We start from the raw sequence: 72089 nt of genomic DNA on the forward strand, positions 1-72089 counted from the left end.
GGAAAAGCACGAGCGACCCGGATCGTGTGGCATGCGCGATCTGCATAATTTGCAGAATCGCTGGGGGCGATTTTGGACCTTATTTTGACCCAATTTTTGGCCCAGAACAGCAGACTAGAGCCAGAGAACATACAGAAACCAGGAACAACATTCATTCTACACAGTTTTAGTTTTTAGATCTAGTTTTACTCCTCCCCTAGGTTTTCTCTCTACACATTCATAGTTCTTAGGATTTAATTTTCTCTTACTTTTTTTGGCATTGGAACACTGAGAAGAGTTATTACCTCATCAAGACTTTGTCATTCTAGTTCGTTTTCTTTAATTGGCTTCACTCTTCCATGTTCTTTGCTTTGTTAATTTTACCATTGGAATATTTTTTAGGATTATTTAATACAAGGATCACCTTTATTTTTAATTGACTATTTCGATTTTTATTTACAATGTTTTCCCTTAATTCCTTTTTATATGCTATGAATTTTACATTCACAATGAGCGAGTAGTTCCCTAACTTGATGGGGAATTGATTGAAAGGAACCCTTGAGTTGGGAGGCTTGAAAGAAAAATTGTAATTGGGTTTATGGTTAGATTGCCTCCTAATCACTAACACCAATCCCTTTTAATTAAGTGGATTGCAACTTGTGAACGGACGTAGCATTCCAACTTGTTTGACTTTCCTTTACCTAGTGAAGGATAACTAAACAGGACAACCTTCAATTGTCAATTAATCTTGAGATTATTCCAACAATAATAGGGATTCCAACTAATCAATTCCCAGTCAAGGCTTTTATTTACATTATTCAAATTCACCAATTTAATTTCCTGTTTGCTCAATTCAACCCTTTTTGAAAATCTCTGATTAATAAAATAGCACACTTTTCTGCAACTCGTTGGGAGACGACCTGGGATTCATACTCCCAGTATTTTAATTTCAATTTTCTGTGACATCTTTCTAAATTGATAGGCAGATTTCTAGCGAATTAAGAACTATACTTGCAACGTATATATTTTAACAATTTTTAATTCGCCAATTTCTGCCCACATCAATAATCAACTAGGGTATCTACTAACTACAACCAACTATTAGTTATGTTGCAAAAAAGTCCAGAAAATACCAAAAACAACAAGTAATTCATTCCAAAAAGTCAATTTTACTACCATAGTAAAAAAACACGAACCACCTGAATCCCATATCACTTCACTGCCCTCTTGATAAACTCCAATTTTAGGGTTTATCTTGTGTTAAATTTAGTGAATTTTATCAACTTATCTCACATTTATTCAATGAAATAGCATGGTTTTGTAAATTTCTCCTAATTGTGCTTAAGAGTGAAAACATGCTTTTTATGCTCTTAAATTGCTAAATTTAATTTCTTTTAATTCCATTCGATATCTTGATGTGTTTGTTAAGTGATTTCAGGTTTAGAAGGCAAAGATTGGATTAAAGGAATGAAGAAAAAGCATGTAAAAGTGGAGAATTCATGAAGAAATGAAGTTTTGGAAGTCTGGCTAGTTCCGCGTACGCGTGACCCACGCATACGTGTGATACTCAGCACGCGACCTCATTAAATGCAATATGCTGGGGGCAAATTTTGGGCCTTCAAAAACTCAATCCAACTCATTTCTGAAGCTATTAGAGGCCAAATTCAAGAAGGATGAAGGAGGGGAGCAATTAGGTTAGGGTAGAAACATGTTTTAGGGTAGTTTTCTAGAGAGAGAAGCTCCCTCTTCTCTCTAGAATTAGGGTAAAATTAGGTTAATCTCTCTTAGATTTAGGATTTAATTCTTGTTTTCAATTAGTTTCCCATGCAATCTCTTGTTCTTACATCTTTATTCTCTTAGTTTTTCTTGTTAATTTCTGTTTTATGCCACTTTAGTTTATGAACCCTCTTGTTAATTTTCATTTCCTTTAATGCAATTGATGTCTTTTTATGTTTCCTATTGTTTAATTGAGTTATTATTGTTATTTTCTTGCATTTGGTAGTAGCAGATTTTATTCTTATTGCAATTTATTATGCTTTTATTTTTATGCACACCAAGTGTTTGATAAAATGCTTGGCTTAGGCTTTGAGTAGATTTTCATCATTCTTGGCTTGGAAAGAGAAATTAGGCAATCTTGAGTCATTAATACCCAATTTGGATTGGTGATCTAGGGTTGTTAGTTAATCTTGTTTCCACTGACATTACTTATGGATTGGGGTTAACTAGGCATATTTGACTTTCTTCCAATGTAAAGATAACGTAATAGGCTTAACTCTTGCTAATTATTGTATTATAATTAATGACTAGGATAGAAAATCTTGATTTTCAATCCTTTCCATGAATGCCTCTTTAGTAGTTGTTACCTTTAGTTGTTTGATGAGTTCATATTTGACAATAATTTTTTGCTTGAATTAGATGGATTTCATCACATAAATTCACACTTAACCACCAAAATAGCATACTTTTTGTGATTTCTCTCTAGTTTGGACCTAAAGGTGAAAACTTACATTCTTGTGCTTAAATTGGTCATTTTAATTCCATTTTTATGCTATTCGATGCCATGACATGTTTGTTGAGTGAGTTCAGATTAATTAGGCACGAATAGGTTGGTAGAAGTGGAAGGAAGCATGCAAGAAAGGAGAACACATGAAGAAAAACAAGGAGAAACACACAGTCAAGTGTGCGTACGCACAACACCCTATACCACAAGTGTAGCAATCAGCAAGTGTGCGTACACACAAGTAGAAAAATCAGCAAGTGTGCGTACACACACATCTGTGCGTACGCACAGGTACCAGCACATGACTTCATTAATGAGGCACGTGGCTCATGATTTTGGAGGACTCTTGGCCCAATTTTGGAAGCTGAAGGTTGGTTTGAAGTGCTATATGAAGGGGAAAACATCACATATGAAGGCATTAGCTTACATTAGGTTAGATTACATAGAGAGCATAATTAGGAGTAGGAGTAGTGTAGAGTAGAAAATGCTCTCTTAGGATTTTACTTAATTTCCATTGTAGTATTTTATAGTTAAGCTTTGATCTTGGATTTTGCTCATCTTTATTGTAAGTACTCTTTAATTTTCTCTTTAATTTCACTACTCTTACAACATTTTCTTCTATTTCAAGTTACTTTGTTAATATATGCAATTTTGGTTTCTTGAAGTTTTGATTGATGAATTTTGTCTTTTATGATTTCTATTTGCTTGATTGCATGTTTATTGTTGATATTGTGAATAGTTTGGTTATAGTTTTTATTTTCTTTTACAATTTCCCATGTTTTATTTTTATGCCCACAAGGTGTTTGTGAAAATGCCAACTTTAGAATTTGAGTAGATTTTCACACCTTGGCTTGGGAAATGAGTTCCTAGGATACTAGAGTCATAATGTCTGACATTTAGTGGTAATTCTTGGGTAGTTAGTTGGCTCTTGTTTCCATTGACACTAGCTTTTTACTAAGAAATTAGTAAGTTAGCTAGGACTTATGGATTAAGGTCAATTATACTTGCTTGACTTACTCCTCGATGTTAGGGGTTGACGAAGAGAGATTGACTCATCATAGTTGTCATAGTTGTGGTTATGACGATGATAGGATTCCTTAATTCTCATTCCCAAGTCAAGGCTCTTTTATGCATTTATAGCATTTTCACTAAGATTTTATCTTGCTTCCTTTTAATTGCATTAATTCCCTTTTTGATAATTTCCTAGTTCTTTTATTTCTTAGTTCTTTTAATCTTTCGTTCTATACTTTAAAACCACCTTTTCCTCACAACCAAGAGTGTGACATCTTAATTGCAATTCCTAGGGAGAACGACCCGAGGTTGAATTACTCTCGGTTATATTTGTATTTGGAAATTAAACTTTGCTTGTGGGAGTTAGTTGTTAGTTTAGACTATACTTTCAATGAAAAGATTCTATTTTGTAAAATTTTAGATCAACACTAATTCTCTCACATTAAAAACTTGGTGCTCGCCGGATCGTCGGTTAGGAAATTATCTCTTTCTCATGAGGAAAGATGGGATTTAATGTTGCATGTATAGTCCCAACCGACAAGGCGACTTGCAACCAAACTTTAGATTAGAGATGCCATAATTTAAAACCAATTTAAACCAGGAGTAGAATCCCAGGTCGTCTTCCCAAGGAGCTAGTGACCACAAGTGCACAATTTCGGTTGTGATAATTAAGGGGTTTTCAATAAAAAATGAACAATTAAAGGAATAAAAGAACACTCAAAATTGTAATTAATAAACTAATAAAGGAATTAAAGAACTAGCTATGTAATATGAACAAGTAAGGGTTGAAAGTGATTGATGTGTATATATGATTCAAAACATAAATGGCATCTTGGCTTGGGATAAGCTAGGGGATCCTTTCCTTGTTGTAACCACAACTATGACAATTATAATGGATTAATCTCACTTAGTTAACCCTTAACATCGAAGGATAGATCAAGTAAGCATAATTGTTCTTAATCCACAAATCCTAGCTCACTTACTAATTACCTTAGCAAAAAGCTAGTGTTAGTGGAAACAAGAACAATTAACAATCCCAGAATTATCACTAAATATTGGACATTACAACTCTAGTACCTCATATGCTCATTTTTCCCAAGTCAAGAGGTGAAAATTTACCTCATAATCAAAATTGATATTTTCACAAACACTTAGTGGGCATAATCATAAAACATGGAAAAATTAGAAAAATGCTTGAAACTATGAGCAACAAATGATCAAAAGCAACAATAGTAACTCAACCAAGCATATAATAATCATCTATCATCACATTCATCAACAAGAAATCAAAATTACAAAAAGTATATATATTAACAATATGTCTTTAACCACAAGAAAGAGTATCAAAATTATAGCAATAAAAGAGAGCAATTAAGAGATACTTACAATGGATGCTAGAAAAAATCCTAGATCAAAAATGGAAATAGCACTTGGAATATAAACCCTAATGAAAACCCTAAGAAAGTTGAGAGAAAACTTAGAAAAAACTAAAACCTAAAGCCTCCTAAAACTATCTAACACTGCTCCTAATGATATTCTATCTTCCCTCAAGTGTTGCCCCCTCCATATGAGCTCTAGGCCATCAGATTTGGGCCTCCAAAGCCTTCCAAATGCAAGCCACATGACTTTTAAATGAAAGCATGCGCTGATACCTATGCATACGCACAGTTGTGTACGTAAGCACACTTGGCCGAATCTCAGGTTGTGCATACGCACAAGAGGCTGTGCACACGCACACTTCGCAAAGCTTTTCTCCTTTATTTTCTTCATGTTTTCTCCTTCTTGCATGCTTCTCTTCCATTCTTCCCAAGTCATTCCTACCTATTACATCTAAAATCACTCACCAAAAATATCAAGGTATCGAATGGAATACAAACGGAATAAAAATTGATTAAATTAAGCTCAAAAGAGAATGTTTTCACAATCAAGCACAATTTAGGAGGAAAACTCAAAAGCATGCTATTAAAGGGAATAAATGTAGGTTTGCATGATGAAATCCACTCAATTTCAACCAAAAATTACCATCAAATATGGATTCATCAATTGTTTAATTTACTTTATTGTCATTTAAATTTCTTGCCATTTAATTTCTTGTCTTACTATCAACCCACCCCGTGAAACTCATAACCAATAATTGAGCACTCGATTGTAATTCTAAGAGAGAACGACCTGAGAGTAATACTCTCGGTTATTTTTATTGGGTTGAACTTGTGACAACCAAAATTAAACTTTGATGGAGAATCCATTGTTGGTCTAGACTATGCTTGCAACAAAATGATTCAATTATTTTGAGAAATTCTAGATTGGCATAAATTCTACTCATCAAGTTTTTGGCGCCGTTGCCGAAGAATTGCAATGTGTGCTTGTTATTGGTTATTATTCATATGTAAATATTATGAATAGTTTAATTTTTACTTGTTTTTTAGTTTTGGTTTAGGAGTTTCTTTTCTTTATCTCTTATTAGCTTTTGTTTGTGTTTTCCCTTTTCTACTATGAATTCTGATCCTTTTGTCTATGAATTTGGTTCTAACTATGTTGTAAGAAATGGAAATTACAATGAGAGCATGCATCAAGGATGGAACAATCAAAGATGGGAGGAGCCTCAAGCATATGATCAATCTCCATGGCAACAACCTCTTCCAATGTACGATGAGCATGAACTATCCCATAATGCATATCAATTCAATGGATATGGTGGACCTCCTTGTGGGTATCAACCACAACCACCATATGCCAATGAGGCCTATCCTCAACATAGCCCTCAACCACCATATTCACAAGCCTCATACCAACAAACACCACCATATGATCCTAACCCATATGAACTATATTTAGAGCCACCACCATTCCAACATCAATACCCCAAGAACCACCATCTCCATATACACCACCTCAATACTCTCACCAATATGAACCACCTTCCAATTATGAACCCTTTCTCTTAAACAATGAACCCTCTTTCTCACCACCGTCTTCAGTGAATGAAGCTTTCTAACTCTTCATGCAAGGACAAAGAGATATTTACTCTCTTCTCCAAAATCAAGAAGAAGATCAAAAGGAGCTGAAGGAGTTAGAAACCATGGTGGCTACCATGACGGAAGCCGTTAACCGCATCGCCTTCCACCTACGCTCATGCGATCAAAGCACTCTCATTGACAAATGTGGAGGATCAACCAAAGAGCATAGTGAGGAAGTGAACTTGGGACTTCAAGGAAAAGAAGAGGAGTTAATGCAAAAATTGCAACAAGAGGAGAAAGTTGAGACAATTGAACCAGAAGGAGCGGTTGAAGAATTAGGAGAGGTTGAGCAAGAATTGGATTTAATCATTGATGAGTTCTTGTCCACACTAACTAATCACCTTGATGATCTTGTTGAGCCTTATTCCATTGAGCTTAAAAGTGATGTTGAGGAGGGTGCGCAACCTCCAAAGCATTTGGTGAATGAAGACTTGGAAGAAGTTGAACAAGAAACAAATCCACATCTTGATGATAATTCCACACCAACACATGTCCCTCTTAAGTTTGAGGAGTTCTCTCCCATTGAAATTGAGGTTGATGTTGAGATAGGTTCTACATTACCTCCAAGTTGTGACATGAAGGATGGAAAAGAGTTAGAAGAGGTTGGTGAGGAAGTGATTGAATATGAAGAACTTTTTTAAGAAGTGGACATGGAAGATGCTTGTCAAGAGGTGGAGGTAGTCAAAGAAGAGCACAAGGGAGTGGAACTTGCAAGACCATTGGAATCATCCCTTCCTAAGTCACCATCATCTATTACATCATTCAAGTGGGTAAACTTCATATCTCTTAGCTTTCTTATTCCACTTGAGTATTGTTTGCTTGAAACGGATGGTCAACTTAGAGCTCTTTATGGAGTGGAAAGCAAGAAAAATTTGGTTAGTGGTTGCCACCACAATTCAAGGTTCATTATGATTAAGTCATCAAGGTTTAAGTGCAAAGGATAGTGTAATACTCAATTGAATGGTTTAAGTTAGTTAGTGATTTCCATTATTATGTACTTTCTTTCTTTATATCACCCTTGTATATATTGCCCCTAGATATTAGTTTGCTTGGTTAGATTTATGCCTTAAGTTATAGGTTATTTGTTTTGAATTTCATCTTTGTTTGAATTGCCTAGTGGAATATTTGAAAAATTTTTCAAAAAGAGTTAAGGATTTTATTAGATTTGAATTTTGGTTGGTGTTAGACATGTAAATAGTGGGTGGGAGTATCATGTTTCTATTTTATGCTTCTTAAAAAGAAAAGGTCCCCTCACGCGTACGCTTGACCCACGCGTACACATGACTCCCCCCCCCCCCCAAATTTTGGTTAAAAATTGAGCGTGCCAGGATCATGCGAGCACTGTGCCATCGCACGATCCAGATAGTTAGTTGTGCACGTAAGGTGCAGAAAGTGTGCGTCTCACACAATTCCTACCAATGGTCACCCGTAGGCGTCACCCTCCATTTCTGCCACTCACGCGTATGCGTGACCCACGCGTACTCATGACCCCCTATCTCACATACTCTTCTTTTCTCTTCTCTTCTCCTCTTTCCTTCTTTCAACAATCATCCACCACCACCATTTACCATCTACCACCATTTCCTTTAGTTAGTTGGTTAATTATTTAGTTAGTTAGTTTAATCTTCTGTTTTAGGTGATAAGTGTTGGATTATTTATTTGATTTGCTGTTTCTTGATGTTGGAATTATGCATTGTTGGATTTCTTTGTTGAGGTTATATTTCTTGCTTGGCATTGTATTCATCATGCTTAATTTTGTGCATACCAAGTACTTATGTCATTGCCTTCAAATCACTCTAAATCTTTTGAATTAGATGTTTTAGCCACCATGTGATTTGACTTCATTATCTATCATTAGGCAATTACTTTTGTTTGATGCATTTGTTGTTAGGTGATACTTGCTTATTGTGGTTTTCATTCATATTACCAAATTGATGCATTTAATTTGTGGAATTGTGAATTTGGATCGTAAGCTTACCTAGTGACATCTTTTTTAAATTTTTAAGCTCTATGGATCATGCTTGTCATGTGATCGATTTTCACTTCTATCTCTCCTTTCTTAAGTTGCATAGCAACCATGCTTTCCACTTCATGTCAATTAGGTGATGCAAAATCAAATTCAAAATGTGTCATTGATTGGCGTGTGAGTTTTATATTTTCTTTGTTGCATTGAATTCTCTTGCACATCAACCAATATCCATGCATTATCCATTTCACAATCACTTGATTTTTGTTTGAGTACTTTCATGCTTCTTTATTACTTATTTGTTTATCTTAACCCACAAGTTTCTTTAAAATATCTCAAGCATACTAAAATGAGTGTAGTGCATACTTCTTTTGTGTAGTTGTGACATAGCTTTTAAATGCTAGTGTGTGTGAGTATTTTCTAAACCGCATGTAACTTAGAACTCACACATTATTTTCCTTAATGTCACACATTGATTCACTCACTTCATTTTAGTGATCATTATCTCATTCCAACAATCTATGCTTCCTTGCTTTTACATTTACTCGTCTTACTATCATGTTTTCTATCTTTCAGGATGACTTTCCATAAGCAAAAACGGAAGTGGAAGAAAGAACACGCAGCATCCGGTTGAACCACCAGCTGAAGGTGGCAATTCGTGAAGTCGTCGTATCCCCTTTGCTCATCTTTGAATGCACCGAGGACGGTGCAAACTTTTAAATGTGGGGAGGTCATCCGACCAATCGGCTGATTTTTGGGTGAAAATTTTCTAATCCTAACACTTTCACTTTCACATTTCATTTATTTTTCTTCTATTACTAGGCCTTTTAAAATTTTTAGTTGCATTTTCTAGGTTGCATATATATATAATAAGCTTAGTCAAAATAATGAAATTTTTCAAGGAATTTATCTATAGGGCACCCCAATTGTTTTGAGTAAAAAAAATTCATTGAACTTGCTTGAATTATATATTGTGGAACATATTTTTGAGCTAAGAACATATAAGCTTGTGAGTTTTTTAGCCTAATGGTGTGGTTGCATCATATAACCACTATTTTCCTTCTTGTGTTATTCTCTTTCTATGATTGTAATTTTTGATTTATTTGATTCTTTATGTCCATTATTTTATGTATGAATGTATTTATATGATTGAGGCCTTTATTTCATTTGAGCCCACTTACCCAAATGGCCTTACCCTTTTATCTACCATTGTTAACCAATTTTGAGCCTATTTTAATCCCCTTTTGTTCTTTATATTACCACATCATTAACCCTAAGTGAAAAATAATAAATGTCCTTAATTTAGATCTTTGATTAGCTTAGACTAGTGAGAGTGTGTATCATTTAAGTGTGGAAAAGTTGGGAACATTGGGTGAGATAAAAGTGTATTTATAGTTTTGTTGAAAATTTTGGGAATTGGGTACATACTCATGCATTGAATGTTTAAACCATATACATTGATACTTTTGTATATATTTCATTGTGAAAAAAAAGGGAGAAAAATAAAAAAAAAATAATGAAAATAAAAAAAAGAGAAAAAAAAATGAAAGCAATAAAAAGGGGACAAAATGCCCCAAAAAAGAGTAATAATAACAATGCATATGTGTTATGGTTAAAAAGAATGCATGAGTATGTGGAAAAAGTGAGATTATGGGTAGCTAGGTGTTGTATTAGAATTGTATAGGTTGTTATATGTGTTTGGTGAGAGCTTAGGCTAATCAAATATGTAAATTTCAAGCTCACTTAACCATATATATCCTTACCCTTACCCTAGCCCCATTACAACCTATGGATAAGTCCTCATGATATTTGTATTCATGCATTAAATAATTGTTGATTGTTAGAAGAAAAATAAATCTTAGAAAGCATGATTAGAAGAGAAATGAGAGAATTAACCCTATACACTTGAGCAATTAGAGTACATACTCATATCTGGTAAGGGGTTCGATTGCTAAATTCTATGTTTCCACCTGTTATTATCTCCTTCTTGCAAGTTGTTAATTTCTTTTCAATAACTCAATTTAATTATGGATTCGATTTGATTGTGATTGCTTTAGCCCTTATGTTTAAACATGCTTTCTTAGGAATCGATTTATTTTGACCAAGTAGTTGCATGCATTTAGATAGGTTGTATATAGATAGTTTACTTGCATTGAATAAATGTTAATACCCCTTTCGTGTATCTTTCTTGGTTTAGCATGAGGACATGCTTAGTTTAAGTGTGGGGAGGTTGATAAACCCCAATTTTAGGGTTTATCTTGTGTTAAATTTAGTGAATTTTATCAACTTATCTCACATTTATTCAATGAAATAGCATGATTTTGTGAATTTCTCCTAATTTGTGCTTTAGAGTGAAAACATGCTTTTTAGGCTCTTAAATTACTAAATTTATTTTTTTTTTTAATTCCATTCGATGCCTTGATGTGTTTGTTAAGTGATTTCAGGTTTAGAAGGCAAAGATTGGATTGAAGAAATGACAAAAAAAGCATGTAAAAGTGGAGAATTCATGAAGAAATGAAGTTTTGGAAGTCTGCCTAGTTCCGCGTATGTGTGTCCCACGCGTACGCGTGACCAGAGATTTGTCAAGCAATGCGTACGCGTGACATTCAATACGTGACCTTATTAAATGCAATACGCTGTGGGCAAATTTTGGGCCTCCAAAAACCCAATCCAACTCATTTCTAAAATTATTAGAGGCCAAATTCAAAAAGGATGAAGGGGGAGCAATTAGGTTAGGGTAGAAACATGTTTTAGGGTAGTTTTCTAGAGAGAGAAGCTCCCTCTTCTCTCTAAAATTAGGGTAGAATTAGGTTAATCTCTCTTAGATTTAGGGTTTAATTCTTGTTTTCAATTAGTTTTCCTTGCAATCTCTTGTTCTTACATCTTTATTCTCTTAGTTTTTCTTGTTAATTTCTCTTGTATGCCACTTTAGTTTATGAACCCTCTTGTTAATTTCATTTTATTTAATGCAATTGATGTTTTTTTATATTTTCTATTGTTTAATTGAGTTGTTATTGTTATTTTCTTGCATTTGGTAGTAGTAGATTTTATTCTTATTTCAATTTATTATGCTTTTATTTTTATGCACACCAAGTTTTAATAAAATGCTTGGCTTAGGCTTAGAGTAGATTTTGAGCATTCTTGACTTGGAAAGAGAAATTAGGAAATCTTGAGTCATTAATACCCAATTTAGATTGGTGATCTAGGGTTGTTAGTTAATCTTGTTTCCATTGATATTACTTATGGATTGGGGTTGACTAGGCATATTTGACTTTCTTCCAATGTGAAGATAACATAATAGGCTTAACTCTTGTTAATTATTGTGTTATAATTAATGACTAAGATAGAAAAACTTGATTCTCAATCCTTGCCATGAATGCCTCTTTAGTAGTTGTTACCTTTAGTTGTTTAATTTACTTTATTATCATTCAAATTTCTTGCCATTTAATTTCTTATCTTACTATCAACCCACCCCGTGAAACTCATAACCAATAATTGAGCACTCGATTGTAATTCCTAGGGAGAACAACTCGGGAGTAATACTCTCGGTTATTTTTATTGGGTTGAACTTGTGACAACCAAAATCAACTTTGATGGAGAATCCATTGTTGGTCTAGACTATGCTTGCAATGAAATGATTCAATTATTTTGAGAAATTCTAGATCGGCATAAATTCTACTCATCACCTCTCCCATATCTTTCTTCCAAAGAAAAAAGCCTCCTTCCGGAGCGCTTCCCTCTGCCGCGCATGCGCTTCCTTCCGCTGTGTGTGTGCTTCCCTCCACCGTGCCCTTGCTTTCCTCCGACGCACTATTTTGGATATTGATGATTGTTATGTTTCTTTTCTTATGGTTTTAGATATTTTTTACAAAATTTTAGATGTTGATGATTGTTATGTTTTGATTTGTTTCTTGGTTTTAATAAAAGAAACATCCAAAACCAAAAGAAAAGAAACATCCAAAATATAATAAAAGAAACATCTAAAAGTAAATGAAAAAAATTAAAATCATTGTAAAAATAATATTCAAAACCTAAGAAAAAGAAACATCCAAAATGTAAAAAAAATCTAAAAATCATTGTATAAGAACTTTCAAAGGTGATTCGGAGAAGAAAATGTGTAACCATGGAGGGAGAAGTGGTGTGAAGGGAGAAACGTAGAGGGAGAGGTAGCGTAGAAGGAGAGGCGCAGAGGGAACGAAGAAGAAGAAGAGACGTGGAGGGAGAGGATAAGGGAGGTGCATAAGGGTGGGAGGACACGTGTTTTTTTAGCGTAAAATTACTTTTTAAAATTTTAAAATCAGTTTTTTCTAGTTTGACTTCTTGGCTGAATATAGAGGTGGTCACTAGCCTTGTTTTTTTAAATATAGAGATCAATCTAGAAGCTACACAGGTTAACCTACCCGACCTACTCGGGACACGGGTACCACGCCCCATATATGATCCGACTTGGGTGGCAAGTTTGTCCCCTCACTATTACTGATATTATCTACAGATCAATAACTGTAGCAACGTGAAAAACTTTCCATGTTATATGGGAAGAAACCACCCACTATCTAAAATAAAGTGATAACCAAGTCATCACCCTTTCCTATAAGTACCCTATCAAACTCATGTATTTGTCAACTCCATTCTATATAAAATCTGCTCAAACTCTTGCTAACTTAAGTATTAGAGTCCCTTGCAGGTATTCCCTATCTACCGTTCCAGAGCTGACATGAAGCTATATTGGACACCTTTACCACCATCTCCAACTTCATTCCTCATTGCCCAATCACCATTGCTAGGGAACTAGAGCTCAATCCTTGATAATTACGGATCATCAACATCAACATAGACAAACAACATCCAACTCCATATCAAAAAACGGAGACCACTTCAATAATGATCGAGTACTCTTTGTTCACTATAACACCTCGGCAGATAAAAGGAAACGTGGTGGACATAAAGTGATTTCTCAGGTTAATTAACATCCCTGAAGGATCCGGGAAACGAAGTGTTACAGAGATTAGGAATGGAAACGGGTCCCCATGGGGGCGGGGACATGCCCCCCGCCCCCTGCCCCCGTCACCACAATCCACCCCCCATCCCTGCCCTGTCCCCGCCACGGGTGACGGGGACCCCGTATCCGCCGGAGACCTGGATATCGGCAGATATCTGCGGATTTTACAAATTAACAATCTCAAACACAGAACCTTAACAATTTCAAGTACAGAACGTTAACAATTGAACAAATCCTAAATTTCCAAATAAAAATTCAACAACAATTGTCCAAACAGAAATAAAATACAGAAAATTAGCAATTGAAAAAATTCTGAATTCCCAAATTAAAATTCAACAACAACTGCAGAAATAAAGATATAAACACAGAAGATAAACAATTTGAAACATTGAACAAATCCTAAACCCCAAATGTTGAAACAAAAAACTTAAAAGAAACTAATCAAAGAGAAATGGACTTATTGATGCGGCGATGATGAGGCTTCGGGAGGCAGCGACGATGAGAGGCGAAGAGGCTGTTGGAGGCGACGACGATTGTGCTAGAGGCGGTGACAATTCTGCTTGAGGAGGCAGAGACGAGGAAGACCGATTAGTAGGTTGCAATGATGATGAACAAGCAAGGAGTATGAGGCGACGATGATGAGGTGGCGGTGATTTGCGATGTGAATGAGGGAGGGAGGCAGTGACCAACGGTGAGACTTGTAAGCAGCGGAGAACCTTGGAGTGGCTGGGGAGGTGACGAGGTAGAAGGAAGACAGCGGCGATGCTGTTGTTAGAGAAGAGAAGCAGCAGCTGGAGGCAGAGGAAGAAGGAGGTAGCTAGGTCAAGGTGAGGCTGCTAGTGCTGGGTGAAGGAGAGAGCCTAAGAGTAAATCTGAAGTGAGGGCGTGAGTGTGAGGCTGCTAGGGTAACATTAGGGTTTTTAACTTAACATATATATATGGGCAATTATGTAATTTTATATGTGTGGGTATTATACGGGTACCCATGGGGAGGGTACCTCTTCCCCTGCCCCCGCCCCATTTAATAGACAGGTACCCGTCCCCGCCCCCCATGGAAAAAAAACACTCTCCATATCTGCTCCCCGGCGGGTTAATCCCCGCGGATACCCGCCCTTCTGGGCGAAATTGCCATCCCTAACAGAGATCATGAGACTCTTCCATGGTCATCAAGGTCGACTCAAACAATTGCAAATCGAGTTAGAATGACGAAGAGAATCAGAGATGCAACTCCAAAGAGAGTTGCACAACAAAAGAGAGATGGAAGATAAGTTAAGGAAACTGAAAACCGAGCTAAGGGGAAAAGGAAGTTGGGATGACTAAGACCCTAGATGACTAAGACCTTATCTTCATTGGAGTCGATGTTCCTTTCTATGAAGAGATCATGCGCATAAAGGTCCCAAGAAATTTCAAACATCTCGACATAGATCTCTATGATGGATCTACTAATCCACATAACCATCTCAGTAACTTCAAAAGTCACATGCACTTGGTCGATGCATTTGACACAACATGATGCAAGGCTTTCCCAACAACTCTGACTAAGACAGAAATAAAGTGGTTTGACAACCTTCTCCCCAAGTCAGTAACAAGCTTTGATGATTTAGCTAAGAATTTTTTAACTCACTTTTCTATCCCAAAAAACAAAACAAAGCATGCTTCGAGTTTGCTTAGAGTAAAACAAGAATTAGGAGAGTCCTTAAGGGCTTACAAAGAAAGATTCAACAAAACTTGTTTGGAGCGAGATACAGAATCTACCAACAGAGGCAGATATCATGTGACTCGTCAATGGCCTTAGGGATGATCCCTTCTCACAGTCCATCTCGAGGAGACACCCGATTTCATTCTTCAAAGTATTACAAAGGGAGAAATAATACATCAACCTAAAATAGACCACCCATATCATGAAGCCTCAGCAAGGTCAGCAAAATAACTACCAACTCAATAACAAAGAAAAAGACCACCAAAAGAATATAGGAGTTCGAAGACAGAGAAAGATTGTCAGATCCCATAAGCACCCGGATCGACATATCCATGTTATCATAGAAGGACTTGCTGGAGGTAAAACAACTATGTCATCTCGGAAAAGACATCTCAAAGAAATATACCAGGTCAAAAGAGGTTGTAATGAATCCTACCTCCCCACTATAATCTTTGCACTAGAAGATATCAAAGGTATGGGTCCTAGCCATGATGATCCCTTGGTGATAACAATAGTATTATCCAATGCCGACCTCCAAAAGACATTGGTGGACCAAGGGAGTTCTGACATCCTCTTCAAATCTGCCTTCGACAAGCTTGGATTACTAGAAAAGGACTCAAAGGCGTACCTGAACACTCTATTCGGATTAGGAGAAACCTTCATCCGACCTCTTAGGTACATAAGCCTTTATACCACATTCGGCAAAAGTCTGAAAGCCTGGACCGTCATTATTAACTACATTGTAGTAGACATCCCGTCTATCTACAATGTATTAATAGGTCAGATAACACTAAATCGACTAGTTGCTATGGTATCCACCCCTCAACTATGCATGAAGTTTCCAACAAAAGAGGGGATAACCACCATTTACAGAGGTCAAAAGTGGAACATAGATGCTACAATAAAAGTTTTAACTTAAGAAGCAGCCCACAAATAAAAAAGTCAATGCGTTAGAGCTCGAATAGAGGCCACATGCACATCAGACAACTCTCCAGCCCACAAATGGGGAACTATCTTTTCTACCTACCCATGACATTGAAGCAATGATCCCAACAGGGACAAATGAAAAAGCTTAAGAATCAAACTCTATAATGATGTAAAAACCTTCAAGCATATAGAGAAGAATCCAACCTCTTCACTGAGTTGCGAGAAATGGTACAACTTCAAGAACAAAAGCTTTTAAACAAAAAAATGGCCATGAAATACAATAATAAAATCATGCAAAAAAGATTCTCAACTGGAGACCTCGTCTTGATCTGAAATGACATCAAGCCAAAATCGGATGAAGAAAAGATGACAACCAAATTGAAAGATCCCTACAAAGTCAGTCACGACTTGGGAAAGAGATACTATAAAAAATGTGACTTGCTCGAAAACAATCTGTATAGATTGTACGATATCTACAACTGAAGGAATATTACAGCTAGAAAACGAATTTTACTCCTTTATGTACTCTTTTTCTGACTTCAAGGTTTTACTAAAGGGGTTTTTAATGAAGTATCAAAGGGCTAAGAATTTCATTTGTAAAAGGCTCTTAGAAGCACCTGGCCATCTATTGTAATTGCTTTCAAAAGATTAATAAAGCAAGTTATCTAAATTTTTACAAGTCTTCATTGAATCCGACCTACACGATTTGAACTCATACTCGAAAAAGCGCAAAAATTGCTACGCCGTCCTAGAAGGTTGGGGCTATAAATCGTCAAAGTGACAAGGTCTGAGTTTAAGGACAAATTGTATAAATGAATCGAAATAAAATCAAAATCGTAAAATCTTTGGCCTACAACTTGAACAAAAAAAAGTCAAGAGAAAGTCGAAAATGACAAGTCAAAAGTTTGCAAGTTGAAGCATTCGTCGTAAAAGCTAATAGATCCCTAAAAAGGGTAAAGCAAAACGACAAGAACGACGCTCATAAAACAATCAAAACGAGTTTTTGAAATCAGAAAAAAATGAGCTACACTATAAATCGGAAGCAACACACATCAATTACGTCGAGATTTTCAATTTGTTGGAGCTACAAATCACGTCGAGAATAAAACTTCAATTATGAAGGCTCCAACTCCAACCAACCAACTTATATAAATCAAAGAATAAACTACTCGGGACAAATACTGAAACAACTATTCGACTTGGTGAAGCTACGACTTGTTGACTTAAACGCTAAATTCTTGCTTGAGATTCGACTTCTCCAAATCTGATCTCGAGCAAAGACATTGTTCATACCATGACTGTCACAACCCAAAATGAGTCATGACTAGTGCTCAGGAAAACTGTCTCCTAACATGCCTAACAAATTCGAGTATAAGTTAAATAAGAAAGCTACAAGTATTTTTTATAAATTTACAAGTGCAAGAATGAATAGTTACACATTATTTTTAACAAAAACATAAAATAGATTAATATGATTGAATCCTGCCTGTGACATATGAAGCATATAAAGTTTAGAAACTCAACAAAGAATAGGTATTCATTGCATATCATTACTCTTGAATAGGAAGGCTCACATACTCGTGTATTCGTTCCTGAAAATAGTTTTTAAAAAATGGAGTGAGTTTTAGAACTCAATGACTAGACAATACATCTATTATCTATAATCTACATGAGACTATATAAACATTATTATCCAAGTAATTTTATTTAGAAAATAGTAATTTATACAAATAAGTGAATCAATAAGAGAGTTCTCAATAAAGAAATCGAATCAAATAGTTCACATTTGGGCGGCTCCACCTCTAAGAGTAGTAGTCCTTTCCTCTTGTGTTTCCTAACAGAATAACAGATCCAACGTGTGGTCTACACGTTAGGTTAGCAATACCCCTGCTAGCTGAGGTCTGAGCCAGATGCATCTAGGTTAACGTCATAACCGCCGTTAACTACGATTTTCTAATAGAAGCTTTCAAAACCAATTCAAAATATATGATTTTAAATACAACAAATTCTTTAAATCTTTCAAATATATGAGGTATCAAATCAAATCAAATAATATAATACTTTCTCATCCAAATCCTTTTCAATCATATTTTCTCAATCATAAAGAATTTCAAACATATTTCACAATTTCAAAATGAGTATCGACAAATACTTCAATGCTTCAAAAATACATATTCGAGTAAAATTAAATGTTCTAAAATAATATAAAGTTTCATTAAATATACATATAGTCTCATGTAAAATTCCTAAGGTATAAACTTCACAAAGATAATTATTCAGCTATAATAAATTAATTATTCGAATCAAATTAAAATTCTTCAACAATAGTTATAGCATAAACCAAAAAGTCAACAACGTAAAGCCTACTCACAACTTGGCCAAAGAGATCGAATCCAGAGTACCAAATTGAAGATTGAAATTCCGTGGTTATTCTGAGGGTTTCAAGATGACAACACTAAACAAGGAAGACAACGACAATGATAGAAGCCGACAATAGTGACACGGCAGTGCTGAACATCAATGAGTCCAGCGGCCGAGTGCAGTTCAACAGCGAGCTCCAGCTCCAGCAAACAAGGAAGACCAAGGCATCACAGTGACGAAGCAAGGCAGGAACATCTCCCGCGAGCTCCCTCCCTTCAAACCCAACGGCAACGCAGCTCCAGTTGACACCAGCAACAACCTCCTTCCACAACAATGACAGCAGAGGCGTCAACAATACTGTCCGTCGCTTCCTCCTCTTCAAGCTCTGGCGAGTCTGGAACTCCGCCAACGCCGTCTTTCCTTCTTCCTCTCTCCTTCTTCCTTTCTTCTTCTCTCTCGTTCCCTCTCTGTTTCTCCCTTTTCTTTTTCTTTTGGCCGACTCTGAGTGTGTGTCAATTGAGACATATGGGTGAGTGTGCGTCAATTGAGAGATATGGGTGAAAAAAAAGAGAAAATATCAAGTGAAATAGATCCCACATATTTCTTTTTATTATTATTACTTTTAGGTCATTATAATGACCCAAATAACTAAAGTCATGGCCCAAAAGAGGCCCAAAAGAGCTGATCCATCCTCCATGGATCAAGTGAAAGCTATTTATCACCTTTTAGTGATATTATCTACTAATTAATAAGTAATAACTATCACAACATGGAATAACTTTCTATGATATAAGGGAAGAAATCATCCACTATCTATAAGTGAAGTGATGATTTTTTCTATAAATACCCTATCAAACTCAGATATTTCTCAACTTCATTTTACATCAAATTTGGTTAAACCCTTACTACCTTAAGCGTCGAAATCTTTTGCAAGTATCCTCATCTGCCATTCCGGAGTTGACGTGAAGCCATATTGGACACCTTCACCACTATCTCCGACCTCATTACTCAAAGTCCAATCACCTATAGTCCATTTCAAATATGCCTCGGATCAAGTAGTAAAATGTCCGATTTGGAATTCTAGTACTAATTTAAGTGTTTATTCAAAAGAGTTAAAAGTAAATTTTAAACCAAATCCAAATGTCAAAAGGTAGAAAGTATAATTTTTTCAATTAGTGAAGTGTAGCATATAATCTGAGCATAAAAAGGATAAGCCACTAAAAAATGTTCTTGCGAATTGTTGACAAAAGTACATTCTAAATCTCTTGGAGACAAAAATACCGTGTTTCAAAACGCGACAAAAAAAAAGGGTTATGAATTTTAACCTAATAATAGCCATTCACTGGGATGCAAAAGAAATCCTACTAAGTTATTGAAACAGTTGGACACATCGCATCTACGTTAAGCATTGTACACAAATTAACATATAGCCATATCAGATTCACTGGGATGCAAAAGACGTTAATAGGAGAGGGTAGTGTACCACACATTACCCAGGGAACAGACACTGCCTGAATTTAAATAACTAAAGGTCTAACTTAACAAATAGAAAAATAACACAAACGATGTTCTAGCTAATTGAAAGAAACACAACATGCATTTCACATTTTTTTTTATCATTGAAAACAAAACTTGACCCTCTGAGACGGGGGAGTGAATACATCAAGTATCCTGATATAGCAAAGATAAAAGATAGGAAAACAAAACTCCAACACCTAATATTTATACTGCACTTAATATAATCATAGAAGATACCCAAAGACAGAGAAAACGAAGAGGCAGCACTCGAATCCCACCTTCCGTATTGATATTAATATTGAGGAATGGTTACTGACTTGCTGTCAATACAAGACATGTTTCCTTTTCAATCCCAAGAATTCATCACTTATACTCTCCCTTGAATACACCATAGAGAGATAGCTTTACACAAAACATGTACATAAACCAAGTATAGTATAGCTATAGCAAGTACGGATAGCTTTACAAATAGGACTATTACAGACAATAAAAAACTAACATCTTTTTTATTTTATTTTTTTGGTCAGGAGTCAAGTATAGTATAGCTATAGCAGTTAATGCCGGCAATAACAAGAACACTATTGAAATTTGACAATGAGACAAACAGCCAACAACACACCACCATTTCAACCTTCTAAAATATGAGAAATAGCTATGTATTACTCGCTTGCAGGATTATAGACTTGGATAACTATTGTACTAATCAAGGTCAATTAATTTTTTCACTTGCGGAATCAGATCCTAGTAACAAGTAGCAGGTTGTCTATCCCCTACCAAATTCCTATTCCATCTTAGTTTTGTTGTTAGTATGTAACATATATATAATAATTTCATTAAGAATATTGGAAGCCATTCAACAAACTAACAAGATCTCTAGTTAGCAACTCAAGACAAATACCACATCATCTTAATCCTTCGTAATTTTCCGATTTTATTTAAACATGAATCCTCAAATAGACACATTCAAAATTCAAACCAGAAACTTAGAATCAGAGTCCTCAAAAAACATAAACTAAAAAAGAAACATACTAGTCATTTTAAAAGAAACTACAAAGCAGCATCTATTGAAAACACTCGTTATCTAAAGCAAATAATATTTCAAGTTTTAGACACAATTGGCATAACCTCTACAGTTTTAAATACAAATAGTAGTTGGAATTTGGAAGTTGAAACATTCAATTTCCATTTCAATATAATTTAGCATCAATACAGCACCATATTCCTCCCTGCCTTCCTTGTTATGAAACCATTTCTATCCTTTGTTTCCAAAAGCTATTCATGCAGCAATTTATTTTCCTATCTTAGTAACCAAATACACTTCTACGGGAAGGAGATACTCATATTTTGTACTTGGGATATAAGCCTAAACTAGGGTGCATTCCTAAGTTCTGAAAATCCGGAGTGAAATTACTATAGAAATAAAATATTCAGTGTTAAGGATTAAAAAAAGAATTCAGATAATTGTATTATTCAATTGTAGTAAATCACACACACATGAAATAGTTCAAGATGTCAAGCATCTTTTAAAACACAATTATATCGTGTATAAGGGAAACAAAAATAACAGTTTAGGTAACCAACTTTTTTTTAACTAACAATTAGCCAGGTAGTGGATTGACAAATGTTAAGAGAAAGAAGGAGAAATTTAAAAGGAAAGATAAATGTCGGCAAATTGTTGGCCGTAAAATGTTAGTTTCCAATTTTTTACATCATTATGGTGAAACAAGGAACGGAAGCGTAGAAAACTAAGCACCTGCTTGAAAAAGGCCATGCAAGTAAAGTTAACACATCAAATTCAGTTCACTACCAACCATTACTTCTGAACTTTTATGCTCTGAATTGTTTTTTTGCATTAAGATTGCAACCTGCTGCCACAACATGTGATGAGGAAATTGCTAATAAGAAAAGAATTACAAATATTAGACATTGTTTCATGCTACCTCAAAAAAGCGCCAATGATTATGCTGCTGAACCAGAGTTTCCAGCCTCCAAAACTTCCTTTTCCATCTCCTTGACGGCCCTAATCAAGGCCCTAGTGATACCCTTGAGATGCAACCCATTCTCTTTCATTTCCTCCTGTAGTTTTTCCGCCATTTCCCAATCCAAAGCCTTCAAACATAGCGACTGGATCAGCTTCTCGTATTCATCTGCACTAGGGCGGATGCCAAAATCCTTCATCTCAGTCAACAACTCCAAAGCCTTATCAAACTGTTCCAACTTACAATATCCACGAACTAGTGTGTGATACATCACAGGGGTTAACTTAGGATGCTTCTTTTTAGCCTCTTCCAATATGTTCCTAGACTCTTCCATCTCACCACCATTTGAATAGCCACTCATAAGAACAGCATAAGCGTACAGATCCGGCTTCAAACCCCTACTCTCCAAGAGCTTCATCATCTCCACAGCTTGTCCCATCTCCCCAACTTTGCAATATCCAGTAATCACAAAGTTGAAAACAGCATTTCCAGGAGGTGGACCATCTGCAATCATTTCCAACACCAACTTCTTTGCTGCATCAAGATCCTTAATCCTACACAAAGCTCTAACCACTGCGGAAAAAGGCTTTATCGCACGGTGCCTCCTCTCTCCTTGTATATCCGCCAACACCTTCAAAGCCAATCCAACAGTCTCATTCTCTTGACACAATTTGCCAACCAAGAAGCTAATACAAGACAAAGGTAACTGCTTCCTTTTCTCTTCCATTGCCATATACACTTCATGTGCTTCTCTGGCCATTTTCCCCTTACAAAACCAAGACACCATGCTACCAATTTTCTCTACATCTTCCAGCACCATCTGTGAATCAATCATCTTTCGACACACGGACCAAGCCAAATCGAAAGCTTTCCGCCGGCAAAGAGCTTCGACCGTGAAGTAATAACTGTCAGCATTCGGCACAATTTCGAAATCCTCCAATTTATCAAAGACCTCGAGTGCAGCCTTTCCTTTTCCCAATTTCGACAGCGAAGATATCAACTCGTTGAGAATCCCTACGTTCAGTACACCCTTCTCTTCCTCACCAATATGCCGAACCAAATCCCACAGAGAGTATATCTCTTTCTTCTTCATACCTTGGCACACCTTTGACACCACTGTTTCCAACGCAGAGGGGGATACCTTAAACGACTTGTCGTTCCGGGCCCAGTTAAAAAACCTAACGAGATTCTCGCCCGAAACGGACGGGATTTCAATTATTCTGGCGACGGAGTTATGATCCAGAGCTAAACACATGTCGTTAAGAGATGACTCAAACGACCTGTCGCCATTACTTTGTAGAAGAACCCGCAGGGATTCTAATCTCTCGTCGTTGATATCGTGAATCTCTTCTTCTATTTCTAGTTGTCCTTCTCCTTCTTCTAATGCGGCTTCTTGTGGTTCAGTCTCATTGCAGAGCGGAACGGCGTCGTTTTGCGGACGGTCGTCGTCGAAGGTGATGTCCGTTTGAGGAGAGAAGAAACGGAGGTCATTGGGAAGGAAGAAACGGGAAACGGAACGGGGAGAGGCGGTGGAGGAGGGAGGAGTTGGTTGGGGTTTTAATGGAGGTTGGGTGGGTATGCAAGATTGTGAGAGAGGGAAGTTAGGGATTCGCGACGCAATGATGCAGTTGCGTGCAGCAGCATTTCTTGCGAGGATCAATCTCCACGATGACATCTCTTTCTCTTCTTTCTTCCTCCTCCACCTTCTTCTTCACTCTTCAGATGCAGCGGCTTTCGGGGGTTTTAGGATGCTGCGACTGCGACATTGTTTAAAATTTTTGGTTGGGGGACATTTTTTTTTAATTTGGTTTCTTTTTTTTTTTGGGTCGAATTCGTGGCTTCTTTATTTTTGTCAGGGAACTCGTGGCTTCTTATTTAATATTACTCAGTTATCCCATTATGGGCCTAGCCCAAGTACAGTGCAAATCAGACAATTGGGCAGTAAATGGCCAGCTGGACAAGAATAAATAAAAATATTGGAGTATCAAAATGTAGCTAAAAGTTGTACGCCAAAAAAAAAACAATGTAGCTAAAAGTTTACGTCATTAATAAAAATAACTTTAACATATACAAATAATAAATAAACTCGTAAAATATTTAAAAATATGGCAAAAATGTTAAATATTAAATTTTTTTTCAAAAAAAACTTTAAAAATAAAATTTTTATACAATTTTGTAAGCATTTTTTTTATATTTCAAACTTACAAAGGTCCTAACAAAAAAGGTGAGTGACTTACAAAATAACCATCTATCAACATACATAATTACATCTAAATAACATGTAAACGAAGAAAACACAAAGATCAAAATAAAATCCAAAGAAATATAACATCAAACATGCAACAAAGACAACATAAAATATAACTAAATATCTACCTCTTGCTATTAGTTCACCTCGATGTATGTTATCCACCTGATCTTTCGTTGAATATTTTGTGTGTTGTACTCCTTGACTTTCTCATCTCTGCTTCCCTTGAACTCTTGTTTGACCCTTTTTTCTCCTTGGCCTTAGATTACATGTGTTGTCTTTCTTTTGATTTTCTGCTTTTGCAACATACTGTAGAACTAGATCCTCTTCCAACTCATCAAATATCATACTCGCCTCATCACAAACTCTCTTTGTGATCATTGCTTCCTCATAAAATGAGTGTTCATCCTCTTTCTTCTTTTGTTGTGTGTTAGATTCACTATGCTCCTCTATCTCATCCGACCTTGAAGACGTCTCTCATTAATACATAGAGGGCTAGAGGCTGAGTTCACCTCGTGATGCACATGGTTATTTGTAGTGAATGGCCCAAATACTAGTAGATAAGGACATGAGAAAGCGATGGACCCATCAGATAATTCCACTCGAATCTCTTCACCACCGCAACCCAACAACATACCACACTCCTCTACATTTTTATTCAACTCATAATATTTATTTCTAAACATCCACATCTCTATGTTATCATAACCTCTCTCCATCTCCTTATTACTCCATTGAATCTCGTTGCATTATATTTGGAGAAAATAAACACAATCACAGCATGCACTAGAACCAAAGTCCCCCTTCGCCATCGTAATTTTTCTCCATTAATTCTTCTCCCAGTGGGTTCCATGAATAATCCCTTCCATTTCCTTCTTAAAAAAAAATATATATATATATACATAGAAAGGTACCTTTGAATTCATCGTCTTCAACTCCCTGGTTTTTTCAACCTCAAATTGCTTCTTCCGACTGGTATCACACTCCTCCAGACGCTCCCCATCACACACTAGATCATCCCCGGATGCACTTGTGCACTGTATATTTCTCGACTAAACTCCTTGGCAAATACTTTAATACTCAGAACCATTTGCCTTTTTAGAGAGCCATTCTTGAATTGGTTTCCACTGAAAGCTATCCGCCGATATTCTAGAAACACTAAAAGAACTGTTTTCTTCCGTTGCATCATCCGTAAAAACTCTCTCTCCCCAAATTCTTCCAATCTTCCAATGCCAGTTTTGATAAAAAGTTTAATCAAATTATTTTTTAAAAAATAGTTTAACAATAAATGATTATAATAAAAATAGCTTATAAATAAATTATTTTATGTTTAGATTTTTAATTTTAAAAATATATATTTTATAAAAAAGTTATAAAATTAGTAATATTATGAGAAGTCATTTTTTTAAAATGTTTTATAAGTTTTTAAATAATTTTTTAGAATATTGTAATTTTGTTTTAAAAATTGCACCAGACATTAATATTACTATTCTTTATAAGTTAAAACTCAAAAAAATTTACTTTTAAAACTTTTCAAAACGAACCCTAAATGTTGGGTATGTCTAAAATGAGCTCAACAATTATGTACTTATTAAATAAGCCACACTCATATAGACCATTAGATTTTATTAGATGAAAATCAAAGACTAATATAAAAGAAGAGCATTGATGGACTCTGATAAATATAGAATATCCTAATACATAAATAAATGTTTTAAATGACAATACTTTAATACACAATACTTTAAACGGCAAGAGAATCTTTTATTCTTAAATAATTAAATATAAAATATATAAATATAAAATATTTGAGTATTTTTTATTTATTAAAATTAATTATTATACAAAAATTTTTTATAATATTAAAAAATTATATTAAAATAATATTTTAAACTATAACATAAAAATATAAAATAATTAAAATTTTATTTAGAACGAAAATATAAAATAATTATTTATTAAAACTTATACTTCTTGTATTTATTCATTTTATATTTTTTAGAACGAAAAACTCTACTTTTATATAGTAAAATATGTGATAATCTTCTTATTATAACACACACACATATATATATATATATATATATATATATATATATATATATATATATATATATATATATATATATATATATATATATATAAAAGTAGAGTTTTTCATTCGACGGGTCGGCCCGACGGACTCAACCTGTTTTGCCACCCCTAATATATATATTAAGAAGATTATCACATATTTTACTATATAAAGGTAGAAATTTTTTGTTCTAAAAAATATAAAATAAATAAATACAAAAAATATGTTTTTTATTCATTAAGATTAATTATTGCGTAAATTTTTTTATAATATTAAAATTATATTTTAAACTACAGTATAAAAATATAAAATAATTAAAATTTATTTTATATTACTTACAAATAATTAGATTATTATATTTAAAATTTATTAACTAATTACTTTGTTAAATATGTTATTATATCATATAATTTTTTATCAAAATATTTGTAAAAGTAAAATTTATTTAAAACGTTATAGATAATATATAAAAATATTAAATTTTTTATTTAGGTATGTATTTAAAATTATATTATTTATTCTATTTTTTTAAAAAAAATTAAAAAAATAAAAAATTAATGTTTTTATGTATTATATATAATATTTTAAATAAATTATATTTTTAAAATATTTTTATGAAAAATTATGTTATATAATAATATCTTTAATAAAAGTAGCTAGTTAATAAATTTTGAATATAATAATCGAATTATTTATCAAGTAATATAAAATAAAATTGTAATAATTTTATATTTTTATGTTACCGTTTAAAATATTATTTTAATATAATTTTTTAATATTATAAAAAAATTTTGTATAATAATTAATTTTAATAAATAAAAAATATTCATATATTTTATATTTATATATTTTATATTTAATTATTTAAGAATAAAAGATTCTGTTGTCGTTTAAAGTATTGTGTATTAAAGTATTACCATTTAAAGCATTTATTTATGTACTAGGATATTCTATATTTATTAGAGTCCATCAATACTCTTCTTTTATATTAGCCTTTGATTTTCATCTAATAAAATCTAATAATCTATATGAGTGTGGCTCATTCAATAAGCATATAATTGTTGAGCTCGTTTTAGATATATCCCTAAATGTCTCTTTGACCATAATTGAATGGATAAATTCAGACATAAGTTCAACCCAAACTCTTTTTAAAAATTAAAATACTTTTATGAGTAAAATTTGGTAATTTTACATTGAGTGAATATTTTTTAATATTTTTTATTTGTGAATGGCCACAATACTTTAAAAAGAAAAATTAAGATCAAAATTTGCTCTAATGTTTTTAGTATTTTTTAAATAATTATTTAAATATTTACATAAAAAATCGAATCAAATGAATAAGTCATTTATTAAAATACAAAATTCGTTTGTTATTTATAAAATAATATAGTATTTTCAGATACTTTTTATTTTTTTTAATTATTTAGAATTATTTGTCGTTTATATCTTTTAAAATTATTTTTATTTTAATATGAATTTTCAAAAGCCATTATAATTTGTCCCAAAAAAAAACAAAGAAAAAGGATCCATAATCAATATGAGATTTATTTACCGATTAGAGGATAATTAGAGGATAATTTATCTTTTTATATATATTATTGCATAGTAAACTTAATTGTACACATATTAAACTCATGAAATAAATCTTTCTACATCATTTAATTTATTTGGATATAGAGTAGTATTATATTTAGACTAAATTCTAAATCATTAACTTATCACATTATTTTCATTCTCATGGCACTAGAAAACTTGTGAAATACTTGTATAATTCTACAATATATTTAATGTGTTTCAAAAACTTTTTTCTATCCAAACTTTAACTATGTGTTGAATTTGTTATATGTATGATTATTGCATGTGCTAAAAATATGTAAAACAAACATATTATATAATAATACATGAAAAAGGATAATTTACCCTCTAGACTTGGAGAGGGATGAAAGCAACTGCCATATTTATATATTTGCCTTCAACTAGTATCCAATTAGAAAGCACACAATTTGCAATCAACTTGAAGTAGTATTCTGAGTGGTTGAACAAAGAACTAACCTGTTCCAATTTTTCCTTAGGAAGGATATGGATGTTACTGTTAGAAGAATTCTACACAGGAACCAATGTTGGCATTTCAAGTAATTCATACTCAATCTGCACAAATGGCAGTCAGATACTAGAGTTGTAAAAGATGCACAAGAAAGAAGTTAAATTATGCTTGATTCCTTTTTAATCTGAAATGAGAACTTAAAAACTTTTCATGACTTTAAACTTGTATACAATGAATACAAGTTAGCGCGAAAGATTCAGAAAATTATATAATTTGAAAGCAGTTTTTGATATCCAACTTTGAAAGAGACCGCTTCAGAGGTCCTTAGGCCTTGAAATAACTTTAAAAGCGGTTTTTCAAGTATCTCGACTTTAATGAAAAATGTTCTTGAATATAAGAATAAGAGTCTCATACTTTCCCAATAAATAAACAAAAGATGCAAGAATCAGCGGTTCAGAGCAAGTACACCACAATGTATACTAAGTCGGCCTAAAATATCAATGTTCAGTCCTCAATTAGCTTGAGACTTCTATAGTTCTATTAATAAATCGAGGTACAAAAAATATTATTTGTAAAGAATCTTTTGAAACTACAGTTTTAACTTAGATTAAATCACAATCTAATCTAACAATTTTTTATATCCTACTAACCCTTTTAGATAAAATTCATATTGGATACTCCATTAATCTAAAAACGTCAAATATTATTTCTTTTAAGTTTTCTCACAACTATTAAGTTACTCAAATTGAATATTCTATTTACCTAAACTTAAATAAATATTTTTGGATCAACAAGTCTTTTCAATTTAAGTGACTCAAATTGGATACTTCCACCAATTTAAGAGTCTTAGATATTTTTCTGACCTTATTAAGCAAGTCTCAGATTAAACCGCAACCTATCCTAAAGATTTTACATATTCTTTTCTTTTATTAGAACTAAAGATCACTATTGGATTAAATTACAATAAAAAATTATAAAATTCAAAAAGCAATAATAATAATCAGAATAAGGAGTCTTACAAATTTTATAACTTAACTATAAATTCTTTTCTGGTACTTTGAGACTATTCAAGAATAATATATAATGAACATAAATTAGTCTCAGATTTATAAAAATATAATTTGACTTAAGATGTAAAAAATATAAATGCTTAAATTATAACTTGAAGAAAATTTATTCTCAGATATAAGAATGAAGAATTTAATAAATAATCAAATAGTTGGAGTTGGGATAGTGTTGTTATGTTTTCAGAAATTTTTAGACTCAAAACAAGCAACAATTAAAGCTTTTTTACAAAAAAAAAAAAAACACAAATACAACAAAAACATGACCTAAGAAACAAAATCGTGTCCCAAAGAAAGAACACTGGAGCTCAAAATACATAAGTTCGGTGTACAAGTTTTCAGCCCTGATGTCTTCATGCTCAAGTAATGATAACTTGAGCTATAAAAGTTCAAATGAGGCGATTACAGTTGCGCTAGAAAGAAAACGTTCAAAACTTCAAAATAATATGCATATATCTATAGTAGACATTTAGTTTAAGCCATGCACCATCATCATCTTTGGAACACAGAAAATCAGCACCACAAACTTCTTTAATCTCATGCCCGGCGGACCTCCTACACGCCCGGCAGACCCTTCTTTCTTCCTTTCTCCACCGGGCATTCCTCCAAGCACTCCACACACACACCCGGCGTATATCCTTCCCTGGAAGGTGCATTTTTTGCCTTTGTCCAATTTCTTCTAGTACAAGCCCAACTTAAAGCTAATTACAACTCTCAATGCAAGAAGCAACAATTAAGATTCAAGCTTAATTATCCACATCATTAGAAGCGTTAATCATATCCAAAATATTGAAAACTATAGAAGATTAGTTAGTAATTCTTTTTAGAAACATAAGAGATTTGGTTGTTAGGATTTGATTTGAATTATTATTTTAAATTTGAAATTAAAGCCAGTAAGTAATTATCTTATCTTTCTCTCCGAAAGATAAGATTAGGATAGTTTTGAATTTGAATTCTAGAATTAGGATATAAATAAGTGAACAAGGTTTACAAGAAAAGACATCCAGGAGGAGGATCTTTGGATCCAAATCCCATTCAACTCTTTTGTAATCTCTTTTCATTGTTTTATTTCCTTTTCTATGGGTAACTAATCCTTTGTCAAAGGACTAGGAGCTCTATTTATGTTTTCTTTGGGTTATTAATCTACGTTTATTTTATTTTGAAGACTTGCATTGATCTATTTCATGATTGAATTATTTATTCTTCATTCGGATTTGTAGTATCGAAAGGTACGCTAATCTCTTTTAAATTCTTTTATTATAATTAGAAATTTTGATATTTGAATTAAAACTTGAAAACTCTTTCACATGACTCTTTGAATTCGGCTAGGAATAGCGGTTCAATTAGTGTGCGATACATACATAATTTTTAATCACTTCCGACTCACTTCAACTCAATATTTTTCTTTCCATCACTTTCTACCCTCTAATTCACTGGCTCATACCCATTATAGGATTTACGAAAGTTTGAAAAGTTAAGAAAATTGTTTAAAGGCATAAGATTCTTTCCAAATCCTAGAAATTAGTTATCGGATATCAAATAGGGGGTTACAAGGATTAAAAGTGGATTGAAAAGGCTAAAACAGTTAAAAATACATTTTCTGAAAATAGGGTAGTCGTGCATACGCATGCCTCATGCGTACACACGAGTCCACTTTTGCACGTAGGTATGGTACTTGCACAAAATCTTTTAAATTCTGGAATGACCATCATGCGTACGCATGCGCATGACCTCAAAATTCTGCAATTTCTGTAGAATTCAATTTTGAAACCAGATTTTCAAACGTCCATAACTTTTTCATAAAAAAAACATTTTCCGTCCGTTCAATAAAATAAACAAACTCAATTTTTATTTAAAATAAATTCCACATAATTTAGAGGTCCGAGGGCCAAGTTATGACCCGTCAAATTTCGTTAAAAATTTATTTTTACCCAAAATTTTTTGCATAATAATTATCACTAATTCTAGTTCTAATTCAGTTCAAAACCATTCCAATACCACTTTAAACTCTCTCAACAAATATTTATCAATTCTCTACCCTTTCTAATCATTCAACACCCGTTTAATCAATTTCTCAAGACAACCTCAACATACACACTTATACAAACAAAATCCACAACCAATTATCATGAAATATCTCATTCTCATACAACATTTCACGCCACTTACCTCAACTTACCTCTGTAACACCATATCATTCAGATTCTTATGCTCAAATTAGAAGTCAATAATAATAAAGTGGTACGACTCAAAGATGGAGTTATAATATATATAATTAGAAGAATTTATTAATTGAGAAACCTGAAAAAGGAACAAAAGAAAATCACAAGCGCAAACACACACGTATCGAACAGTAACGTGTATGCAAAAACATAGTAAAATAAAACTTTAAAGATAGAATAGATTAAAGACAGAATACATATATATAATTATGTATAATAGCCACTAGTCACGACCTGCGAAGTTTAGGTCGGCTAGGGTTACAGCAAAATAAAACAGTTGTTAAATGATAACAAATCCTAACTCTACCAAAGATACATCAAAGCCTCTATAGGAAAATTTTCCAAAATAAAGATACATACATATACATCGTTAATATTTTCCAAAATAAGGGTGTTCATGGATCGGATCGTATCTGTAGATCCGCAGTAAATATCCACATCCGATCCGAAAATTGCGAATACGATCCGATTCGCACCCTTTATGGATCGGATCGCGGATATCTGCTCTACATCCGCTTATCCGATCCGTGGATCCGCAGATTCGCACAATAATGATTAAAAAATAAATAAATATACATATGTTTGGCATTATATTTAGTTGTTTGTATGTTTTAGTTAGTAATTATTATTCATATATTTTACTATTTTATTTTTGTTATTTAGAAAAAGTTTGATTAAAAATGTTTTAAGAATAAATAAGTTTAAAAGTGTGAAAGAAATATTTTTATTGAATTTTTTACATAGAAATATGATTATAAAGAGAAGTTTCAATTATGCGGATATATCCGATCCGCACATTTGCGGATCAAATCGGATCGGATCCGACACTAAAAAACGCAGATATCATATCCGATCCGATCCGATGGAAATTGTGTGGATCGGATCAAATTTTTGGCCATATCCGATCCGATCCGCGTACACCCCTACTTGACAATTGCCAATGCTCACGTCATGTGACACCTCCGCGTACGCAAGCATATCAGAAACCAGAAAAAGTTGATATGCTACAGAATTTAGTTTTTCACCCCAAATTTTAAACTTTCATAACTTTTTCTACAAAAATTATTTTTTTAACCATTTTTGAACCATTAGAAAAATTATTAAACCAGTTTTCATAAAAATATTGTTTCATTAAATTTTCAATTTCGAGAACCAAGTTAGACCCGCCAAAGTTAGTCAAAATCCATTTTTATCTAAAAACATAATTTTTTAATTTCCTCAAACCTCATCAACTCTTTATCCCGATGCAAACTAAAACCATACTAAAGCAATCCCTACATAGTCTCAACATACATATCATTTTCTACTATCCTAACCATTCATCACCTACAATTTAACTTCCAATTATAAAATTATCAAAACCACATTTCACCGACAACAAATTTCACAATCTTCAACTCAATCACAAATCTAATCATTCATTCCAATCAATTTCCATCAATAACCAACATCAACAATCCCTCTACTACAATAATCCATTAACAATTCCCATACACTCAATTACACAATCATCATCATAATCATAATCACACCATCTACTTATTTCATTTTATCAAAACTTATACCTTTCACAGCCTCCGGCCCAACATTCAGCAATTTATCAATTTATAAATTTCAATTTAACAACCTCATAACATCAATCACATCTCAATGCATCAATACAATTCATAGGCTCAACTAAACAACCAACCACCACACAAAATCCAAATCAAATAATTCAATAATTTTGACAATTTAATTCCATCCATTCATACATTTTAATCCTATTCCTAGGGGTATCTAGCCTAGGACTTCATGTAACATTACGTGGTATTTAAATGAAATTTAAACCTTATCTCAATGGCGGCGGTTCACACCAACACTTGGATTTCTTTTCCAACAACACCCAAACTCCAAACAAGCCACCAAGGTTCATCCAAAAGCTCTGCAAGCCAAAATCAATCTCCTAATGTGTATCAAAATCACCCAACAACTCTAATGTAACCAATTTCACACATATATAAACCTAGAATTCATAAAATTTGATAAATTACAAGGATTTAGTGATTTATTACCTTACCCACTGAAAAATTGGAATGGAACCCACCAATAGTTCATACTAAAGCATCCCTAAATAATCAAAATCACAAGATTTTCTCAAAACCCAAACCAAAACATGAATCGAAAGGAAAAACAAAACTAGGCAGAGAGCTTCAAGGTACTCACAACAATACCTAGATAGAATCAAAGAGGTTAAGGAGAGCCACGTATGACCGCAAGCGACTCGTCAATCAGAGCTCCGGATTAAAAGTTATGATGCTTGAAGTTTTGTGAAGCTTTAGGGTTTTTGGTGTTCTTCCTTTCTCTCTTCCTCAAAATCCGTGTCTCTCTCTTCTAAAGAGAGAAAATGTGCTTGTGTTATGCTGAAATGGGGTTTATATAGTGTGGGCTTGGGTTCGGTTCACTCGGTTTAGCCCGTTAGCCCAACTTTGGGCCAAAACATTTAAGATTGGTGTTTTAATTTGAATTTGAATTATTTTCATTTCTCCAAATTATAAATTCTACTTTCTTAATCTCTCTGACTCATATTAATTTTTTCACTCACAATATCGAACAGTTTAATTCAGTACTGCTGGTTAAATTTCCAATGCGCGTCCTTACACATTTTTTTGCAGAAAAGTACATTTTTCCACTCAGAAAAATCCTCCGAATCCAAATATCACATTTAAATTTCTAAATTATGATTCTGAATTTTTTTCACTTCCGTCGAACCATATTTAATTAATTATTTATTCAATTTTCTTTTAATCAGGATTTTACAACCTCATAGGGAATTCCTCACCCTATCACGGCCTCTGACCCAATTTTTATATCAACGCCTCAATAGGCAATCAATTCACAATATTTATTCAATCTCATTCAAACTCAATCATCAACCAATATATATCACAATTTCACTAAACCAAACAACCAACTACAACAATTCAACAATAATTCTAGGTCCACTAGCCTAGAATTTCATGTCATATTACATGGTACTTATCCGAAACTTAAACATATACCTTAATGTTGCAAATTCTATGCTTTTAAGCTTTCCTTTCCAAACTTTCCAAGCCTCAAGTTGGTTCACACTAATGTCCAAGTCCAAGTTCTATAATTTCACCAAGCTAAGCTCCCAAATATTCAAACTAACACCAAATCATACAATTTGGTACAATATCAAAAACTATAGTTTACATAAATTGATGAGATAAGAAAAAAATAGATTCTTATCTTTATCCACTAAAATTGGTGATGGAAACAACCAAGAACACAAGCTAGAGAACTCCTATAACATCAAAATTACCAAAAATCCTCAATACCTAAATTCAACCACGAAATTATCTTTGAATGGGAAACTGGAACTGGAATTTTGAGTACTCACCAAACTATTTAAATATAATTGAAAAGGGCTTCAAGACAAACGCGTGGTCACAAATGGCTCGTCAATCGGAGTTGCGGATCAAAAGTTATGAGTGATTGAAGTTGGAGAAAAATGGTGAGTTAGAGCTCTCTCTCTCCCTCCCTCCCTCCCTGAAGTTGGAAAAAAATGGTGAGTTAGAGAGAGAGCTCTCTCTCTCTCTCTCTCTCTCTCTCTCTCTCTCTCTCTCTCTCTCTCTCTCTCTCTCTCTCTCTCTCTCTCTCTCTCTCTCTCTCTCTCTCTCTCTCTCTCTCTCTCTCTCTCTCTCTCTCTCTCTCTCTCTCTCTCTCTCTCTCTCTCTCTCTCTCTCCATAATCTGAACTTTGGTGAGTCAGGATTTTAAGTGATTGGGCTTGGGTTCTTATGCCCACCATGGCCCAGTTCACCGTTTTAGCTGTTGGTGTAATTTTAGACCAAAATCTTTAATATTAGCATTTTAATTTGTATTCTAATTATTTATACTCTCAAATTATAAATTTTAGTTTCTTGACATTTCTCACTCATAATTAATTGTCTCACTCGCAGTACCAAACATGTTTAAGCTGGTACAGTTATTTTAACGCCGATACGCGTTTTTCCCAAAATCATTATATTTTCGCGCTCAATTTAATTTTCTTAATTCAATATTTACCGTTACATCACTAAATTATAAGTTCTAATATTTTTATATATACCGAGCATCTTAATCCCAATTAACGCAATTTTAATTAATTAATTTATTTAATCTAATTTTCTAGGATTTTACACAACCTTTATATTTTTCGTATAGGTGGGGGAACCAGCAGCTTGCAATATTTAAAAGCTCTTATGCATGGATTGAAACTTCAGAATACCCGATAAAATATCCTAACACCGTCAACCTCTGCATATAGGGGTCGTGTTTCTATTTGGACTTGTGAACCAGGCATCTTCTGAACCATTGCCGAGAACCACAACGAAAAAATTTGGTAAGATTCTTCCCATCCACCGAAAATTTTGGCTATCGACTTTTCCTTTGCTACCCAAACCTTTCGGTAACTAATGGTATAGTCGAATTTTGCCTGGACTTCTGCAATTATAGATTTTTCTTTATGAATGGGTCGGATTCAACCAATGACTTCATAGTCTCAGCAATCGTATCCGAGTCCAACTTAGAGTGATCTTGTGAGATCGTTCCCATGAAACAGATGTGCCTCCCGTTGTATCTCCGAATCTCCCAACAAGCTTTCTCCTGTATCAAGCTTACTCGGATAAGCCAATCGCATCCACGTCCATAAGTCTTGCATTTTGCATAGATCGTCTGTGGCTCGAATTCATAAACGACGTAATCGACTCTTCTAGAGATAGTGTAACTCCGAATTGCCGCAATGACTGATTTTCTAGAACTGTATTCCAGTCCTATCCTAAACTCTCCGTTCTCAGTATCAGCAACACCTATAAAAAAAATAAATTGTCGCTCATTGATCCGTCAAAACAAAACTAAAGAAACATACTACCCACTACTCACGTACCTATGTTCGCATATTCGGGAAACTCCAGTACATGTATGGCATCAAGATCCAAGCTACGCATAAAAGGTGGAACGTTCGTCGGTTGATTGATTGCGGGTGGAACCACTAAAGTTTTCGCGACTGCCTTACCTCCCCCATTGTCGTCCTCGTCCTCGTCCTCATCACCAGTTTCGTACGTATCTTCGAACTCCTGGTCGCTATCATTGTTCATTCCTTTATACGCTTCAGCTCTGTCAACTTGTACATCTGGATCATGTTGAATCTCATCCACAACTATATGTTCAAATTCAATATACAACCCAATCCATGAGTGTTGCACCTGAGTTTGCTGGTGAATATAAAACATTCACTAAATACTTGTTTCGTTAACGGTCGGCACAATCTCAAATCGTATCAAGCTGCTAAATACAACAACCGAACTCTTGTAGAAAATGTTGCTCTCCCTCTTTAAAATATCAGTACTCTCTATGCTCTGATAGAGCACATACTGTAGTTCCGCGAACGTTATTAAGCACAGAACCACAAACGAAAATGTATCCTCACACGCAAAACTCATCCTCTCATATGTATTTTGTATAACCTCACTGTTGTGGTAAACTACTATATTTATAGTACCCTCCATCACACCAACAATGTAGAGGAAAACACCTCTCACAATGAAGTAAAATAGTAACGAACTTCAGTTTTACTTTTTATAGGCAGAGGACTCAACTTAAAAATTACGTGTTGCAATGTTATCCAACCAGTATTTGATACATGTACAACACAAACACACAGAATACGTGTTGCTTACATGCTGACACGTATCCAACACGTATAGTGCATGTTCTTGGATGGTCACCACGTGGACAACATGCATGAATTGCTTCAGATTTTGACACATATCCATCACACTAGATGCATGATGCATCAGCACATCACCTGCGTGTTTTACTTGCTATATCTACAATGTCTACTCACTTATATATACACAAAAAAGTCTATTTCCAACAAAAACTCATTTTTTCCATATTAAAATCTTTTAGACGAAACTGAACCTGAAATTTCCGTCAAAACAAAAAATGAACATGAAATTGTCGAACCAACCGAATGCAGCTGTCTCTTACGTTACATCTACGTAATGACTAAATGAATGACATTTGAATGCTATCGTTCGAATTATTTAACAAAATTTGCGTATCTAACAACTTCCCGTCCAACTTTCTACTTCACCTTCCAATCCCGTGCCAAAAGAATGTCCCTCAAAAAATGAGGGAGTAAGAATAATCAGTAACAATGATAAAAAGAACCAATAAATAATAAATAAAAAATAGATATTCAAAAACGCCAATTTACACAGATCGCCATTCATCTAATACCAAGCTCCACAGTTATATACAATATTTGATGCTAGGACTTCACTGCAAAACTTGTTTTCCTCTGTCCCTCTCCTCCTGAATCCAAATCCAAAGTGTGTAGCAACTCGGTACCTTTTTTTGTGTCATCGCATATTGCAACATTGAGGCTTTCCCTCTCTTTGCAATTTATCCCACAAGCACATCATTTGCCTTGGCGATTGGTAATGAGCCGTGTAATAGTCTTCTATGCAGCCGAATTGGCAGAACTTTAAGCTATGCGAGTATTCCACTCGTTTTGTCTTGTTAAATTGCTCTACCCACATCCCCATACTCACGTCTTCCATCTTAAACAACTGCACCAAGAGACCATAAAGGCATTCAGTGAAGAACTTCAAACGAATATGAGGATAAAAATATGAAGCATTAATTAATCTTACTAACCCTTAATTTATGCGCCTCAAACTCAGAAACAATGTACCGAGCGATGTCAGAAGACAAAATATAACCTGGCCCATTAGCATAGGGTGGATAATCCTCTTCTGGCCATTCCTGAAAGAAAAAGGTACCCAAAAAGGAAAGAAAAGAAATTCAATAAGTTTCTAATATAGCAACAAATATGAACATGGAACTTAGTCCAAACCATACGAAATTCATTTAAAAATCATACACTATGAAATTCTTTAGTTCACCTAACAAGTAATTTCACAAATTATTTCAGGACATGCCTCCTCCATGACTCTAAACACTAAAGCATTGTGATGAATTCTGATTACCTCATATGCTACTGCCCATTTACCATGGCGTAACGGCTTGTGGTAGTAATTTATGTTTCCAATATAAAAGCTCGATTCATCTGAAAACTTCCTCGCTTGGTCGATAACAGAATCCACTCTTACAAAAGTGTCATCATCACCCTTCATGACATACTTAGCTGAAACTGTGTGAACCTATGAACAATTGTAAAGAAGATTTCATTGTCAGCAAAACATTCTTCCTATTTCAAACTCAAAACTTTTAGTCAATCAACAACTCACCCCGTATTCACATATGGCTACTGTTTTCAAGACGACAAGGTCATAGTTATCCAGGTAAGGCACTATAACAATGTCACCGAAAAATTCTGCTTCTTTCTTCAACTCTCTATTGATTTCTTTTCTTGGATTCTGCAAAAGTTTCAATCATATGTTAAGACCCCCCAACTAGACATTGGAAATGAAATTATAACTACAATCATTTTTAACAATAAATAAATAATAGCTTGTCAATTTATCATCATTACCAGTGCGACAAAGAAACGAGCAACCACTTTCGACGATTTGATAAGCGTATGCTGCATCCATGACCTCCTTGTAGCCATTCGCTCAGCGAAATGGTTTCCAGCTGAGAGTACACCAATAAACAGTTCCACTCCAGAGTCTGGAAGTGGTGGGGCTCGCCATCTGGTTGAAAATTCAAGTTGCCTCTGTGTCGCAAAACTAGGATGTGTTGAGGGCAAAGAAGCAGCAAATACAGAGTGGACATCAATGTCTCCTCCCAATGCAAGCCCAGTGGCATCCTCAAGAGTGAAACCCTGGGAAAATTAGAAAGCAAATTTAAGAAAATATGCAAATCCATAAGGTTCCGCCTAACAAGTTCATATTAGTTAACTCACAGTGCGATAGGGAAAAGAGGCCACATGCCTCCCGTCGACAGTGACATGATAACCCTCCAATCCAGCATTAAGGGTAAGAACAAACAGCTTGTCCTCAGAGAATGGGAACGGCCAGTCAACTGTTACTTTCTTTGTGCGGCCAATGAGTCTATTCAACCACCATGTTGCCTTAGACTCCTCTGTGCGATCTTCATCATCCCGAATCCACTTCTCACACTTCACCAGCCTATCAACTGGTTTAAAAGAATCACAGAGAACCATAAAATTGAATATATTCTTAGCTAAACGAAAGGCTGTCATCCTATTAAACTATATACTCTTCTGTATTATTCATCCATAGAACAAACTAACATGATCTGTCCCATAAGATATTATCAAATCCTTTAAATGAAGTGAAATCAGCTTCCATTTTGCATTATACTTCTCTCTCAAAACCAAGAGGGAAGAAGACACAAACCATAGCAAACCAACCACATATCCTCACTCTTTTCCTTTCAAAAATCATTTCATCTAGATTATTGCACCAAAAAAAAAGTAATTATTGTTCTAACTTAACTGTTTTTTTAAGGTAATCACTTACAATTTCTGAACTTTGAAAAAAAAATTTTCTTTAAAGAAATAAGCAGAAATTTAAACGTATCGGTTTTCATAAGCCAGAAAAAAAAAAAATCAGCTTTCTTTTAATTATGCATACAAATTGAGCTTCTTTATTTCTCGAACAGAAAAGCAATCTGCAACCTAGGTACGCATACTTAAATTTGCTTATTGAGTAGAAATTTTTGATCATGTGAAAAGGGAAGGAAAAAGTCACTTTTGTTCAGAAATGATGGATACCCTGGCAGTGGTATATATCAAGATAATAGTAACTAATTCAAACAAGTCCTCTCTAGTGTTCTACTATACTACAACATACACATACATACCAGTATCATCATCAGCCTTGGATTTCCAACCGTCACACCTAAGAGAAGCGCCCCACTGCATTCGGTAACAAGTGTTCATCTCGATCACAGGCCTCCCGCTCCAATCTCCCTTCAACCTAGGATTGAAGTGGAAGATTCTCGGAGGCTCCTCACCTTCAACAGTTTTCAGTCCCTGCAGCTCCACCACGAACTGCGACACCAGCGTCGGTTCGTCGTCCTCCCTCACCCTCGATATCGTCGACTCGAACTCCGGCCTCGCCGCCTTCGCCCTCCCGACAACCGTCACGTGCGATCCCAACGTCAGCCCGCACGGCAGCGCCACCACGCCTGAGAATTCCGAACCGGACACAGAAACCGAGCTGGGACACGTGCCGGACCGGTTTTCCGGCTTGACGGGCTTGGGCTTTGGAACGTCCGGGTTTTGAAGCTCGGTCCAGAGGCGCAGGCCCACTTCCCGGGCGTTGTCGGCTAGCTTGTAGAGGTCGGCGGAGCCGTCCTTACGGGTCGGGTCAAATGTATTCGGGTCGAGGGTGAGGCCTGAGAGGAAACCGGGTTGGGAGTGAGTTTGACTCGGAGAGAGGTTGTTGTGTGAGACGGTTTTGAAGGGGCGGTTTGGAGCTTGGTGGTGTTGGAGGTCATGTTGGCTGAGGAGTCTGGTGGTGGTGGAACTGGAGCGCGTGGTGGCGGTGGAGAAGTCTTGGCGCGTGAGGGAGGTGAAGACGAAGGGGACTTCAAAGGTTACCAGGAGGAGGTAGAGGAAGGAGGCTCCGGCCAGGAACTGAATGGATCTCTTTCGGGTTAGAGACGACAGCGTTTCGAACCTTCGCTTCATCGTGTGGCGTTTATGGGACCACTATTATGTTGGCTTGGCTACTTCAGAGAAAAAACGGTCGTAGAAGGTTCCCGATAAAATCTCTCTCTTCCTTCTCTCACGCACGCATTGAAAGGCTTTGTGTATATGAGAGAGAGCGAGAAAGAGAGAAAGGAAAAGGGGGGAGGCAAGTTGGGTTGGCTTGGGTTGGGTCAGCAACACCGAAACGGCGAAAAGTAGAAGCGCGTAATAGGAGAGAGAGAGAGAGAGAATGTGGAATGACTTTGAAGGAGATGTTGTTGCTGTTGCTGGTTGAGGTTTGGGTCGGTCACGTTCGTATTTTCTTGGAAAGTGGGAGAACAAACATATTTTAAGGCTTTGGTGGCGAATACTAACAACAAAAATACCAATACCATACCAATAATATATAAATAATAGGTTTTTGCGTAGTGCTTAAAAATTATTACTTAATTGTTAAAATAGGTTAAATAATTATTTTTAAATTTAAAAATATAAAAATTAAAAAATTTTAAATATTTAAAAATTATTATAAAAATAAATTAGATAAAAATTAAACACTAAATAAAAAATATCATAAAATTAGCCTAAAAATATTCAAGGAATAGATTTTAATGGTTTATTCTACTAAAAAATTACCCCCAAAAGGTTATAGGTTAAAATGGACTTTTCTGTTAACTTCTTTTAGGGGAATTATTTTTAAAAATAGAATCAAATTATACTAAAACTATTTTCCATCCAAATTTGATACGATTACACTATTTAAATGTGAAAAAGGTACTATTTAATCGGGGTGTTTAAATATAAATCCATTCAAACAAATTATTCATCTAATTCAATCCAAATCAAACTAAAAATCTATCAAAACTGCAATAGGTTGATCTGAATTAAATCTCATACAACATATTGAGATTGAAAATTTTTTTTAAGTTGATCTAAATTAATCAATACTATATAATATAATATAATATAATATTATTTATTATAATTTACCAAAATATTTTATCTTATTCATACAATATTTTTACATAATTGATATTTATCTTCTTTATATAATTTTATCTTATTAAAATTAATTCAAACCGCACAACAAACTTCGCTATTATTTTGCAAGAATGCGCTCTCTTTCTTTTTTGTACTACTACTACCTTTTTAATTTTCGCAAACAATCGTTGTTGTTGAGAATTCAAAATTTAAAACAAAAATACAGAGAAGATAATATTTTTAAAATTTCTAGTTATATGAAAACCTAAAACTAAAATTCTAGTTATTATTGGTCTTGTTAATAATACACAATATTATCATAGAAATATGATAGATAATATATGAATAAATTTATATTTTTGAAATAGTTTGATAGTAAAATAATATTAATGAACTTTTATATTATATTATAACTTGATGTTGTGTTTTTTAATAAATAAATTATGATTATTTAACTTATATAAATTATAATAGATTATATTGTATTATTTTTAAGATAAAGTACTATTTTGGCTTTCGATATTGAGACTGAATTCTAATTTGATTTTTAACATTTCAAATGTTAGCCCCAAAAATTTTAAACGGATTTAATATTGTCTTTCTGTTAAATTTGATATGAATAATTAATAGAACAAAGTACATTGCGTAGATGTTAACAATATTATTATTAAGTTATATTTTTTTGTGTTAGAGAAATATAACCAAAATTTTTTTGTAACACTTCTTTTTCTCTATCTCTCTCTTGTAAAAAATTTTAAAATTCTATTAATCAATCATTAACAATTCAGAATCAAAGAAAATTTTAAACAATAATGCTAGGAACCAAAATAATTTGATGGTGTTTATGTTAGATATTAGAATGTTTCTTTTCTTTACAAATTGGATGGTTCTAAATCTATTTTCTGATCTATCATATTTTAGGCATTTGGAGAGAGAAGGCGGGTGAAAAGACGGAAGCTAATTGAACCGTGATTCACATTGCAATGATACTTAACGTATCTCCTCCTAATTTTTTTTTGGTGACTTCCTCCTAATTTAAATGTGGTAAAACATTTAATAACCAATATTTTAAATCATAAATAAATAAAACTAATTACTATATTTATAATTAATTAAGTTGTTCCATTCTTGGCTGATTTGGAGTTGGTTCCATATACTTTTCCATTTTTAAATTGATAATCATTGGTGGATCACTTTTATTTACGCACTGAAATCAAATGTTATTGACTCTTTACCATGCTAATTATTTATGTCAAATTTGACGGGGTAATATTGAATCTATTTAAAATTTTTTTTGATTAAATAGAATTTTAAAAATTTTTTGAAGCTAAAATAAAAAGTTTGAAATGTTAGAGAATAAATTAAAATTTAGCCTAAACGTTGAAAACTAAAATAATACTTTATCCTTATTTTTATTATTTTAAATTATTTTTTAAGAAATTTTAGATTTTTTTAATTTAATTAATTTATTAGTTTTTATATTTTTATCGAATTTTTAATTAAATTTTTATATTTTTTAATTGGGTTTATAATTAAATTTTTATAATGATAAAAATATTAAAAATAATAAAATATTATGGTAAAATTAATGAAATATTTTATTAAAATTAATAGAATATTCTATTAATTCTAATTTTTTGTCATGATAAAAATTTAATTATAAAATTTGATATTATATAAAGATTTAATTAAAAATTTGATAAAATTATGATAATAGTAGAATAATTAAATTTTTTTCAGTTAATACCAAGAATATTTGCAATAACCTCCCTAGTGAGACCGATTCGCGACAAAAATAAAAAGAATACGAAGACACTTTTTTTAAATTATCTATTGTTAATAATTTTAAAAGAAATAGAAAAAAAATTTTAAATGATTCCTGACAATTGTCTTAAAAGATAACGAAATTCTCAATAAAAAAATTATTATTTTTGGTCTTTGAATTTTATTTTTGTGAGACTATTTACTCTCTTTATCAATATTTTTTGTCTGTATTAATAGAATAAGTCTACATAATATGTTAAACTGTTAATTTATCTGTTAAAAAGCAATTACAATTGACAAATTCTTTTTGTTGGGAGTCTCGTTGTCTTTTAAGGATAATTGTTAGTTTTTTTTTTTTTTAAATACATTGGCTAAATTTATTGTGTAAAACTGAGATATATTAATGATTTTTAAATTATTTTTACTTATAAAAATTAAATTGAAGCTATATTAGCGATTAACAAGTCACGTAAGAGAGATCGTTGATAGAAAAACTAACTAGTCTCACAAGTCACAAAGTTAATTATCAGAGTCAAAATTATTTTTTATTTTTATTTTTTAAATTTCGCAGGCATTCAAAATAATTATCTAAAATCGACATAGATAGACTTAGAGAGACTTTATTATTATATATAAATTTAAAATTTTATGTTTTTTTACAAGGTTACGTATAAAAAATATCATAATAAAATAATTTATTAAAAATAAAATAATAAATTTAATTAAAATCAAATAAAAATTCTTCAATTTGAAAAAATAAGTTTGAAAATAGGAGAGTTTGAGAGTTAAAAAAAGTCAACAAAAATTCTCTAAAATTTGTGTGTTCTGAATGACGACACTAGCAAATGAAGTTTAACCTCTCAAAGACAAAAAGTCTAAAACCATGCAAGCGGGGGCAATATTTAAGACATAATATTCCCATAAATCCCATAATAATAATAATAATAATAATAATAATAATAATAATAATAATAATAAATATTATTATTATAATGAAATGTGGTTGGTGCAGTGTAACGGCGATGGATTTGAAAATTTAAAGGTGGAATGGAAATAAATAATGCCTAATGGAATTGGAATATCGTTGAGATGAGACAGGGCATGACCCATTCAACTTTGAACTTTCCTCAACGGATTCTTTCGGGTCGCGGTTAATGGCTAATGTGATTCGTCACTCGTCACTTCTCATGAACAACGTCGGCGTGAGATGGCCTACGACCGACAAAAATTGTAGGGAGTAGAATCCTTCTCTTCTGCTGACTCCTTCTTAGACCATTTTCAGTAGAAAATTCATCTCAATTTTTATTTATAGTCATAAAAAATAACTTCATATCAATTTTTATGTTATAAACAGTAAATAAAAATTTAAAATATTTTTTTTTTTTATTAGGAGAAACTAACTTTAGTTTCTATTGTGGTCTCATTTAATTAATTAATTAAAATACTTGAAATTAATGTAATTAATTTTTTTTTAATAATGTAATTTAAATTTATAAATTTAAAAATAATTCATTATTAAAAAATATTAATATTAAATAAATTCATATATAACAATAATACACAATATATAATTCGGGGTTACAGTAAATTTGTAAAATTACTTAATACAAAGAAAAACATAATTAAGCTCTATAGTTGACAACAAGCATTGTGAAATTGTCATATGTGTTCAATCAAGTCCTCTTTCAGTTGTCTATGCTGCTGCCTATTTCGAAGTTGAGCATTTATTTGGAGAAATTGATGGTATGGTGCGAAATCTTCTTCTCCCAGTTGAGGTTGTGATAAATCATTTTCGACATCGTCATACTCTAAGCCTTGAGCAAAATTTCCTGCATAAGTGTCTCTTTCATCCTCAACAATCATATTATGCAATATAATAATACAAGCTCTCATTATGTTGGCAAGCTTCTTTTTTTTTCCAAAAAACGAGATGAACCACGTATAATTGCAAAGCGTGCTTGCAACACTCCGAATGCTCGCTCCACATCTTTCCTTTGCCCTTCTTGGTATTGTGCAAATAACTTGTGTTTCTCCCCTTGTGGCTTTGAGATTGATTTGACAAATGTGACCCATTCAGGATAAATACCATCTGCTAAATAGTATCCCATAGTATAATTATTACCATTAATAGTATAATTTACCTCCGGAGCACGGTCATTTAGAATATCATCGAACACTGGAGAACGATCTAACACGTTGATATCGTTATTTGAATCAGAAACTCCAAAAAACGCATGTCATATCCAAAGGTCTGAAGATGCTACAACCTCAAGTACAATGGTTGCAACCCCACGATAACCACTCATGTATATACCTTTCCACGCCTTTGGACAATTTTTCCATTGCCAATGCATTCAGTCAATGCTACCCAACATGCCACGGAAGCCACGACCCTCCGCCATTTGTAGCAGGCGTTGTACGTCATTTGGTTTGGGTTTTCGCAAGTATTCATCCTCGAACATCGAAATGACACCTTCAACAAATTTTTCCAAGCATTCAATTGTAGTGCTCTCGGCTATGCGCACATAATCATCAACAGCCTTGTTGATCTTATACCATCGTTTCTTACATGCAACTACCTCCTTGTCATGTCGGAGCAAAATTCTACACAGTAGCTATGAATTCGACTCCAAAATGTTTTTCCCTTTTGATCGGTACCAACTACAGGGTCAGTTGAAATATTTAACCATGCACTGATCAGCATCTCATCCTCTTTTCAATGCCAGTGTTGAATACTATCTTGCCTCTGATCTTCAATATCATCATCATTGAGGTCGATAGCATCTAATCCATGAGGGTTGGCAAAATCTGAATATTGCGAATTTGGACTAGATTGTATAGGAGTCTGAGAGGATGGGTTAGAAGAGCCACCAACACCAGATGAGTTATGTCTTGATGCACTGAATTGAGTTGGAAACGACAATGAAGTTAGAGTAATATTTCCGATAGAGGGGTTAAATATGGATGAAAATAGAAAATGAGGTGTTTGTGAATTTTGATTTTGCGGTTGGAATATAGGAAATTGATTATTATAAGGAGCTTGAAAATTAAAATTAGAAAGATTTTGTGGATTTGGATTTTGAAATGTATTTGGTAGTGTGAAGTTTTGATTTAGAACTTGAAAGTTTGAGGTTTGAGATTGTTGGGTATTTGGAATTTGAGAAAAGTTTTGTAAGTAATTGAAGAAAGAGTTGAGTTGGTTTGGATCCATTTTTTCGAACAAAAAATAATAGTAGCAGAACTTTGATTTCGTAAACTTGGAAAAAGATGAAGAAGAGTAGTAGAAAGTGTGAGAATAAAAATGTATCTAAGTGGTATATATAGAGTAACAAAATATTAATTTATTAATAATAACGATAACATAGTAACGGTTAGTTTCTAACGGTTAATTTTACAACGGCTAGTTTTGCAACGGCTAATTTAATATAATAATATAAATATAAATAATATTTAATATTAATTATGATATAAATAATTAATATAAATTATTAATTAAATAAAAATTTAATTATTTAATCTAATTAATTATTATAATTATTAATAAATTAATTATAATTTAATTACTTAATTAATTATTAGTTAAATAATTAATATAAATTATTAATTAAATAAAATATCAATATTTAATATAATTAATCATTATAATTATTATTGAATTAATTATTATTTAATTATTTAATATAATTATTTAATTAATTAACATTTTATACAATTATTTATTTTTTACCCAACTTGCCATTTGATAAGTGTGGATTGGCTAATGGGAGTCCCATTCAGAGGGACTCCCTCGTCTTGAAATGAGTGAAGGAACTCACTTGAGTTCTACTCTAACGCTCCAATTCTCTTTTTTCTCTGACAAAATAGTAACCGGACTTCGAAATTTAGCCCGTTGGAGATGCTCTTAGAAGCTTTGAATGGCATTTAAGAAAGCTTCCTCTAATTCCTTGACTAAGGTTACACAAATATCGGTTGTCCGAACTCCATTTCGAACCAGGAGCTAAAAGCGGCTTCTGATGATAATATCATCTATGCTAATATAGCTATGCAAAAAGATGTGCTTTTCACTTTAACACATTGTTTGGATGAGGGGAATTTGAAGGGAAAGAAACTGAAAGGAGAGAAAATGAATGAAAAAGTAAGTTTTTTGTTGTTTGGATGAGAAGAGAAAATAGAGTGGAAAGAAAAAAGCTTGTATGGGATCCACTAAAATATTTTCATCTCAAGGATGAGATGAAAATGAAGAGAAATGTTGCAAACATAAATAAAATTACATATTTACCATTTATCATTAATAAATTATAAGAGGTAATGACCAAATCAGTACCTGAAAGATTCAAACGCTGACATTTTGGTACCTGACTTTTGTTATTGACAAAATAGTCTCTAAAAAATTTTAAAATTTGACAAGCGTGTCCCCAAACTTGCCGGAGCAAATCTCCGGCAAACACAATGCTGACATGGTCACCGTATTTTGGTGACATGGCAAACCACCCCCAAACCCTAAGCTCTCCCTCCCCAACGCAGACTCCCCCTCCATCTCCCTCCCCATCGCAGCGCTCCCCTACCCAACTTATCCCCCATCCTCTCCCCCTCCATCCCCATCGCAGCCCCCCAACACACTCTTCCCTTCCCTTTCTTTCCCCATCGCAGCCCCTTCCCTTTCCCTCTCCATCGCTGCCCCCTTCCCTCTCCCTCCCATCGCAGATCATATAAAGGCACAGATAGAAGGCATGCACAATAGAACACAATATCACAATTCAAATTACAATCTACTAATACCATTTGTGTTTCTTTCCAAATGTATTACAATATTCTATCAATTACATTAAAAAAAAAAGAAAAAAATCCACCTACAAACCCCCCAAATTTCTTACCAAGATGATAATGTAAAGCACTCTTATCAATTCTTTGGTGATGGTAACTACCAACACACCCACAATAACCGTGAAAAACTGCATAAACGAGTTCTGTGTATCAATTGCTATAATAAGCAAAACCAAAAAAATCATGAAGACAAAGTTATAGATGAACATCAAAAGCGTGACCCAGAGGTAAGTGATGAACAAACGCTTGAAGATTTTGGGGATTTCAGAGATGGTGGAGGAAAAGGAGACAGCTTTGTTGGTGTAGAGGGAAGTGACGGTAAAGATGGCGGCGGCGGTGGAGAGGAGAGAAAAGGCGAAGAGGAAGAAAAGGTAACAGATTTCTGGGATGTTCAGGAATTGTAGCTTCTTCTTCAGATTCTCGTTCCGTTCTTCTCTGATCTGAGAGAGAGAATCGAAAGTTTTGGTTTGTAGTTGCTTTGAAAGGATGAAATTTTGAGATATTAGATTGTTGTTCTTTTTTATTGCAGAAATTAGATGAGATGAGATGAGATGATAGGAGAGGGAGGGAGAGGGAAGGGGGCTGCGACTGCGATGGAGAGGGAAAGGGAAAGGGAAAGGGAAAGGGGGCTACGACGAGGAAGGGGGAGGGATTAGGGTTTGGAATAATATTTTTAATTATAAATTCCAACTCAAAATAAATTTCTCTTATCAGCAAAAACCAGTGAACACGTAAGCATCTTACTCGCCGGAGCAATGGTCCGGCAAGCACCAGAACATGCTTGGCAAATTTTTAAAACATTCAGGTACTATTTTGTCAATAATAATAGTCAGGTACTAAAATATCAGCGTTTGAATCTTTCGGGTACTGATTTGGTCATTACCTCTAAATTATAATTTATATATAATATAGATAAGAGTATTAATGTAATTTTATACTATTATGATTTTCTTTCCACTCACTTTTCTTTCCATCCAAACAAAAGAAAATTTTCTTTCTATTTTCTTTCCATCTATTTTCTCTTCATCCAAATATCATACAAATAACTCTACTTTTCCTTCTATTTTCTTTCCTCTCATTTTCTTTCCTCTTATTTTTCTTTCCTTCCATTTTCTTTCCTACATCCAAACAATGCCTAATTAAGGCCGTCAAAACCCTGCTCATATATATTCTCCGATTCCAAAATTTTGTATTTTTTGGGATTTAGTTCAAAAATAGAAGGTGAAGGACGAGCTGCTGGTTTAGCCAAGTTGGGAGGAGGAGGAGTCGGTCGAGAGATCGGGTTAGAAATAACCTTTAGAGAGACTGAGGCACTCGAGTACGACTTCGAAGACAACGACAGGTCGACGGTTTTACGAGCTTCTTTCAACTGTATGTTTCGTGCAACAACATTCTTTCTAGCCGTCTAGAGCATTTTCATGGCAGCTGATTTAGAAGCCATTCTTTTTGCAACACTCAAAAAAGGACACATTAGTCATCAACACAATTTTACAAGCAAAAATTATAAAAGAAAGAGAAAACTACCTAACTCGGATTAAAATTGGCTCAGATTTTCTAAATACCTTTTTGTATCTAGATAAAGAGTTCGAACCCATAACTCCTGGAACACCGTGACCACACCCTCCTCTACCTCGTCTAGATCATCCGAGTTATATTTAACTATCATAGGATTTTCTTTCCAATGCAAAGAAAAAAGGGGCTCTCCTCATCATTCAAAAAAAAAGGCCAAACACCCTCTACAATTCAAACCTTAAAGAAATAATTTTTAAGGTCGTGGAAGGACTCATTAAAAATAGCAAAAAATTTTCTATCCTGAATAGCATGGAAAGAAAGCCAAAGTTATCTTTTAAAGCTAAAGAGTTTGGTGAGCACGAAGAGGTAAAAGAAGATTTTAAGAGAAGGTTGGACATTCAGTTCCCGATAATGAAGCTGGTATATTTTTAAGAATCCCCACGAATTGGGATGCTATTGGGTAGGGCAATATTGCAAAATTTAAGGACTTCGCACAAACTCAGAAAAAAAAGGTAACACCTAACTTCGTAAAGAAACAATCATAGACATATACAAAATGCCTTTCTGACCTATCAAGTCGGGAAAAGCAGATCCTCTCCTCAGGGTCAGCAACAACAATCTCATAATTCTTCGCATCCTCTCGACTTAAACATAACCTATGATGTCTATAAAAGGTTTCGACATATTCATTATCAATAACAGGTACAAGGATAAGAATAGTTAATTCTACCCAAGTCAAGTCGAACGAGACCTTAGACGACATGCTGTGAGCTACTGAATCAAATATACAAGCTACACTTACAATACAACAAAACAAAAATTCATCACTACAAACCGGAGAAAAGAAGGAATATACTAAAGAATTAAGAATTGGTTATCAATAATATTAAAATTTGCACTTCTTCTGCAATGATGGATTGGTCCTTGTTTGTTAATGCTAACATCTCTTGTCTCTTTTTTTTTTTTGGTACGTTTGAGTGATTTGGAAATTTACCCTTAACTTGATATTGTAAAGCATTTAGATATATATGTAACACAATTAGAATAATATTATGAATATAATTTGTTAATAAAATGTTAAAATATGTGTTATATATAGTTTGCGAATAGGGTTTTGTGTGCTTAATTCATATGTTTTTATTCGTTCTATGTTTATGACTGTGATTTGAAAAGATTTATTTTTATTTAAGAATAAATATATCATTTTTTTAATTCTCGATTAAGTGTATGCTAATAGGGTTTATGTGCTCAATTCATATTTTTTTTATTCGTTCTATACATATTTATAATTGTGAGTTGAAAAGATTTATTTTTATTTAAGAATAAATATTGTTTATACCCTAACTTAAAAAAACATTAAGTCAGGCTCAAAAAGAATAAAAGTCCATCCAAAAAGGTAGCATCCTCTATTTACCCGATCTCATATAGGTCGGGTACGACAAAGGTAGTTCTACCCTACTTATCTGAATAAGCAATTGGCTCCTAAAATATCTTCTATTATCTCTCCATCTTATCTAGAAGGGAGATCTCAACAAATTCTCAAGAATAAGAGAACGATCATCCATTATCAAAGATAGAACTACTCTAAAAAGCTGGTTATCTTTATACTATAAATACACTGACAAAATCTCAAGTATATTCAGAATCCAATCTACTAAAAATCTGTTTAAAATCCTTGCTAATTTAGGCATCAGAGTCTCTTGCAGGTACCACCCTCTCCTCCTCCTTACGAGAAACTTAGACAATGACACCAGCATAAGTCAAACGCTGCCTCAGAAAAAGTCTGAATCTCACGTTCAGATCTAAATCACCATTTCAGATCATCTTCAGAACAAATATATAATTTTTTAATTTTCGAATGAGTGTAGATAGTGTATAAATATAATAATATATAATCTACTTAAATAAGATATAACTTAAAATTTATTTATTTTTATTTAAAAATTATTTAAATTAGAGATATTTTTCAAGGCAAACACACGCATAAAGTTATATAATATAATAATATATGATTTAATTTGAGAATACTAAATATTAATATAATAATATATAATTAATTAAATTGTTTGTAATATAATAATAATATATTATTTAAAATAAAACCAAATATAATGCTAATTAAAAATTGATATGTAATAAAGACTATTTTCACGACCACACCTTTACTTCCAAACCAAAAATCACACCTTCACAGGTATATTCTTATTCACACTCGCGCATCTTAATATTGCTTCTTTGTTTTGGTTTTCCCCTGCTTCAGTAGTTGCTGATTCCTTTGTATTTTGATTTGTTTCTTTCTCTCTTATATTTGAGCAATTTGCAATATAGATTTGAATTTTTTTTTTTTGCTTTTTTTTTTTAAATTTGTCCTATTTGTGATTGGGTGTGGTTTACTATAATAGTGAAAACACGTAAAAATAATTAGACTACCTTTATAAAAATAAGTTCTATTTCCAATATAAAGAATCATCAAAAACCAACATAAAATTTGTATAAGTACATAATGATTATTACTATTATCGTTCTTGTTTCGTTAATTTGATTTTCTATGATTGTGCATAATAATCATCCCCTTCATGCAACAATAATTTACTAGGATATCAAGTTCTTAATGTTTTTCTATTATTTTTACGTAGTCGCGAAAAGAATTACTATGTGTTCATAATACGTAGTGAAAGAAAAAAAAATTTTAAAGATCTATTTTATTTTTTTATTGAAAGGAAAGAGTTCAACACAACAAGTAGAACATAAGAAGAAAACAAATAAAACAAACTAAAACAGTTAAAGCAAAGCAACCAATGCTAAGAACACTCGTAGATATCCTCCTGTCATCTTCGGCATTGTAATCAATAACTAAAGGGATCCGCACCTAATCATTTCTTGTAGTTCATAAAAGACAGATGGATGATCCCGTCAGCCCTTTTTTCCTTTATTCTGAAAAATCCTTCTATTCCTTTCTAGCCAAATGTTCCAAATAATCGCACAGAAACATACCATCCACCTCTTGCGCTCCTCCTTACTAGTTGGTAGCTCAGTCCAGCTTTGAAAATGTTCCTTTAGCGTCCTCGAACACGACCATAACCTTCCAATAAATGACAACCATGTACACTAGACATGGCAAGAAAAATCACAACCAAGGAATAAATGGTGACCATATTTAACACCTTTGTTGCATAACATACATACAACGTCTTCTTAGTTGACCACCCCAAATCGATTCAGTCTCTCCTTCGTATTGACCCTTCTAGTTAATACAAACCAGACAAATAGTTCTACTCTTGGTGGAGCTAGACCTTTCCAGACTATCCTAGTAAAGCCGTAGCTCACTATATCCTCCGGAACCATTTTCGTCTGCATCACTTGCACAAATGAGTTAGTAGAAAATACACATTGTTTATCAAACTTTCACACAACTCTATCCTCTCTGTCATAAGTAAGTTTAACCAGTCTTAAAGTTTCATACAACTGGTTCACTAAATCCAACTCCCGTTGAAAAAGTTCTCGCCTCCATTGGAAGTTCTATCTCTACTCTAACCCGTCCCAAAACCCACAATCCTCAATAACGGATCCTTTTTTGTTTGAAACTGAGAAAAGCCTCAGAAATTGATCTTTCAACGAGTTGCCACGCAACCATACATCCTCCCAAAACCGAGTCCCTCTTCCATCACCAATCTCCATAGACAACCCATCAATCATCTTCTGTCTTACTTGTTGATCATTAAACTGTATATGGAAAATATCCTTTCACGCCCCCCAGATAGATGACACCTGGGATGACAGCATCACATTTGGGTTCAGGTTGTTACAAGAAAAAAACCATCTTCTTCCATAAGGGACAATCCTCTTTCGAGAAACACCACCACCACTTAAATAGAAGGGTTGTGTTACGCACCATGCCATCCCCAATGCCCAACCCACCAAACTTTTTGGGAACCTACACCACCTCCCACCTAATCATTGTCATACCATTCCTACCATCATCCTTACTACATAGAAATCTTCTCTATAAGGAAATCAGTTTCTCTGCAACAGCCTTTGGCATTTTATATAAGCTCAAATAATAGACAGGAAGGCTGTTCAGAACAGATTTAATGAGCACCAACTTACCGGCTTTATTTAGCACCTTGGCTTTCCATATGCTCAGCTTCTCTTTCACTTTTTCTATGATGGACTTCCAAGTCTTCACTAATCTCGGGTTCGCTCCTAACAGGATCCCCAAGTATTTTACAGGAAGAGAAGCTGCCTTACAACCTAACACGTTACACATACGTTGTACCCACTAATCATCACAGTTAATTGGGATCAAGCTAGATTTATCAAAATTAATACTCAATCCCAACATTAGCTCAAAACAACGAAGGATTCTCCTATAGTTCTTAATGGTTCTAGAGGACAAAACAGAAAAGTATCATCTGTGAACTGAAGATGTGACAACTCAATATGATCTCTACCCACCAGTAATGACGATATGCACCGGTTCCTTATTGCCTCCCCAAACATCCTATGTAAAACATCAACGACAAGTACAAAAAGAAATGGAGACAACGGATCAACCTGTCGCATACCCCTTTCATCTTAAACGGCTTAGATGGCAAGCCATTTATCAGCACTGACATAGAAGACGTAGATACACACTCCATAACCCAATTTCTCCATCTTCGTCCAAAATCCATCTTTTGCAATACAAGGTCTACAAATCTCCACTTGACTCTATCATATGCTTTTTTAAAGTCTAGCTTTATTATCACCGCTTCCTTCTTCCTCAATTTAATCCATTGAACTGTCTCACATGCAATAAGAGCCCTGTCATGAATCTTCTGCCCCTTGACAAAAGCACTCTGTGTATCTCTTTGTTCTTAAATTTTATTCGAATAATATAGATCAGATCTAAATATCTAAGTATGATAATAAAAATAACGTTCTCCTTCAATGGTACGAAGATGCTATGCGTATCCATATCGAGACTAATCTTTGCCATCAACTCTTTGACCAATGGATATCTGATCTAAATTGAGAAAACCTCTTTACAACTCTTTACACACCATAAAATTCTTGTCCAAAATTATGCTAGTATATATTTGTATATATAGAAATAAAGGAATAAAACTCTTTTGTGTTTGTTGGTGTATCTCCTCTACTCTTGTCATATATATATATAGTGTGAGATTTATTATTTATTTTAAATTTGAATTTGAATTTCAATTTAAATCATATCTTATTTCGAACCTGAATTTTATCTTATCTCTATTTCAAATTGAAATTTTATAAATCATATCATATCACAATTCAATTTGAAACAGAATCGGTCAAGATCTCATCCAAACTTAGAATTCAAATGTTGAAATAGAATAACTAATTATTCTCAATTCTCATCTAATATTTTTAATTATCATATTATTATTATTATATTTTTGGTGCTAGCAAAGAATATAATAATATTTTATTTAAATTATTTATTTGATCAAATCAAATAATAATTAAATAATTCCTTAGCAAAGGTCAGAACACTCATAAGTGTGTGACCTATAGGTTCAACACTAAGTGAATAGTAAATTAGTTATACTAAATTTATTAATCAAGGTTGGCGTCTAGCAATACTCCTTAACGATTCGATAGTATGAAGTAATATATTTTTACTAGAAACCCGAGAATAACAAAGTATAATTCCTTACATCTTTCTAGCTCTTGGTTAACCTTTAGAGTATAGTTTAATTGTCAAATTCTAACTTGTTACCATTATTATAATAAACTGTGAATAACCTATGAAACTCATTTCTTCATTCATTCAATCTCCTTGGCCAAGGTTTTACTCATCTTAGATATTATAATCATAGAGCTCAAACTCTTTACCGAGAGTTGGCGGATTCTTTATTGACTAATCATTAATTTTACGTGTTTTTAAAATATACCCAATATACATTCAACTAGCACCCTAGGGCATTAGGTGTCCGAAATCAAAGTATAACAAATACATTGTTAATACCATGATAGCCGCAGGTCAAAGGAGAAGGTGGACTCGAGAAGAGAGCGTGATCTTCTTGGTGCAGCGACGGACTTGCTGCGCTTGAGATGGTGCAACAGAGTAGAGTAGAGCAGAAGAAAGATTCAGGCAAGCAGTTAGCAGTGGTACAAGACGGACTTCGTCTCTCGCAGTTGCAACAGATTCGAACCATGCACAACTAAGGAGATGGTGAGTGACTCTGGAAAAAGAGAGAAAACAAAAGAGCCTAGCGTCGTCGTCTTCGTCAGATGCAACAGAAACAATGTTGATTTGAGCTCGGGTAAAAAAGATTCGGGTTAGCAAGTTTGGGGGATTTTTTTTTTTTTTTTTGAAGAGGGGAAGGTGGAGAAAGGGTGAATATATGATGGGGTTGCCAGATAGAGTTGGGGATTAACAGCGACAGGACGCGATGACAAGAGAACCCTCAAGGGAGGGGTAGAGACAGTTTAGATTAAGATTGATAGGGGATTGTCGTGGAGGAACTAGAAGAGAGGTTGCTTTTCTTCTTTGCCAGAGAGAAGAGAAGGAAATGGAGGGAGGAGATGAAGAACATAAACCTTAGAGAAGATGAACAATTTTTTTTATTTTTTATTTTTGGATGTGTTTTTGTTTTTTTAATTATTTAAAATTTAAAAATATAAATTAAAGTTAGTTAAATTCTAAATTTTAATTAATTCAAAAGGTAATTTTTGTCCAATATTAAAAAAATTAAGTTTTTTTATAAAATTAAAAAATAAAATATTTTTTATTTTTATTAAATTATAAGAATATTTTAATAAAAATAATGATATGATATATATTTAAAAAATAATAATATAAAAATTATAATATATATATATCGTATTTTAATTTATTTATATTTTTATCGTATTTATATGTATAAATTTATTATTGTAGCGAAGTAAATACCTTTTAAGAATAGAAGGAATGTCACTATGGCATGAGAGATTTTTATATGGTTCATGGGCTAAGAAAATTTTACTTCATAGAATAATAATTTTATTCATTGAATTTGAAAAAATGAAAGAAAAAAAAAAGGGGGGGGGGGGTAGAGAAGAGAAGGAATGGAGTTAGCTTCAATGATCCTGGTCATCATACATAATCACAATTAACAATAAAGCTCTAAATAAAGGAACATGTTGCAAAAAGCATCATTGGATTATCCGAATTTGGTTGCGGTTTCGGCCAGTTATACTTGCACCTGTCCATATCGCTGGAAAGTTTTGATTTAAAAAAAAAAAAAATACTTGGATTGAGCTTGAATTGGCTGAGTGCCAGATGTATAATTAAAATATACGGAACAAGAGGCAAACATGGTGGTTGATATACTGTGCTTATTCGGAGAATAATTTAATTGTGGATTCCCTTATCCCTTATATAGTTATATGTTAACTTATCATAATGACTTGAATTCTCCATCATTATTCACTGCTTGTCTTTTCTTTTTGTATGCAAAACGATTACTACTAATCATGCGCATCCTCTCTCAATTCTTATAATGTCTTTATCTTGAGTGATTTTTTTCCCCTTTAAAGTTGATTCACTCCAAAATGACATTTAAGGTTGATTTATTTAAAAAAGATTTCGTTTTGAAAGGAACAAGTGGAGAGAAAATATCTTTGGGTAGCCTTAATTTTGAAGAGACATCTTAGGTGCTTGCCATGTGGCAGTCAATCATAAAAATATGTCCAAGGATTTAAAAAAAAAAAAACTAAACAAAAAATTATACATTTAAATGAAATATATATGGGTATGTTGGAAATCTTTTGAATTAGAATTGATTTAATTTATAAATCAACTTTTTATTTGAAATACCTAAAAAAAAGGAAATAATTTAATTTACAAGATGGGTGCTTAACTCAATCTTATTTTCTAAGATGTTTAAACATAAATATATCCTTTTAAGTCTTATATAACTCTAATTTGCATAATAAGTTATTTATAGAAATATTTTCTAATACTTTAGAATTTGGACACGTCGTTAGTAGAAAATTAATAAAATTTTAAGATTATATTTATTATTTGTTAATCATAAAAATTTAATTTAAAATATAAAACACCAACAGAATTATGACCCAATAATAATTTTCTATCTATCATTTGGTTGAACTATATATATATATATATATATATCACTACAATAAATTCATGGTGAGGTAACTCTTAAAAAATATTAGGTGTATAAATGAGTGTTTCGGCCTAACTCAGTTAGTCGGATGTCTCAATCTGACTAGTATGCAACACCCGAATCGGGAGGAAACTCAAGACACCTCCTCTCTTTCTGTGAGGTATATGACAGCTGAAAAAGGAAGTATCGTGGAAGGTGGGTCTGCTCAAATGAGACCCGTCCTAGGTGCAGATTATATAAGGGGAGGGTCCTACCCCTCCCCAGGTACGTCACCTTACTCTCACTTTTCCTGCCACCTTGTACGGATTTTGATTTGAGCGTCGGAGCCCCTTTTGCAGGTGGTTCTCCTTCTCACCACTCCATCAGCCCGAGAGATCGTGAAGCTCCTTCCCTCCCCCTCCAACGCTTGCTCGGGAGGTTCAATCATGCACGAGCAACCCGCATCCAGGTCCCTTGTCCGCACACGCAACATCATCGACCCGTTTATACACCAATCAATTAAAGGAACAATGGGTTAAGGATATACCTTGATAAAAGGATAAAATTAATTTGTTGTTATGAAGAGTAAAATTAATTTGTTTAAGGATTTTCTGTGTTCTTTCTTTTTTTTAAGTTATTGGTGAGAAAAAAAAAAATAAAATTGAGTATACAAAAGTTTAGAAGGTATTTATAATCTCTTATTAAATTAAAATAAATAGAACTCTAAATCTACTAACATAAAAACCAATCTAATAACTGAATAAACAAAATTAAAATATAAAATTAAATTAAATATTTTAATATTTAAAAATATAAACTGATAACTAATAAATAATATTTAAATTTTTCGTATTATAAATATTTGAAGCACGTATTATATTATTTGAAATAAGAGTTATCTTAAGCCAAAAATAATGTAGTGTATATAATTATTAACATTTAAAATTATAATAAACCTTTGTCCTAACAAAATTGTATGGTTTAAGGCTTAGACCTTTGTAAGTATAACATCCACAATTAATTAACTCTATAATTACTCACTTACATAAATAACACTTTATAATCTTTTGTAGATAATCTATCATAATAAAATATTGATTTAGTATGGCAGTACAACGAGAAAAAAAAAAGTTGTACTAAAAATTGTAGACAATAGAAGATTTTAATTTGGACTGGTATTTAACTTTTTAAATTTTAACTTGTCATGTGATGTTTTGACCCTTCATCTGACTTTTGTAACTTGCAAAATTTTTATTGTATGACGGTGGTGTGTTACAAATTGATTTAATTATCAACAATCTCTAAGGCCTTGAATCTAGGATTGTACATGGATCAGATCTATGAGACAAACACAACAGTCGCTTATTCATCGAAAAATTTTTTAGCTACCGAATAGATAGTCGCAAATCCATCACTAAACTAAAAGCTAATTCCATAGAAGAAATAGACCAAAAGGTAGTCGTTAATTAGTGATAAACTTTACTATAGCATACTCATAGCTAAATCCAAGCTAACTTCGTAGACAAAATGGAATGCTTAGTTGACGCTAATTAGCGAGAAATTGTTCTGAACCTAACTCGTCGCAAGTTATCCGATAATAGGATCACAAATCTATCACATTTTGTAGCAACTCTATAGCTAATATTTGAAGACCTTCAATTAAATTTGTAGAAATTTTGTCACTAAACCAAAGATATTCTAAATGAGAAAGCAAAGTTACGAAGTAGTCGCTAATTTGCTAGGAAATAATATATAGTGCATTACTTGCAATACTATCTAAACGTCATCGCAAATTCCTTTTAAACTAGTAACAAATCGATAGGTATCTCACAAATATTTTGGTTACAATAGTCTCTAATTTATCACTATCATCAATAGTGAGTATGTTGCTAATCCCCAAAATATTATTTAGAATACCAATTTTGTGGTTATACTAAAATAAACATCACTATGTTTTTATTTTAATCATGAACTAAAAAATTATAACACATACAAATAAAATTAGTTCATTAAAATTATACACGTTTAAAGAAAGTCAAACTATATTTAAAGAAATTAGGTATTAAAGGTTAACCTAATAATAACCAAGCCTTTAGGTTTGATCAAGTGCCTATTCTATCTATTCAATAGCTCTAAAAAATATGACTTAATTATTAAACTAACAAAGAAAAAGGCTCAGTTACAATATCATGTAAAAATAAGTATTCAATCACTTCTTTAGAGATGTTCTAATTTGGCTGCACAAATATTGTGATCCTGCTTCTATAAAATCTATTATGCATTACACATCTCATTGATTTCACATTGCACATTAAATATTAAAAAAAAAAACAAAAAATACAAACAATGCCTAAGACTTGGCATTTTATACAATGAGGTAAATGTATTAAACCTCATACTTACTTCTTCAAAATTATAGGTATGTATCTATATTCACAAACATAGTTGGTGGGTTTGTTGGAAAAGGTAAAAATATTATTTTTACTATCATTCCTTCCATTTATTATTATGCACAAAATATAAGGAGAATCATCTATTTTAGTAAATCAGGCATGAACAAGAAATTGAACAGAGGATAAGTCTAAGCATTAGGTAAATTATTTTTTAAGGAATAATGTTAATAAATACGTTTTATGTTCAACAGGAAGTATATTATAATGAGTTTTTTAGCCTAATGTGTAATGATTTACTCACCAAAAGTGTATCATACAAGCTTAATGTAGTAGAATTATTTCTATGAGAAAAAAAATTAAGAAATAGAAAGAAAAAAAAATGAGAATTCAACTATGAAATATTAGATAGTCAACTATATGCTAGAAAAGCTCACAACAAAACTTTCTTCTCTTTTCCTAACAAATCAACAAATGATAGGTTATATTAATACTTTGATGCAAAGTGACTCAACTACAAGTTTGTAATCATGCACTAGTTTCTAATCGCCTAGGCCTCACAAATAATTCAAGCACAAAAAGATTATAATCTGCTTAACCAATCAATATATGCTATCAAAAGTAGTGGTTTAAAAGGTCACAAAAATCACTTTCAATAAGCAGAAAAAGAAGCAACAAAATTACAATTTCAAGAACAAAATATAAAATACTTACCCTTAAAATGGGAAGAGTCGCATTTCTATATATTTGTTGAAAAAATATAAAATACTTACCCTTAAAATGTCCAGGGAACGATTTCTTTGCAGTTTTGTTCTGTAGAAAATAAAGAGTTAATTGCTATTCCAATAAAATAACCACCAAATTTTTATTAAAACCACACTTTTCCAAGACTCAACCAACCAAACTCCTTCCTTCAGGATAACTAATATTATGTTTGACCTCTTCTATTTTGACATTCTAGATTGAAAATTTCCATCTAAACATAAGTGACAACATGCACCCAATAGAATATTTAAATAGCAATATATAGATATATATGAACAAATAGTAAGCAAGTGTTTCGCATTCGAATTTCATCTTATGTTTACAACAATTTATTGACTAACGACAAATTATTAAATGAAACTTCGATCCATGGCAGATTAATTCTTGACTTGTCGAGTTAGAGAATACCGTAAAAAACCAAAAAATAGTAAAGGCATATATAAGATATACTATTTAACAAAAAATTAGTTTGTCAACTGCGAAGTGCGAACTACTAATATGTATAAAATACAATCACAAAAAATATATTTTTTTTCTTTATTAACAACTAGTTGGCAGTTAGCAAAAGCTCAATTTCGTTGGTAAAATAGGATTTTTGTATATTAAATGGATGACCACTTTAAAATGTTTTATGGATTTTTAGTTTAATTTTAATCATTTATGTAAAAAATTTAATAGTTCATATATATTTGACCCGCATACTGTAATATATAATCATTTTATACATATTCCTCAATATATTTTCATACATAGGTATTGATTACTTTTTGTATCCATGTAGCTTAATTATTAATTCTAAGGTTATTAAATAAGTCAGCCCGATCCATTTAGACCCAACCTACTGTCTTAGTCCGTAAGTTATACGAGCTTACTCATTTTTTTTGTTTATTGTCTTTAATTTTCTAGTCCAGACCATTTATAGCTAACTCAAATATCCGACGATCTTATTCAACATTTTTGTGTTTTTTTTAAATAGACAAAATAACCAATTTTTGGAGGGAGGGTAAACAATGTTTAAGTCAAATAAACAAATTGGTCCGACATATTTGACTAATTTTATCGGTCCAAATTAATTCTAGAGCTAACTCAACTTAATTTTTATTTAATAAATTTTTAAATGATTCTAATTAATAATAAACTTGTACGATAAATCACATGCAAATAAATTCTCATAACAATTTAATTATCTTAACCATTATATTTTTTTAAAGATATTTTGTGATTGCAAATGATTAACATTATACCCCTATTTATTAAAATTATTGAATTCTTAAACTTAGTCTTTAAGTTATACTAATATTAAACTTCAATTCAACGTAGCAACAGACTTGTCATGAAAATAACAACAAATTTGCGATTGCATAAAAAATTTTTTAAAGAAAAGCTTTTGATTTGAGTTCTTTGTGAGAATTTTGTGATGATATTTGCTATAATATTGTAGCTTATTAGATATTAAATATTAGCTAGCTAATTAGATACAACTTTAGAAATTTAATTAATCTCTTGTAAAAAATAACTTTAGATTAGTGACAATATTGTAACAAATTAATCACACTAACTTGTTTGGCTAATTTGATTCAAATTTTTCATGAAATTTTCATGAATTTACCTAGAGATTAACGATAAATTTACGATGAATTAGATAGAACATATTTGATAGCTACATTTTTCATGCAATTCATCGTCACCAACAAACAACTTGGATTTTACGATGAATTTGCGACAACTTATTCAATTGCTAAATTAAAGTAACGATGAAATAAGGACTAACATTTTTTTCACAAATTAGTAGCAACATATGAAAGAAGTTAAAGGAATTCAAGTTAGAGAAGAATTATTTCTTAGTACATTCAAACCCTTTAGAATGAAGAATAAACACCTTTTCTTAAGAAGATATCAATACATAAATCAAAAGTAGGAAAAGCTAGTGTTCAACAGAGCTCCTAACTTTAACCAAGAAGAATTAGTTGCTCATGTTCTTCAGAGAAATTCTAGAATGATCAAAAGTAAAGAGTGTCGAAGAGGAAGAGAAGATAGTGATCAATGTGTCTGATTTCTCTCCTTAAATACTAACCCTAATAAAATTCAAATTCCAAACTTAAAACAGAATCAAAATTCAAATAAAATCAAATCTAACTGATTAATATTTTCCTCCAGCCAAAGATCTCTCTCTTTTCTGTTTGCAAATCTTCAATTAATGCTGTGATTGATGGACCTTTGATTAACCACACAAGTGATAAAGAATTGAAGATTTAGTGACTTAAGTTGAAGTCTTTGGAAGGTATATATCCATCATCCCACGGCGCACATGACACGTGCAACATGAAGCTAAATCTTGATTCAAATTACTTCCTATGGATAGTTCACTTTGGACGTGGAAAGTCTCACGTGGTACGTGGCTTAGTTTTCCTTCAATCGTGGCCTTTGTTCGCTCCAGGCGTTGCACGTAGAAAAACTTACGTTCCACACGAAAGTATAATCATACGTATGCATGATGGTTCAAATCTTCTTGTTGTGCGTACGCATGGGTTATGCGTACGCACGATAGCCAACGTCTTACATGAAAGCTAAGCATTCACGTCCCACGTCTACTACGTTCCACGCGAAAATGGGGGTCATGCATATGCATTGGTCATGTGTACGCACGGATTCCATTTTGGCGTTGCACCGAAATGCTCCCACGTCCCACGTTAAAGTTCCTGATGCCCCTGGGAGACTTAATTGGTTTCGTGTGGCATGCTATTCTCTCCCACGTTGCACGTGAAGCTTGATTTCCAACACTTTGTGTCCAATGAGCTTTCTGTTTAATTCAAAAGGCGAATTTGCTCCAGTGCCTTGCACTCAGTGGCGGAACTTGAAACAAAATTTTGGGGGGGCCAGATAGAAAATAATTGTCAAAATATTTTTGATATGGACCTCATTTAAGATAAGCTAGTCTAATCTCATCTCTCTAGTTTGGGTGATATTGCCAAATTTAAAGCCGTTTTTCAATATCTCGTTCCAAAAAGTTAAGATTAAAGTCATCATATGTAACTTTTTGAACTTTTGAAGGTTATATCTCACTTTCTTCGTGATTCATTAAAGTAGAAAAACTATCTACATGTGTTGATATTGTAAAAGTTATATGTTTTTCTTCTTAAATATTAGCCTTCCTCTTAAAAAATGTATCAATTTTTTGATTTTTCATTATTATTTTATATAAAAATTTGAATATATATCCTGTAAAATATGTAAAGAAGAAGTTAGAAGGACAAATATTAAAATTTATAATATTTATTGAATTTTTTTATCAATTTATACAAATACAATAATATTAATACTTATTGAATATTCTATTATTTTTTATCATATAAAAAATTAAATAAAATAAATAGTAAAATATAAAATAATATTAAATTAAGTAAATAAAAAATATCTAATTTTTTATATTTGAACTTAAAGATAGAGAGAGTGTTGTTTATTGAACTTATTAGATACTTTAAGTTATAGTAAAGTATTTTTTTTTTGGTGACTAAATAGAAAAGAAAGAAAAAAAAGAGACAAAACCAAATTAATTGGCTAGGGTCATATCTAAATCTATTAGATGTTGAAGCTCACTCCATGGTTGGCTCCAATTCGAGTGAATGTCCGCGACAGAAGCAGCTGCTTTAGCCATACAATCTGCAACACTATTTGCAGTCCTCTGAATTAAAAGAATAGAGACTCTCCAATTCCAATTCATAACCTCCTGTATATGTTTTGCCAAATCCCATTCCGGAATATCCTTACCAAGCATTCTTTGGTTTACCAAGAAAAGAGCTTCTAAACAGTCTGTTTCACAAATAACCTCACGAAATCCACTCTCCCAAGCAAGAAGTAAACCTCTCCAAATTGCATACAATTCAGCAAAAAGAACACTGCACACTTCGACTTTCCCAGTGCAACCTTTCAACCAACATCCATCAGGATTGCGAATGATACAACCAAAACTAGCATAGCCAGAAGGAGCAAACCAACTAGCATCACAATTCAATTTAACAGAATAAACTGGAGGTGGAACCCAATGCAAACAAAGTGAAGGAGGAGACAGAGATTGATGCATAGCAAAAATAGTGTGAAACTCCCTTACTGAACTACGAATCAAACTCACCACTTTACTAGCACTCCATGAATCATCTATATTAAATAAGTCATGGTTCCTGCTTCTCCAAATCCACCAGATGGTCGAAAAGAAAAGAAAAATATTTTCACTCCTTGCACCTCTATAGAGCCAATCATGTAAATTCGAGTTATCTGAATACAGGCCTAAAAGGTTCCAGACCTCCTTGGCACTAGGGCACTCCCGAAGACAATGAAGAATTGATTCAGAACCATTCTGACATCGATGACAGGTGCTAGATAAAGCTAAACCACGACCCAAACGAAACTCTGCCGTAGGAATAGCATTATGAAGACTAAGCCAAATCAAGAACTTGTACTTCTCAGGAATATGCAGTCGCCATATCCACAACCAATTATCATGCTCATTCCAGTCAAACTTTCTTTTGGCTAGCCAACTATACCCACTCCTAGCTGAGTAAAGTCTAGAAGATGCCACACCCCACGACCAACCCGAACTCTCTCCAGCATTCAAATCTGGATTATAAGCATTCAAACGCTGTTTGACATCTTCTGGAATGATAGAGAAAATATCATGGAGATTCCATTGACCATCTTTCCAAACGTCTCTAATAGTTAAATCAGAGTCAGATATATGTACAAAAGGGACATCTTGAGCAATTGGACCCTCAATACTCCAATTGTCAAACCAAAAAGATTGATCAAGTGACCCAACGCACCAAGAGAAGGCATCCTTAAGAGCACCAAAAGCCTTTGAGATACTCTTCCAAACATGAGAAGCATTGCAAGGGACAGGGCCATCTAAAACTCCCTCATTCCTCATATACTTCGCCCTCAATAGAGCAACCCAAGGCTTGTCCTGACAATGAAAAAGTTGCCACACCAATTTACCAAGTAAAGATATATTAACACACGCAGGATCTCTAACACCCAGGCCACCAAATTTTTTTGGAGTGATCACGGTCCTCCAATTAACAAGAGAAAGACCTTTACCATCAACTTGACCCTTCCAAAGGAACTGTCTCATCATAGAAGATAATTTATCGCAAACCCAATTTGGAAAAAAAGATACCTACATATGATAGACAGGAATGGATGCTGCAACAGAATTGATCAGGCAAAGTCTCCCTGCTTTATTTAGAAGCCTTCCTTTCCAATTAGCTAATCTTCCCCTCACCTTTTCAATCACCGAATGAAAAGAAGCCCTACTGGTACGGGAATGATTAAGGTTAACTCCAAGATATCTTCCTAAGTCCAAAGCAAAACGTATTGAAGAAACACTAGTAAAAATATCTCTTCTACGAGCAGTCACATTTTTAGAACAAAAAGCTTTAGACTTTTCAAGATTCACTTTCATGCCAGATGCCTTGCAAAAAATGTTAAGAGAATGCATGACCATTTGGACCTGACTCTTTGTAGCCTGACAGAAGAGTAAGAGATCATCTGCAAACATCAAATGAGAAAATTTTGGGCCACCCCTAGTGACAGAAACTGGTTTCCACACACCCTCGACCACCTTATGAGATATATAGCAAGCAAGTCTTTCCATACAAAGCACAAATAAGTAAGGAGACATTGGATCGCCCTGTCTAAGCCCCCTTCTAGGAGCAAAACTATCCAATCTATTCCCATTCCACATAATAGAAAGAGATGATGCACGGACACAAGTCATAATCAAATTAACAGTGATGATAGGAAAACCAAAAGCAATGAGAGTACTCTCCAAAAACCTCCAATCCACCCTATCATAAGCTTTTTCAAGATCAATTTTAAAAGCAAGAGTACCTTTCTTGGATTTTGTATGCTTCATGAAATTCAGAATTTCTTGGGCCACAATAATATTATCAGGAGCACCACGACCCGGAATAAAACCTCCTTGTAAAGGACTAACAATATCTGGAAGAAAAGGCCGAAGTCGGTTAGTCAATACTTTTGTGATAATTTTATAAACAACATTACACAAGTTAATAGGCCTGAAATCCTTCATAAAGGTAGGGTTATCAATTTTAGGAATAAGCACAATCAGAGTTTCCATGATGCTAGGATTTAAGAACTCTCCCAAAAAAGCGCTCCGGACAATATTCCAAATCTCAGTGCCTACTATCTCCCAATATTCTTTAAAAAAATAAGCTTGAAAGCCATCTGGACCAGGAGCCTTAAAAGGGCTCATACTGAATACTGCTGACTTGACTTCCGCAAAAGAGACAGGGTCAATTAACCTAGCACAAGCCTCAGTACTTAGAGTGGGCATCGGAACATCCCCTAAACAATCAACCTCAACCTCTTCCGTGGTACCAAAGAGATTCTTGTAAAAAGAGAGAGCTTCTTCCTGGAGAATATCTGGATCAGTAGACCAAGACCCATCTCTAACATATAATCCATGTACTCTATTATGGTTTCTACGTACCAAAGTCTGAAGATGAAAGAATTTAGTGTTTCTATCCCCAAACTTGACCCACTGCTCTCTAGATTTCTGGTACCAAAAAAGTTCCTCTTGCAACAAAAGCCTATTGTAATCTTCCCTCAGTTCAGCTTCTTTAATTCTCAGAGATAACACATCGGTAACCTCCAAACGCCGTTGAATCTGATCAATCTGATATTCCAGCTTATTTTTTCGCACAAAAATATTTCAAAAAATCTTTGAGTTGAAGTCCAAAGAAGCCTGTTGAACCATCTTAAGCCTTTCGGTAACACTTCCAAACTCTTGATTCCAAGCCTTACTAATAACATGTTTATAAGAAGGATGTGTTGCCCACGCAGCTTGGAACCTAAAAGGACGTGAGCCTTTCACTCTGGGGCTACCATGACAACGAACTAAAATAGGACAATGATCAGAATGAAGCCTGCTAAGAATTTCAGAATAACCCTCAGGAAACATTGTCATCCATGCCTCATTAACTATAGCTCTATCCAACCTTTTAGCCAAGTCCCTGCCAGCCTGAACTGCTCTATACCAAGTATATCTCCTACCAGTCACTTTAAGATCAAAGAGCTCACAGTCATCTAGAGTAGTAGTTAATAGACTAGCTCTGTGAGAAGAAAAATAAGCACCTGTACTCTCATCTGGTGCCACAATCTCATTAAAATCACCAACGGCCATCCATGGTCTATTATGGCCTGAATTAATAGAACGCAAATGATCCCAAAGTATACATCTTTTTTCGAATTAAGGACTCCCATATACTGCACTACAAAGCCAAACTAAGTTACTCACACTCACTTTTACTGTGATACATTGGTCAATTTGATCAATAACCACACAAGAAGCATTAGCAATAGAAGATAGAAACCAAATGCCACCCTTGTGTCCTACTGCTTCCTCAATACCAACACAATGAAAACCCAACTTATCCCAAAAATTCTTCAAATTATTAAACATGGTATGAGTCTCAAAGAGAAAGAAGAAAGATGGTTTATATATTCTCACCAAATTTTTGCAATGCACACAGGCCATCTTGTTAGACGCACCCCTCACATTCCAGGCTATGATATTGAAACTATCCATAAAAACAGCAAAAAGGGAGCTCCAATAACAAACCCGAGACTCAACATGATGTCCCTGTCTTCGACGATCCTGCCTTTAATGGACTCTCAAGTTGCAGCCCAATTTTCTCCGTCGAAACTTGTACCATACCCGCCGTCGATGCTCCATCCTTATCTACTGGTGAATTCTGCAAAGAGTTTGGGCGAGGACGCTTTCGCACAGTGCCATTTGTTGTCTCACCTTGCTGCTGATGATGAACATTGTGCCGGGTCCCCGAAGAAGCCACACTAACCGGTTTTCCAATATTGATGCCCCTGCTTAATTTTACTTTGGATCCAGTTGCATGTGTTGTACGTTGGTGATTAGGCCTTGTCCAAGTATTGGTAGCCTTGTTAGGAGTCTTCTTTACTTTTGGTTGGACCTGATGGGTGCTAAGAGAAGGCTTTTGACCCATTTTATACTTTCCTTTCCTAATCACTTGAGTCCAACCTTCCAAATCCTCATGTTGTGCATGGTCTACATGAACAGCATGCAAATCACTCTCCACCAAATCCGGGACAGTAACATTTACAGTCTCATCTCCAAGATTCTTGCCAAAATGAAAACTTGCCTTTTCTACATGTACTGGATTTTTTGAATTTGAGCTTTCTGGCTGCTTTGCTACATCGCTGATCACCTTGGTATTAGTTCCTCCTCCTGCATTGCTGTCAGTCTTGCACACCTTCATATCATGACCAAACTTGAGACAGGAGCCACAAATAAGGTGAAGACTTTCATATTCAACCTCATATTCAACACCTTCAACAAGAATCTTCTTAGTCACTGGCAATCCTAAATCTATCTGAACACAGGCTCGAGCATATCGTCCTCTTTCAGCTAATTTTGTTGCCAAATCAACCTTAACGGGAATGCCAACTGCAGCCGCAACACGGAGCATTGCATCTTCTTGGTAGCACCAAATTGGTAATCCGGAAATTCTAATCCACACTAAAGTTGCTCCAAAACAGTTTTCACTTGATCTAAACTCTTGATCCCAAGGCTTCACAGCCACATAATTTCCCTCGATCATCCACGGACCTCCTAAGAGAACCTTTTCTCGCTCCTCAGCTACATCAAACTTCACAAGAAAGTAGTCAAATCCCACGTCCAATAAATCAAAACCTCCCTTAATCCTCCATACCGTTCGGAGTTTATGAGACAATGCAGTGTAGCTATAATGTTTACCTAGCACCTTAATCACTATAGCATCCTTATAAGGTTCTGCCAAGCAATTCTTAGCTTCTTGGGTAAACGTGACACTCGGTGGCAAGAGATCTCCTTGCTTCCCAGAAACTACCGCAATGTTATCTCTCGATAAAGTTTCAACAAGTGAAAAAGCTTTAGCAATCTTGGAACCCACAACTTTGTCCCTGAAAGAAACCTTCAAAGGCTTAGAAACCCCTCCCAAAATATGATCCTCCTTTTCCCCTGATGCAATCCCTCCCCCGCTCTCCCCCTTATCTCTTCCGCCGATATTACCGGCTGCCTCACCGTGTTTCACCCTCAAAGTCTCTTCCCCGCTCACTCCACCGCTCATCTTCAATTTTCAAAATTGTACAGAGTACGGAGTACGTACTCCCACTAAACCCTAGTTTTTTGGTCTATAGTAAAGTATTTAAGTCAATTGAATTATTTTTTATCTTTTGAAAAAGTACTACTACGTTTTTTATAAAAAAGTTTGGGGGGCCATGGCCCCCCTTTGTCTGAACTAAGCTCCGCCACTGCTTGTACTTATTGTATTTGATGGCTCTTATCTTTTGTTTTCTCTTTGTTTCTTGTCAATTTCCTTTCAAATTCTCCTGTAATAAATGAATTCAACTAATTTAAAGTAATGCTCAATTAATCATAAAATTATTACTAATTTAACAGAAATTCTTAGCAAATTAAGCAAAAATTATGAAGAAAAAACAATAAAGACATCGATGCAAACGTATCAGTGTGCAGCCTTACTAGGATTCCGTTTCCAACGCTCGTGCGTCCGGACTTTGTTCGGAATAGACCACACTATCTATAGTTTGATGTGAGTTAGTTGATTTTTAATAAATTTAACTACCATTAACCGAGTTAATTGCAATTTCAATATAATTTATAGTTCAAATTGAATTGGACAGACTATTAGATTTTACTAGTGTTTCGATTGAATTGGTTGGTCTGGCTTAATTCTGATAGCTATGCCACAAAGCGTTGGATGGTGGAAGCTAGGATGGTGTACGAATGTACGTGATAAAAGATAGGTTTAATTACTCTATTGGTTTCTATAGTTTCGCAAAATTTTCAATTAGGTCCTTATACTTTTTTTCTTTTAATTGAGTCCTTGCATTAAATTTTTTTTAATTGGGTCTCTACACTTTTTTTTTCTTTTATTTAGGTCCCTGTACCAATTCTTTTTTTTTTTTTAGTTGAGTCTCTATAAAATTAAGCCAATTACTACTAAGAGGGACTTAATTGAAAAAAATAATTTGGTGCAAGGACCCAATTAAAAAAAAAAGTATAAAGATCTAATTAAAAATTTCACAAAACTATAGGAGCTAACAGAATAATTAAACCTAAAAAATAAGCACACAATTGGAAAGAAATTCTAATTAAATAAATCAACAATAACTATATGCATGGCAACTAGGAATAAGTGAAGGTTTTAGGGTACATTGCCTAATTCACAAGACATTATCACTGCAGTGAACAAATTCGTGCATGAAATCTCACACTTTTTAATTTTATTATGGAGGTGAGAATAGGGTAGGACCCCGTTATAGAGTTCAAGTGTGCTTTACATGCATGTAGTGTCAGCAAAAGAGAAATCGGACAGTACAAGTGGGAAGGACCTTGTCAGACGGTCCGATTTGT

General features: G+C 33.6%; 4 protein-coding genes across 6 annotated transcripts; all 4 read right to left on the reverse strand.

Moving 5' to 3' along the window:
• Positions 1 to 17474: 17474 nt before the first annotated feature.
• Positions 17475 to 23795, reverse strand: LOC112750644 (small ribosomal subunit protein mS80 (rPPR6)). 3 transcript variants are annotated; one of them, XR_003814318.2, is made up of 4 exons: positions 21918 to 23795; positions 19369 to 19482; positions 18470 to 18960; positions 17475 to 17690 (listed from the first exon to the last, which is right to left on the reverse strand). XR_003814318.2 is itself a non-coding variant. In XM_029293176.2 (2 exons), the coding sequence occupies exon 1, from the start codon at positions 23629 to 23631 to the stop codon at positions 21937 to 21939; it is 1695 nt and encodes a 564-aa protein (XP_029149009.1). In that variant the 5' UTR covers positions 23632 to 23795; the 3' UTR covers positions 18371 to 18960; positions 21918 to 21936. The 3 variants fall into 3 exon arrangements, 1 of the variants encoding a protein (XP_029149009.1); XR_011872233.1 differs by lacking the exon at positions 19369 to 19482; XM_029293176.2 differs by lacking the exons at positions 17475 to 17690; positions 19369 to 19482 and having other exon boundaries at positions 18371 to 18960.
• Positions 23796 to 35739: 11944 nt separating this feature from the next.
• On the reverse strand, positions 35740 to 37030 carry LOC112750647 (uncharacterized). Its single transcript, XM_025799454.3, has 2 exons — positions 36538 to 37030; positions 35740 to 36460 (listed from the first exon to the last, which is right to left on the reverse strand). The coding sequence occupies exons 1-2, from the start codon at positions 36881 to 36883 to the stop codon at positions 36102 to 36104; spliced, it is 705 nt and encodes a 234-aa protein (XP_025655239.1). The 5' UTR covers positions 36884 to 37030; the 3' UTR covers positions 35740 to 36101.
• A 580-nt stretch (positions 37031 to 37610) lies between these two features.
• On the reverse strand, positions 37611 to 41663 carry LOC112750646 (hydroxyproline O-galactosyltransferase GALT6). The gene is made up of 7 exons (XM_025799453.2): positions 40449 to 41663; positions 39526 to 39758; positions 39154 to 39444; positions 38909 to 39037; positions 38648 to 38821; positions 38316 to 38423; positions 37611 to 38227 (listed from the first exon to the last, which is right to left on the reverse strand). Exons 1-7 carry the CDS (start codon positions 41278 to 41280, stop codon positions 38018 to 38020), a joined length of 1977 nt encoding a protein of 658 aa, XP_025655238.1. The 5' UTR covers positions 41281 to 41663; the 3' UTR covers positions 37611 to 38017.
• Positions 41664 to 68351: 26688 nt separating this feature from the next.
• LOC140179314 (uncharacterized) lies at positions 68352 to 68822 on the reverse strand. The gene has a single exon (XM_072218038.1). The coding sequence runs from the start codon at positions 68820 to 68822 to the stop codon at positions 68352 to 68354; it is 471 nt and encodes a 156-aa protein (XP_072074139.1).
• Between the last annotated feature and the right edge of the window lie 3267 nt (positions 68823 to 72089).

This window comes from Arachis hypogaea, chromosome 15 (assembly GCF_003086295.3).
Source record: "Arachis hypogaea cultivar Tifrunner chromosome 15, arahy.Tifrunner.gnm2.J5K5, whole genome shotgun sequence".
NCBI lineage: Eukaryota > Viridiplantae > Streptophyta > Magnoliopsida > Fabales > Fabaceae > Arachis > Arachis hypogaea.

Coding starts and splice junctions, on each gene's coding strand:
- LOC112750647 (XM_025799454.3), bottom strand. CDS start 36,883: ATGTTTTATATTCACCAGCAAACTCAGGTGCAACACTCATGGATTGGG. Junction 36,461..36,537: donor TCCCGAATATGCGAACATAG/GTACGTGAGTAG, acceptor TTTTTTTTATAG/GTGTTGCTGATACTGAGAAC.
- LOC112750646 (XM_025799453.2), bottom strand. CDS start 41,280: ATGAAGCGAAGGTTCGAAACGCTGTCGTCTCTAACCCGAAAGAGATCC. Junction 39,038..39,153: donor CTCGTTTCTTTGTCGCACTG/GTAATGATGATA, acceptor AAACTTTTGCAG/AATCCAAGAAAAGAAATCAA. Junction 38,822..38,908: donor TAGCCATATGTGAATACGGG/GTGAGTTGTTGA, acceptor AATTGTTCATAG/GTTCACACAGTTTCAGCTAA.
- LOC112750644 (XM_029293176.2), bottom strand. CDS start 23,631: ATGTCATCGTGGAGATTGATCCTCGCAAGAAATGCTGCTGCACGCAAC.
- LOC140179314 (XM_072218038.1), bottom strand. CDS start 68,822: ATGGCCGTTGGTGATTTTAATGAGATTGTGGCACCAGATGAGAGTACA.